The sequence below is a fragment of the Phaseolus vulgaris genome, chromosome 2, assembly GCF_000499845.2.
Source record: "Phaseolus vulgaris cultivar G19833 chromosome 2, P. vulgaris v2.0, whole genome shotgun sequence".
Taxonomy (NCBI): Eukaryota; Viridiplantae; Streptophyta; class Magnoliopsida; order Fabales; family Fabaceae; genus Phaseolus; species Phaseolus vulgaris.
In genome coordinates this window covers 25,501,291-25,573,379 of record NC_023758.2, presented here as the reverse complement: position 1 = coordinate 25,573,379, position 72,089 = coordinate 25,501,291, and the positions used below count along the sequence as shown (strand labels likewise).

Genomic DNA, 72,089 nt, shown 5'->3' with positions numbered 1-72,089 from the left:
GGCTCCCTTACTGGAGTGCAACCTCTGACGGGATGACCACCTGGGTACCAACTTGTGCACCTAATCTCTAGGGCCATCCTTCCTGGGAGTGCCCTAGCTGTTCACGTACCATGCATGTAGTTTACCCCTAGAACGTAACCCAAAAAGGCCTTAGCTCTTCCAGGGACTCTTTACTTGTGCTACACCTGAACGTGTCATTCACACTGCACACATGGACCCCTCGTGATCTAGGCTTCTCCCTAACTGATAACTGGTGTGTGGTCTGAGATCCACCTCACATGGCCCAGCTCTGTTGTTTGAGTCACCGATGTCCGATGTCACATCACCCTCACTGTATTGCCGAGGACACAGCAACACATCCTGGTGATCGACGCTTGACCACTCTTCGGCACCTTGGCTCATGTGCCTCTCGTGGGACCCATCTTGCATGGTCCCACCATTACTAGCGGTCAACGACGTCCGAGGACTGGTCGGTACAATAACCAATACGAGGGCTTAATTTTTCTTCTGCCCTCTCGGTTCTTTCTTCAACTTCAATATCTATCGTTTCTTCACTCAAATCTTTCATACAAGAAAGTGTAGCTGATGAAGCAACCGAAACAATATCGTTATTATCCTTAATCACTCTCACAGTAGACCTATTACTCGCGCTAAAAAATCCCATAAACTCATCAGAAACGGAAACAAAGCTTGAAGAAGACATCGCACCTGTTGTGAATATTCGGCTAAATCTTTTGGAATCAAGAATGCAAGAAAATAACAGGGTAACTTGTTTGAAACTAAGTATTTATAGCCATATCAAAATCTACATATCTTCACGACATCATGACCGTTAAATTGAATTACATCCAACGTTCAAGGATTTATAACTTGTCACATCCATCGGTACAGTCAGAACAAGCACATAAACGATGCAACTCTTCGTACGATGGGGCATTTAATACAAAATTGAAATTTATTTTCAAAAAAAGGTGTATTACATGATAAACACTAATTACAACTTGATGTGAGTTGATTAGGAGATTATTCATACTTGAATGTAAATTGCTTGAATTAAAAGTGCCAAATCAACTCAAAACAAGAACAAAACCATAACTTGTGATACCTCATGATGTGAGTTGATTAGGAGATGATTCATTAGTAGACACTTTTAGAATTAGGATCAAGATTCTCAAGCAATTCAAGAACACAAAAGAAAAGGATGAACCGAATAGATCTATGATACAAACCACTTGAACCGAATAGAAACACACAACTAAGAAGATGAACCGATTAGAATGATGTAAGAAAGCATTTGAACCGATTAGAACAACAAGCAATCACAAACTACCGAACAAAAACAACAACTACACTAGTTCAACCGAATAGAAATCAAGAAACAATAACAAGACATGTTTTGGAATTTGTTATGAATGGAAATGGAAGAAGAAGATGAAAATGTTGGTGAAAACTTATGTTGTTGTAGACAAGGGAATGGTCATGCCACTTGGAAGGTGAATGGCTCCAAGATGTGTGAAGAATGCCGCCACTTGAGAGCTCCCAAAGACTCACAAGATAAGACTAGGAGAAGGAGAACAAGTCTCACAAAATCTCTCTCAATTTGAGAAGAGTAACTTTACTTCAATTTCAGTCTCATGTTTCTTTATAAGAGCCAAACACCTCTTATATAGAGTAGAGGGCCAGTTATTATAAAGGCAAAAGTGAGAAAGAGCAAGTGAAAAGGCATTTTAGAAAATGTCGCCCAATAAGTCACATTCTTCATGGAAAGTGTGACTTTTGGTACTACTTCTAATAAGTCCTATACTCCTTTCCTTTTTATATTCTATTTTAAATCTACTCTAAAGAATTTACAAATGTTAAGAACACTAATAGGAAGAACTTCAAATGTTTTGGTCCTTGACCATTCCTACAAATGATGACATCTTTATTTGCTTGTTGAGATGACCCTTCAAGTTTAGCATCCTTGGTCATCTTCATGTATTTTTGGGTCACATCATAGCTTTTCACCTTTCATTAGGCATTTTGTCTTTTAAAATAAAATCCTCATGTTTGAGGGGCTAGTGTACTACTGCATATGCCAAAAGTATAGGCCGAAAGGTCAATCAAAAGGTTAGGCCGAGAAACTAAGCTGAAAGATTGAATGAAAGGAAAAAAACAAATAATATTAATAAATAAATAATATTAACTAATTACTGTAGCAAAGTTCATGAAACAGACCCAAGGGTGTAGGTGTGTGTTTAATAAATATTAAGTGTAAAAAGTAAAAGCCCAAATAGGTTTGGAGCCCAATAAGGAAGCATTATGAATAGATGAGCAGCTCAAAAGGTGAGTAGAGTGAATTTATCTGATAATTGTTTAAAAAATGATTATGACTTAGCGCCTTGCAGGTACACACACCTACTCGTGTGAGGAAATCGAGAATTGAGAGACCAAACCGAAAGCTCATACCGAGAGGTCCAACCCGAAAGCCCATACCGAGAGGTCCAACGCGAAAGCCCAAATCGAGAGTTCGCACTAAGAAAGAAGATCGAGAAGTCAACAACCTCATAAGAAAGAAAATTGCTTTTAGGCTCTGGGAATAACATTTATGATTATGTAATTATTTTATTAATATTAATTATAATTATTATCTGTTCTTTATTTTATTTGTGCATTCGATATTTTTTATATATGTAATTAAGCTAATTAAATTATTTTGTATTTATGTAAATGTAAAATTAATTATGTTGGTTATTTCTTATTAATGTGTACTTCCATTAATTGTTTTTGGGTAGTACGAACAATAATGATAATAGAAAAGTAGGAATAATAAGTTTAGTAATGTTACTTGAAGTTTAAAAAGTATAACAATTAGAAAAAGAGTACCGGTATTTTGACACCCCTAAAAGTGGTTGCTCCAAATTACACCTGGGTGTCATGGATTAAGTGATTATGTGGCATGGGCATTTTGAAAAGGGCAACGTGGCAAGTGATTCTGAAAAGGGCAACACCCCCAAAAAGCTTTCAATTTGAAAATTCCCAAACCGCAAGCATACCAACGTTCATAGAGAGAGACCAGCGGCAAAGGTGTGCGAAACGTTGACGACGGAGATGCAGAGACATAGTTGGACGGTGACGATGGTGAGGTAATGCAATGTTGACGACGACGAGGTAGTGCGAACGACAACAACGTTGTAGTGCGAAGGAGCGGTGGTGTGCGGTGTCTGCGATAGGGTTCAGTGGTGTGCGTAAGGTGCGCAAAACGTGTGCGAGGAAGGAGGAGAAGGTAAGTGTCTTTATTTTGGTTTTTGTGTCATTTCAATTTTTAGGGTTTGATTTTTTTGATTTAGGGTTTTTCTGTATTACGTTATAATTTGTATCAGTTGTTCTTGTAGGGTATCTGGAAGATGATGGATGAGCATCAAGGAGTGCGTAGTCGCTTTATGTCTTGAGTATTGACATACCACCAGGTAAGAATCACATATGAAGCAAGGGGATGAAGATCTTTGTATGCACTCTTCAATGTGCAAACCCTCACTATGGAAGCTTTGGCAACTTCTTCCACGTCTAACCCGATTAAACAAATTCTCACTATAGACACCAAATTCAATACTTTGGATTTTAAAGAAAAGACTATATAGCTTATTTAATCTAATTTATTAGGTGTTTAGTTAGCTGAGTAAATTTGGTCTAATTTGTATTCTACATGCCTTGCGAAAAATATTTGAAAATATCATAAACCTTTGTTGCCCCAATTTAGTTATTGGTGTCTTGAAAAGCCTTTTGTCATTGATGTTACAAGAATTCCAGTTAGAGTGAAGATTCCACCATGTACCTTTTTAAATTAGTTTTAAATTATTTTGTTTTTTTGGTTCTTAAATTCTAAATGTGTTGAAATAGTTATTTAGTTTTAAAATTTGCAACTATGTTGAAATTGCTATTTAGTTCCTAAATTTTCAATGGATGGGTGTGTGAGACACTAATGTAACAAACAACTATGTGGCCGACCATCCAACTTAAATTATCACGGTTTACGTGTTGATGGGGGTTATATGACATGTGTGTCGTTCTGATAATGACGACCACTTAGTTGTAGAAGTCTTCAAATTCTTTCTGTCCTCCTTCGTTATAATAGTATAATACTTTGTCTTAATAGTATAATACTTTTTCTTAATAGTATCCCTTTTCATGTTAGTTATTGAAGAAATTGTGGGACAGTATTCTTTTATCTTCTCAATAAATCCCTTTGTACTTGCTAATGATGTGCCACCTGGTGGTGGAAAAGGCTTGGTTAAGTGAAAATATGAATTCCTTGTAATAGTTGGAAATACAGACTTCTTTCAGTTGGTTTTATTCTTTAACCTTTCTTCACATTGATATCAATTTATTTATCACAGGAACTACTTGAATTAGGTGAGACAGTTGGAAGTGAGAGTTGTGGTCTCTCCCAAGAACAAATCTCATCGATTCCAGTATCAAAGTACAAGTGTGGTCGCTTCTTCTTCTTTAGGAAGAAGTCACAGGAGGAGAGGTTATTTTCCGTTTCTAGATTTTTTTTATTTTTTTTGAAGAAGAAATTTACTTCATGTAAGTTGTTTTGTTAAGTAATTTTTTTTTCAGAATTATATGTCTTCTTTCTTAAATGAAAGGTAGTCTGGTTAAAAGGATAAATCAAAACCTAAGAAAATATTTCTATTTTGAGAGATGAAGTGTGTCAATAATCTGTGTCTCAAAACCTTGTCTATTGGGATTTTTTATTGGCTTGATTGCTCCCATTTGTAAGTGTATGTTGCCATGTTTGATGAGCTGAAGATAAGTGTCAATTGATGCCACTTTTCTGATGATACTGCTTACTAATTGCTTGGAATTAAATTCTAGTGTATAGTAATTCTGATCCTTAACTCTTCTTCCAATATTTAAAATTGATAAAAACTACCAGGATAGATCTAACACCGTATCTGGGAAATACATGATTGATCTGTTGTCCTTCTTGGATATACACTTGTTTGTTAGAGATAATTGCAACATGGATAGCTGGAGTTTATCCTGTTTTATAGTTCATCGAAAAGATGAAAGAAGGATTCAAGAAATAACCAAAAGAATGAAAACTAGTACTAATAAAATATTTGATAGCATTTGAAAACAAGATCAGCAGAAGTTCTAAACTACTTGTTTTGAATCCATCTCTATAGTATCAGTTTATGGCTTAAATCATTCTGAAGATCTTGGCAGAAGGACGATACCTATTGTTCGTTGAGGTCAATATACAAATTGAAAACATGTTTATTGATGTCTGGTTTGAGGAATACGAGCTAACATGCATTCTGTAACGTCCTCTTGAGAATATTTTACAAATAATTTCTTACTAGCGAGGTTCAAATAGAGATATGATTCCCCTTTGTATGGAGAAAACTTTATTAGAAGAAGTGTATGTTGGTTTGGTTCTGAACAGGAAACATTCACACAAATTATTTTTTCTTAATTTTAAATCAACGAAGATTAAATAAAAAGGAAGATTTACCTCAAAGTTAGGATTATGATAGTCATTTTTGTGTGTTGTTTGCAAAGTCCTAAAGGGGGAATTGTTTGGGGCATCACATATATATATATATAGGTTTATATTATTGTTTTAATTTTTTTTAACACTGGGAGTTCAACTGTGTCTATTTTACATTATTGACAAAAGGATCAAAAGTGAGAGAATATGAATAGCGTCATATTTACCCAGCAAGATCAAAATATAGTATAAGACCACGACTGAAACTAACTACGAGTAAGCTGTTGGTAGTCCTTGAGATTATTTGGGTTGAGCAATTTAATCCCTATGATTTCAAAAGCCTTGTATTATTAGACATTCTACTTTTTAGTCCTTATTGAGTGCAAAACAACAATGAAAACAGAGCTAAAAAAAAAGTGAATGACTTTTTGAGGTCATCCAAAATGTATTTTGTTGCCTTCGGATTTTCAAATAAAGATTTAAAATCATTTGTAGAATTATGCTTCACTGCCCAATCCTCAAGGGCCTTTCTTTGAGGGACCACCACTGCCACCAAAAAAGATTCAAAATTGTTTTCATAGACCCAAATCTGCATGTAGAATAAAAAACTTATTTATTAATATAACTACACATATATTTAAAAGTAGGCATCCAACACAATTGATTTTGCTATAAATTTACTGAATGTTCTATTATTGAAGAATAAGCATACCAATGTTATAAGAGGGCATTGTAAATACTTGTTTTCAATATTCTCTACAACAATATATTCTTCTTGAGACAACTTAAAGATATTCTTTTTTCTGTCAATAATTTTCATGGGTCCATTTGGCTGCCATTCTCCAATGTCACAAAAGTGTCATGTTCCTATTTAGAACCTTATTTTACTCTGAAATGTGTGTTTCTGTACACTTTTAACCTGAATTTTTAACAAAAATGCTCACACAATATCAAAAGTGGTATTAAAGTGTATGTTAGTTTGGTTCTGAACAAGAAACATTCACAAAATTGTTTCAGGATATAATGTCAATTAGCAGATGTTCAGATGAGGAGGTTCTTACGATTGATCGTTGTACCGACCCATCTTCGGGCCCTGACCAAAGTCAACATGTGGTAGGACCTACCGGGGGCTCCAAGAGAAAAAGTCAATATGTTGACCGCTTTGGGCGTCGCCAGCTTTGGGTGTCTACAGGTTTAGGCGTCGCCCACCTTGAAGGCGTAACCCGTTGCCCTAAGAGCGTGCTTTGGCTCAGATAGTGCCACCCCCCGATACCCACGGGTAGGGAAGATCGTGGAGGGGGCGGTACAGTGAGAGGCCACGGTACGGGCGTGGAGGCCTTGGGCCTCGGTACCTCAGAACAGTAATAAAGAGAAGAGAAAGGTGGCTTCAAGGCCATATTCCCAGTACCAGCAGGGACTGACCTGACTCGTGAAGTACCCATGCATGAGGTGTAGGACGTGGCGATCCACGCCACTTTTGGAGAATCGCTGGGACAGATACGACCCGGGAGAGGACCACGTCCCAGGGGTAATCTACGTGCATGGTGCGAGAGGAAGGTTGAGATACTCCCAGGGTGAGTGACTAGAGGCTGGGGCGCATGAGTTGGCACCCAGGTAGTCATCCCCTGCGCCGGATGCACTTCAAGGAGGAAAGACTTACACGCTAGGATTTCCCTAAGTTGGGTTACAGCGTTGTAAGGCCTTCCACGTGGAGTTGTGCTTAAGTCATAAGTGACACGTGGCAGTAGCACTGAAACCCAAGGTATATAAGATTTTCTGAAAGCTTAATGAGGTACGTTTTGACATTTCTTACACACGTTCTATTCATTTGAGCTTACACCTTGTACGCATGAGTGATTGGAGCACCAGAGAGAGAAGTTAGTTAGAAAACAGTTACGCACCTTCAGAACACCTGAGTCATAGTGTTCCGATACGGAGGTGCACGGTGTTTATTGCCTTACTGACTTGAATGTCGGAGTGCAAGCGGCCGCGAGGGCGCCCTTTGTTCTCTCTGTTTCAGGTACCCACGACGGTGAAGGGTGGTGATCTGGAACAAAGATGAAGGAGTCCTTGATACGCGAGTCTTAGCTGCGCACGAAGCACGATCTGGTCAACCGGCAGGAACAATCGTCATCCTGAGGCTCAAGCCAAGGTTTCTTTGAAATGATGGTTTTTGTTATAAAGTAGACATGATATTTATATTTATTTATTTTTAATTTTAATTATTATAGTGTATTTGTATTTGATTTGACATACAGGTGTTTAGGCATAATTGCAGGTTAAAGCGTTTGGTTGTTGTGAACATGGTTTTAAGTTTGCAACAAAAGAGTATTATACAGTCCACCCCATTTGGATGGCTTTTGTTTGTTCGTCAGGACATCAAATTGAGCCGTGGAATTTTAAGTAAGTTATGTAGTTCTTGGATGGACAGGAAGCAAAGTTTTTCAATTCAATATCAATTTGTGTCGTTTAGTTTGGTAAATGTGTGTTTAAGTGTAGGTCTTAGAGTAGGTGGTAGAAAAATTGATTTAAGGAAAGTAGTATTTGTTGGGTCTATTAGTGTCTAAGTTCAAGAGGGGAGGGGTGAATTGAGCTTATAAAATTTTCGCAAGAACACACAATTTTTCAGTATTCCAGAGGCAAAAAGAACATATTGTTTTTACGTGAAACAGATTGATTCTTCATAGCAGTCTTGGCACAATTTGAATTTTGTTCAATGTAAAATTGTGTTCAACAAGAAATATAACAGAACCAGATCAGTTTAATATTGTGAGGATGAAGGATACAGATATGCTTAGAAATCAATCAAAAGCTACACAACACAAGATTTCAAGAAGTATGATCCTTTCTCAGGTTTTAATGAATGATCAGTTTGTTCACAATTCACTTAAACCATTATATGCAGCAACCTTGTTTATGATCAGAAAACTTCAACAAATCAGGAAGAACAGTTTTCACTTAACCCAGAATTAACAGATTCAATTTAAAAAGAACAGATTTAGTTCTTGACAGAATTAAGCAAAAACCAAAAAAGAGTGCAGGTATGAGAATACAAGATACACACGTTTTTATACTGGTTCACTCATACAGAGCTACATCCAGTCTCACCTTACCCCAAGGTGGAATTCACTAAAAACAGTACCAATCACTTACAAAACCAGCAGTTCTTGAACACTACAAGAACAACACACACAATGCTGAAAAACCCTATTTCAGCACACCTTGCAATCCAAGAAACCCTATCAAGGAGTGACTAACACTTACACCTTTACAAAACAGAATAAAGGAAAGATTACACCTGAAAAGAAGATGCAAGAACTCAAAACCAGTAGTTCAATTTGCTGCAGAACTGCACCAACACCTTCACCAAGATTCAAGGTTTTCTAGAACAAGCACACTTGAAAATCTCTTTGGAAAACCTTTCAAAAACTCTTTCAATCCTTCTTCTCACATGGAAATTGTTTGATCTCTGTCAAAAGCGTAATTCCTCAGCACTCTTTCATGTGAGAGAGACATTGTTTATATAGAAAACAGTTTCTAACTTCTTTTCAAAAAACAGTTTCTAACTTCTTTTCAAAAAACAGTTGAAAAGCAGTTAAGAAAACAACAGATTCAGTTTTGAACTTAACAAATTTATTTTGTAAAAACTGCCAACTCAGCTTAACAGAAATAACTGTCTGAGTGGTACCTTTGGTGCCCTAACTAACTTGTGAAAAACCTTTCAGCACACCAAAGAATAAACCTGTTCTTTCACAGTAAAACAGATTAAAGTATAACACACAGGCCAGCTCAGCTTAACTGAAATAACGAACTGAGCTTTCCCTTGGTGCCTTAACAGAAATTTAGAAAAGCCTTTTAACAGAGAAGAAATAAACAGATTCTTTCTCCATAAAACAGATTTATTTGTGTACTGTTTTAAAACTGTTAAAAACATTTTAAAAAGCTTTTCAAAAACTATTTAACGAAAGCCTTTTTAACAGAGAAGAAATAAACAGATTCTTTCTCCATAAAACAGATTTATTTGTGTACTGTTTTAAAACTGTTAAAAACATTTCAAAAAGCTTTTCAAAAACCATTTAACCACATCATGTGCTTGATCTAGACTTGGTTAGGCATCTAGGATAGGTTACACAGCAAAAGGCAATCATACACACTTACAAGCCTAATTACAAATGAATCTAAAAACCTATTACAATCTTCAAAGCACTCAAGCCATTTTCTTCATCAAACACACATCAAGCCTTGGTAGGGAAGAAGCTTCCTCCAGCTTCAACAATCTCCCCCTGTTTGATGGAGACAAATTCCCTTTGCTTTGCACAGCTTTGAAGAGAGATCATGACCAAATCTGTACAGAACTGTATACAAAGAAAACAGGTGTTAAAGCAGAACAACAAATTTAGAAATGATATACCTGCAGATTTAACATCTGAATCATATCAGCAGCCACTGTGAATATCATCTGCAGAATCTGTACCAGGCTATTCTTAGGCTGTTCTGTACCAAGCTATTCTTCTCCCCCTTTGGATTCATCAAACAGAATGGGAGCACAAAATACCACAGAAAAATAATAGCCATACATAACAGTTCAAATAAAACCAATAAACCATAGAGGTTCATTACAAACCACAAAACAACTAAAAACCAGTGCAGAAAAAAAAACAGTACAGATTAATCCCAAATTGTTCAACAACATATAAAAGATAAAGGCTTAGAGATAGGATCACTTGTTGTTGTAATAGAGCTCAGCTAGCTGCACTTGAATTCCTTCAAGTTGATCATCCAAGTGTTGAAACCTGGCGTAAGTCATCTCATAATGTGCCTTCTGCTCATCTGTGAGTATGTCCAGCCTGCTTAGCACCTGTCTTTCAAACATAGACAAAGGTTCACCTCTGTACTCAGGTGCCTCATATGCAACTATTGCATTCTGACTAGTGGCAGCAACATCTTCATGTTCAGCAGAATGTACTGGTGATTCGTCCATGTGTTGCACACCATCAGCATTTTCTTCTTCTTCATTTCCTTGAGGAGTAGCTTCTTGCTCAGCCCTTTGTCCAGCATTCCTTCTAAAAACCCAGCCATCTTCATCCTTATAGAATCCCATTTTCATGAGTGTGGAGTTATCTATTTCACTTGCAGCCTTAATAGAGTCATTCCTCTCATTGGTAGTGTCCACTTTAAAGTGATCAATCAGTTTTGACACAAATATTGCATAGGGAAGACGATAATCAGGCAGTCTTGCAGATTTCAGCATATGTTCAACCATAGTACTTACCCAATTTACCTTAAGCTGGTTCATGATGCAATACAGCAGTATCAAGTCTTCCTCATGAAGTACAGCATGATTACTTCCTATAGGGGTAAGCTGCCAAGCCATTATATGAGCTAAGAGTCTAGGAATTAGAGTTAGGCTACCTGCATGATACCTAGCTACTGGTTCAGTGGGATTCCTCACACAGCTTCTATAAAATTGCAATTTGTTGAATCCTTGAATTCCAGCAGTGTTTCCTTTGCTCACTTTCAGTCCTGAATATTTGATTCCACCCACACTGCTCCAGATTTCCCTAGTGATCTTCAGCTTCACTCCTTTTACATGGGAAACCAGATTTTTACCATCCTGTTCAAGGTTGCAGTAAAACACCTTCACAAGGTCTGGATAGACATTTCCATTCATCTCCAGAAATCCTTTCAGCTTTTGATGTTTGAGCAAGTCTTTGGCTTCTATCAAATTTTCCTCTCTCAGCCATGAGAATTCAAGTAGCTTGGGTACATTGATTTGCTTCCTGCCAGTCTCATGTATGAACCTTGTCATTGCCTCTGAATCTCCAGCAAACCAGTTTTCCAGGATACCTTGGCTGCTTTGAGATTGCTCCTTGGATTTCTTCTTTCTATGTGAGGAGGATGCCATGCTTAATCTGTTCTTCCCTGCATCAACATATTACCATACAATTCTAGAAGAAAGACATTACAAATTATTATTGAAAAGCAGAAACAAAACCTGTGGTGAAGCAATGTGCACCTGGACAGCTTATAGTGCAAGTGAGATGGTGTGAGGGACGAGCTAAATTGTGCTAGGTTTATATAGGATTATTAAACCAAAATTGAAAAGCACAGATTTTAATTCAGGGCAATGTAATCAAATTTTGGAAATAATGAATTTTGAAGAAAAATCAAATCCCACAGATATGCTGCAGATTTTATTCCAATGGTGCAGCAGGTTCAGGTGTGGATTCACGTAGGAATATCTTGGAACCTGATTTTGGTACATCAAATCTGTTGCATCTACACAGAATCCAATTAGTTAGGATACCCACACATTGATTTGCATGGATCTGCTGGTCAATAACCGTAAAAGTAGTCAACAATAAAGTGAGAGAGAGAAAAATAAATCTTTCTCTTTCCTAGTCACAGCTGTGATTTCTGAAACAGGGAACGAAACATGTTAAAACATAAAACAACAGATTGAAATTTTCACTACAGAGGACAATTCAAGCTAATAATACCCAATTCATTTAAAAGAAAGTGAAACCTGTCTTTAGCAAGTGGTTTAGTGAATAGATCAGCTAGTTGAAATTCAGTACCAATGAATTGTATATCACATGTTCCATTAGCTATATGTTCTCTTAGAAAGTGATGTCTAATTTCAATGTGCTTAGTCCTTGAGTGCATGACAGGATTCTTAGACAGATTTATGGCACTTGTATTATCACAATTTATAGGTATGTTATTTAACAGAATACCAAAATCACTTAGCTGCTGCCTTAGCCATAAGATTTGAGCACAACAACTTCCAGCAGCTATGTATTCTGCTTCTGCTGTGGAGAGAGCAACACAAGCTTGCTTCTTGCAATGCCAAGAGATTAGACTTGATCCAAGCATGTGACAAGTCCCACTTGTGCTCTTCCTATCAACTTTGCAACCTGCAAAATCAGAATCTGAAAAACCAATCAAATTCAGAGATACCTTGTTAGGATACCACAATCCAACATCCTTAGATCCTTGCAAATATTTCAGAATTCTCTTTGCTGCATTGTAGTGTGATTCCTTTGGATCAGATTGATATCTAGCACATAGACATACAGAAAACATAATGTCAGGCCTGCTGGCAGTTAGATATAATAAGGAACCAATTAAACCCCTATATTTCGTTTGATCCACTGATTTTCCTGCAGAATCTTGATCCAGCTGACAATTTGTTGAATTAGGAGTGCTGATTGCTTTGCATTGATTCATATCAAACTTCTTGAGTAGTTCCTTGCAGTATTTTTCTTGGCTTATGAAAATCCCATCCTTGAGTTGCTTAACTTGTAGACCAAGGAAGAAATTCATTTCCCCTAACATTGACATCTCAAACTCACTTTTCATGGTTTTCACAAAGTCTTCACACATCTCTTCATTTGTGGATCCAAAGATAATATCATCTACATAGACTTGCACGAGTATGATATCTTCACTTTTCTTCTTTAGAAAGAGAGTTTTATCTGAATTGCCACGGCTATAACCTTGAGACAGCAGAAATTCACTTAGCCTTTCATACCATTGCCTAGGTGCTTGCTTTAATCCATATAAAGCTTTCTTAAGCATGAACACATGTTCTGGATTTTTGTGATCTTCAAACCCTGGAGGCTGAGATACAAACACCTCTTCATTGATGTAGCCATTTAGAAATGCACTCTTGACATCCATTTGAAACAGCTTGAAACCTTGTATGCTGGAGAATGCTAAAAGAAGTCTGACAGCTTCAAGACGTGCTACTGGTGCATAGGTTTCACCAAAATCAATACCTTCTTCTTGGTTATACCCTTTAGCAACCAGTCTTGCTTTATTTCTAGTGATAGCTCCATGTTCATCCATCTTGTTCCTGTACACCCACTTGGTTCCTATGATGTTCATCTCATGCTTCCTTGGAACCAAAGTCCACACTTCATTGTATTCAAACTGGTTCAGCTCTTCCTGCATTGCTGTTATCCAATTGCTGTCTTGCAGTGCTTCTTCCAGGCTTTTAGGCTCAATCTGTGACACAAAAGCTACTGTTCTGCAGAAGTTATTGAGTGAATTCCTTGTTGAGACTCCTTTCTCGATTTTACCAATTACATTGTCAAGAGTGAGATCCCTTGGAGTCTTCCATTCTTTAGGCAGTCCTGCATTCACAGTAGATTCTTTGACAGAATTTGGATTAGTAGCATCAAGCTCACTAGATTGATTATGTTGCATAATTGTTCTTAAATCATCCATACCAGGTTCATCCATAACAAATTTGGGCACAGAAAAATCTGTTTCATCAAACACAACATGTATAGATTCTTCAACAGCAAGCAATCTTTTGTTATATACTCTATAAGCATGACCATTTATAGCATAACCAATATGTATTCCTTCATCTGATTTAGGATCAAACTTCCCCAGATTATCTTTACCATTATTTAAAACAAAGCATTTGCAGCCAAACACTCTAAGATGACTAATGCTAGGCTTCCTACCTTTATACAATTCATAGGGAGTTTTCTTAAGAATTGGTCTAATCAATGTTCTGTTAAGCACATAAGAAGCAGTATATACAGCATTAGCCCAAAAATATTTAGGTAAACCAGATTCATTTAGCATAGTCCTAGCTAACTCTTCTAGTGATCTATTCTTTCTTTCAACAACACCATTTTGTTGGGGTGTCCTAGGAGCAGAATAACTATGTATGATCCCATGTTTTTCACAATATTTATCAAACTTTGCATTTTGAAATTCTCCCCCATGATCACTATGAATCTGTTTTATCCTATTTTCATTCTCATTATGCAGAACCTTAGCAAGTTTCTTAAAGGCTTTATATGCATCATTTTTAGAAGCAAGAAACAAAGTCCATGTATATCTTGAAAAGTCATCAACAATCACCAAAGCATAGTAATTTCCAGCTAAGCTAGCAGTCCTAGATGGTCCAAACAAATCCATATGCAAAACATCCAAAGCTTTATTTGAAGAAACCATATCTTTTGATTTAAAAGAAGTTCTAATCTGTTTTCCCTTTACACAGGCATCACACAATCTGTTATTTTGAAACTTTATGTTTGGTAAACCAGAAACAAGTTCCTTAGATTTTAGCTTATTCAAGTGATTTGTGTGAATGTGAGCTAGTCTCCTATGCCACAGCCATGACTCATCATTTTTAGATAGCAAACACTCATTTTCAGAACAACTCTTTATAATGTCAAGGAGATAAATGTTGTTTACCCTTTTTCCAGTGAACAGCACCTTACCAGAATTTTCATTTGAAATTGTACAAGTATTGGCTTCGAAATTGACCTTGTATCCCTTGTCACACAGCTGGCTAATGCTTAGAAGACTATGTTTTAGCCCTTCAACATATAGGACATTCTCAATAGTAGTTGAGTCTTTAGTACCAATATCTCCTCTTCCAAGAATTTTTCCCTTATTGTTATCTCCATATGTGACATGCCCTTCAGCTTTGAGTTTCAGATTTATGAACTGAGTCACATCACCAGTCATGTGCTTTGAGCAGCCACTATCTAGGTACCACTGGTTTCTCCTGCTGTTTTTCTGCAACAAAACAGATTTAGCACATATGGTACCCCTTTAGTTTAGGGTCCAACATGATTAACACCTTTCCTTAGGAAGCCATTTGGCCAATCCTTTAGGAACAAGATATCTCCTAGCCTTACATGTTCTAGATACATGACCAGATTTCATACAATAAAAACATGTTGCAGTATTCATTGTTTTTGAATTACTAAAAGAGGAAAAACCTGTTTTGGAAGGAACAAAGAAACTGGACAGCTTTTTCACATTACCTTTCATTTCAGGATTATATCCTAAACCATTTTTATTGAAAACAGCATTCTGTGAACCTAATAAGGTTTCAAGATTTTCTCTTCCCTTAGTGAAATTTGAAAGCGTTTTCAACAAATACTCAACCTGTTTTTCCAGCTTTTTGCAATTATCACAGGTTTTAATTGATGCATGTAAACATGTCAATTCAAGACTAATTAATTCAGTTTTAGCTTTGTGCAATTCTTCTTCAAGAGCTTTAACCTTTGGTTCAAGTACCCTATTTACTCTATTCAATCTGTTGCACATTATAGCCAACCTGTTTGCTTCATCATGTGTTTCCTTAAAGGCTAATAGCAGTTGATCATAATTTTCAGAATCAGTGGAGAAATTACTTACTGAGTCAGAGTTGGATCCCTCATCATTCACCATGAAGCAAAGATTTGCTTCTTCACTTTCAGTTGAAGAATTACTAGATGAGGATACATCATTTTCTTCCCATGAGATATATGCTCTTCTACCTTTCCCTTTGTCACTCCTCTTGCTTGCTGATTTTTCTTTACTTTGATTGTTTGGACAGTCAGCTTTTATATGACCTGGTTTACCACATCCAAAGCACGTGTAATTGGAAGAATTTGAATCAATAGGTTGTTTGGAATACCTATTTCTCTGCTGAGTTCTGTCACGGTTTTTCTTTCTAAGAAATCTGCTGAATTTTCTGGTGAGCAGATTCACAGTCTCATCATGTTCTGGATCACCTTCTTCCTCACTTGTATCATGTTCCATGGTAGTTTTCAGAGCAATTCCTTTGGCCTTCTTTTCCACTGTTTCTTGTTCTTTCAATCTTTTCAGCTCAATTTCATGTTCTATCAGCTTTCCAAAAAGTGCAGCAGTGGACATCTTGGATAGATCTCTGGATTCTGATATTGCTGTTACCTTAGGCTGCCAGCTCCTATCAAGACATTTTAATACCTTAATGTTAAGCTCTTCCTTGTCAAAGACTTTACCAAGGCCAGTGAGGTGATTTACAATGTGTGTAAATCGTTTCTGCACATCTGCAATACTTTCTTCCGATTGCATTCTGAACAGCTCATACTCTTGAATTAGTGAGTGCTTCCTTGCCCGTTTCACATCATCAGTTCCTTCATGAGTCACCTCTAGTACATCCCACATCTCCTTTGCTGAGTTACATTGAGAGACTCTAAAGAACTCATCCATATTCAGTGCAGATGTGATGATATTCTTGGCTAAAGAGTCATATTGGGCCTTTTTCTTCTCAGTTTCACTCCATTCAGACCAAGGCTTCTTTATTGTTTCATCTTTGACAACCTGCATAGGTATAAAAGGTCCACTGACCACTGCATCCCAGATTCCCATGTCAATAGATTCCATAAAGATCTTCATCCTGATTTTCCAGAAAGCATAGTTAACACCACCAAACATAGGAGGTCTATTAATAGATGCACCTTCAGCAAAAGGCATTTAAACTCAGACATCATACACACACTTGAGCAAAATACAAGCCCTAGCTCTTGATACCAATTGTTGGGTCTATTAGTGTCTAAGTTCAAGAGGGGAGGGGTGAATTGAGCTTATAAAATTTTCTCAAGAACACACAATTTTTCAGTATTCCAGAGGCAAAAAGAACAGATTGTTTTTACGTGAAACAGATTGATTCTTCATAGCAGTCTTGGCACAATTTGAATTTTGTTCAATGTAAAATTGTGTTCAACAAGAAATATAACAGAACCAGATCAGTTTAATATTGTGAGGATGAAGGATACAGATATGCTTAGAAATCAATCAAAAGCTACACAACACAAGATTTCAAGAAGTATGATCCTTTCTCAGGTTTTAATGAATGATCAGTTTGTTCACAATTCACTTAAACCATTATATGCAGCAACCTTGTTTATGATCAGAAAACTTCAACAAATCAGGAAGAACAGTTTTCACTTAACCCAGAATTAACAGATTCAATTTAAAAAGAACAGATTTAGTTCTTGACAGAATTAAGCAAAAACCAAAAAAGAGTGCAGGTATGAGAATACAAGATACACACGTTTTTATACTGGTTCACTCATACAGAGCTACATCCAGTCTCACCTTACCCCAAGGTGGAATTCACTAAAAACAGTACCAATCACTTACAAAACCAGCAGTTCTTGAACACTACAAGAACAACACACACAATGCTGAAAAACCCTATTTCAGCACACCTTGCAATCCAAGAAACCCTATCAAGGAGTGACTAACACTTACACCTTTACAAAACAGAATAAAGGAAAGATTACACCTGAAAAGAAGATGCAAGAACTCAAAACCAGTAGTTCAATTTGCTGCAGAACTGCACCAACACCTTCACCAAGATTCAAGGTTTCCTAGAACAAGCACACTTGAAAATCTCTTTGGAAAACCTTTCAAAAACTCTTTCAATCCTTCTTCTCACATGGAAATTGTTTGATCTCTGTCAAAAGCGTAATTCCTCAGCACTCTTTCATGTGAGAGAGACATTGTTTATATAGAAAACAGTTTCTAACTTCTTTTCAAAAAACAGTTTCTAACTTCTTTTCAAAAAACAGTTGAAAAGCAGTTAAGAAAACAACAGATTCAGTTTTGAACTTAACAAATTTATTTTGTAAAAACTGCCAACTCAGCTTAACAGAAATAACTGTCTGAGTGGTACCTTTGGTGCCCTAACTAACTTGTGAAAAACCTTTCAGCACACCAAAGAATAAACCTGTTCTTTCACAGTAAAACAGATTAAAGTATAACACACAGGCCAGCTCAGCTTAACTGAAATAACGAACTGAGCTTTCCCTTGGTGCCTTAACAGAAATTTAGAAAAGCCTTTTAACAGAGAAGAAATAAACAGATTCTTTCTCCATAAAACAGATTTATTTGTGTACTGTTTTAAAACTGTTAAAAACATTTTAAAAAGCTTTTCAAAAACTATTTAACGAAAGCCTTTTTAACAGAGAAGAAATAAACAGATTCTTTCTCCATAAAACAGATTTATTTGTGTACTGTTTTAAAACTGTTAAAAACATTTCAAAAAGCTTTTCAAAAACCATTTAACCACATCATGTGCTTGATCTAGACTTGGTTAGGCATCTAGGATAGGTTACACAGCAAAAGGCAATCATACACACTTACAAGCCTAATTACAAATGAATCTAAAAACCTATTACAATCTTCAAAGCACTCAAGCCATTTTCTTCATCAAACACACATCAAGCCTTGGTAGGGAAGAAGCTTCCTCCAGCTTCAACAGTATTATATCTCGCATAAGGAGTTTTTTTGAAGAAGGTGATGTAACTGTGGAAATGATATATTTTGTAATTTTGCAACTTGGGAATGATATTTCCTCAGAGGACTTTTGTAAGTTGTATATCTTGTTAGGTTTGTCGGAGTTTATTCTCCCTACTAGATTGAGTTTAGTTCATGATGGGTTGTTTAACCTTGTTGATGGGGGGGGGGGAGGGAAATATGCCGTATATCCATGTGGATGGTTGCGTTTACCTCTTATAGGTAATATGAAACATTTTTCTTATTGGTAAATGTTTGTAATAATTGTGCATGTGTTTGACCTTTTAATAAATGATTTTTTTTGTATTCATTGTTCATATATGGGCGATGGAACATTTGTTCTGTTATAAGCGTCAAGTACCTACGAGTGGGAATAAGTATCCCCAGTTAAAATCAAAGGGGTTTCCACTTACATTAAAACACCAGAATTTCAGGTAGTCTTTCACCAATGAATGGCCTGAACCTCCAATGAGGTCCCTGGACTCCCATCTCAACCCCTTTTGCATCCAAAAAACCCAAAAGTAATCACTCACTTGGAGGACCAAATGACTGTGCAAAAAGTTCAACATAGGTCCCCAGTTAAAATCAAAGAGGTCCCCACTTAAATTAAAACACCAGAATTTCAGGTAGTTTTTCACCAATGAATGGCATAAACCTCCAATGAGGTCCCTGGACTCCCATATGAATCCTCTTTGCATCCAAAAAACTCAAAACTAATATGTCACTTGCAGGACCAAATGACTGTGCAAAAAGTTCAACATAGGTCCCCAGTTAAAATCAAAGGGGTCTTCACTTACATTAAAACACCAGAATTTCAGGCACCACCCAAAGTTGTTGAATATAGGAAAGAATATGTCATTGAAATATACGAAATAATATGTCATGCACATGTTAATGATCCTCATTTAACATTATTTGACGTTACATAGAAGTTCGACCTACATAACATTCAATACCGTCTAATTCTTTATTTTTTGATGGCCTTGAATAATAACTCCATCTTTTCTACATCCGAAAATAGATGAGGAAGTCAAATGTTAGACAATAAACATGGGCAACTTCCATTATAGTTTTTAAAGTGTGGTTCATTTCTTGTGTTGTACCTAGAGTCGTGGGTGGAAGTCTTACTACTGGATGACAAGCACGAACTAAGTCGTTAGTTGGTGGACATATATCAAAATTGAAAACCTACATGAATGACAATTTAATTTCAAGCATGTAATGTAATGTAAAGAAGACCATGATTATATGGAGTAGAGTTATATTACACTTATGTTGTTTGACTACATACATTGACAATGTTGTTAAGAGTTATATTAAGGTAGAAGTTCCTTCGATTTGGACTGAAAATATCAACCTAAAAAACACACAAAACTACTTGTATGAATGACATCACATATGGAATTGTAAAAGAAATGTATGTTTTTCGTGCATTTATACATTTTTTAAGACTAAGACACTAAGACAGAGCCAACTTCAATTAGAGAACCAAATTCTACATCCTTTAACACCTTCCCATCAACACTTGCACTTGCAGTCCCCATCGGATCCTGTAAAGCCAAAAATTTAATATACAACTTCTTATACAAAATGTATGAAAGACTACATAATACATATGTTACCTTAATTGTTATTAACATGTCTCCTAGACCAGTGTGCTTGCATGATTTGATAACACAACTTAGGAGTGGGAAAACATCTAACTCTTTCAAACTTCCCAGGAATGATATTTGTTCACAACCACGTCCATCAACTTGTCCTTCAATATAAAATTAAAACATCATTAGACATAAAATTTCGCGGTTCCATTCTAAAAAAATGTGATTGAATATTACCTTGGAATTGAAGGAATTTTTATGCCCATTTCCATGGGTTGGATGTAAAATCACGCTCATAAGTTTGTTGACCTATATGGTTTATAAATTCTTGAGTGTTTACTGGCTGGTCAGAGTTCCGACTAAGAATCATGGCTTGCGCATTACCAGTTGGTCCCGTAATGACATTAGTAGTGGAGTTGAAACGGCGCACATAACTATCAATGTCGTTGTCGTCGATATCAAGCCCTTCCCATGACTCCATTTGGAATGGATGTTTACTTAAAAATATTCAAATATGTCATGCGATATATGTATCAACGGTAGGCACATGTAATGTTTGAAGGAAGAGGGACTATGAGTGCATTGTGTCAAAAAGTAAATGTCATGTCTAATTAATTAAGATAAGATAAATGCAAAGAAAAAATATTTGTAAATCTTTTCTAGGTGAGGTGCAGTACGACTTTCTAAAAAGTAAAGGAAATATGGTTGTTTAAAGCATTTAAGGTGGAAGTATACTTTTGCTGCAAGTACACTTTTTGCAGGCAGTAGGTTGCATTCATAAATGCTGAATTTCCACTTAAATAATATATTGTTGCAATTGACGTAACCAATTTTTATTTCCCTTCACACATTAAAGACAAAAATCGTGCCCTTCATCAAACTACAACAATGTTCAGTTCCATTCAATTTTTTTTCAAACTGAAAAGTAAAGGTGGTTCATTCATTCATAGCAATCCTTCTTCTTCATTGCATTTACTACACACTGAACTTAGCACACAAGCATTGAAGGTATTGTTGCATTGAAGGATTCAAGGTACTCTTGCATTCAATTTATTTGTTCCTTTCTTATTTGTTGCATTCAATTCCACGATGCATTCAATTTATTTCTTCCTTTCTTACCCACATTTTTTGTCTCTTCATGGTGCCCCTATGACGCACGTTGTTGTTGTACATTAGTTATATACATGAATAGGGTTGTTGTTGTACCTTAGTTTCTCTCTTCATGACAATCCAAAACAGGGTTGTTGTTGTTGTACCTTAGTTATATAGATGAATAGGCTATTAGTAACTTTCTGCAAATTGTTAAATAATTTATAAATGACGAAACGAAATTCACCCACACTTCACTAGGGTTGAGCGATTTCACCAAAAGAAACCTTTTCGAACTCTGCCACACTCCGCCACATCATCCTCGCCTTCTTAGGATTCAACGTTTTTGCGCTGCACCTCTCAAGCTTCTTCTCATTTCCCACTGCACCTCTAAATAGGGTTTTTACAAAACAAAATCCCGTGCTATTTCATTTGACAAAAATGCCCCTTATCATGTCAGCTTCACAGCCACCTCAATAAGGTGTAATCTGTAGCAAAGAGGAAACGGGTGTTGAAAAATCATTTTCCTTTTAAAAAAGTGTTTTCCTTTTGAATTCCTTTTTCGCATATGCGAAGGATCCATCGAGAGAACATCGTGGGTTGAATTTGTTTCCTCATCTTAAAGGCATCAAATTTTGGTATTTTTTAATAAAATTACACATTCCAACATTAAAATCTACCACTAGTAAATAATATGTTTAGTATTTGCCTCACTCCATAGTTTTAAAATAATTTTGTTCAATTATATTTATCCAGAAACCCAAAATTATTTACTACACTACAAGAAAACAATCAATTAGCTTCCAAATACTTGCGTGAGCCAACTACGGACGCTAATATCGTTGGACAAATGGCGCAAAACCCACGCAAAATGACATTCGACGCAAAACGAATGCACTTATGAATTTATTATTTTTTTTAAAAATCCAGTTTTTGTTGGTCGCGACCCACGCATATGCGTCAGCTTGCGTCAACCACGACCCACACATGTTTATATTTTAGAATTTTAAAATTATTTATTTAAATTTATTTAATGTATAACATTATAAGAAATATTTTAATATTTAATTCTTCATTGTATTTATTTTAAAATTATTTCTTTAATATTATAATAAAATATTTAATTTATAAATTTGTAATATAAATTATTTAAATTAAATTTATTAAATTAATTAAGTGTTTAATTTAAAATTAATTGAGTAAAAGTAAAGATGTATTTAAATTATTTAAATGTTATATAAAATATTTTATTATTTTAAAGATTATTTATTTTAAATTTATTTGATTTATATATTGTCATATATAAATTAAACAATATAGATTATTATTTGTTATATATTTTAAAAATAACTTTTTGTTATATAAATGAAATGAATTATTTTTGTTGTATAAATTGAATTTAATTGTTTTGTATAAATTAAAGAATTTTTTTTATAAATTATATACAATTGTTTATACATTAAATTTATTTATTTGTTGTATAAATTTAAAATAAAATGAATTAAACTTTTGAAAGTTTTAATATAATTTTTATTAAATTATATTTAAGCTACATATTTAAGAAAATTTGCATATGTCCCACATTAATAATATTAATAATAAGTATAATAAAAATCATAATATGACAAAAGAATTTGTCTGATATAGTGGTTAAAATTTCTTTGGTCAGTTGAGGACTTGGATCTTGCCCTTTATGTCTAACATTAATAATAGTTATTATATATAACTGTAGATAATAATAAAAAATAAATAAAAAAGATGAAAATAATAATTATAATAAAATATGTTTCATTATATGTTTAATTCCTGGTTTTCTTGCAAGTAGTGATAGTAGTATGTAGAAAAAAAAGGAAAATTATTTACTATTCTTTAAAATTTGTTTAGAGTTGCTATGTAGAATTTCATTTTCGAAAATAAAAATTATTCTAATTTTTTTAAAATAAAGACAATTTTTGAAATTTAAAAAATATTGGGTCAAAGTTAAAAATGATTAGGTGGAAAAAAAAATCCCAAAATACTTAAAAGAAAAGTGTGAATAAATAGCCCTGTTGTCTCTTCATCCTGGTGACCTCCACTGGAACAGAAGAGCAAGGATAGTAGAATGGAAGAGAGCAATGTTCCAGTGGTTGATATGGAGAAGATTGATTGTGAGAAGGGGGAATGCGAGAAGCTGAGAAAGGCATGTGAAAGATGGGGTTGTTTCAGGATCATCAACCACTCAATTCCACCAACCCTAATGGCTGAGATGAAGAAGGTCAATGAAGCGTTGCATGATCTTCCTTTCGAGATCAAAAAACGCAACACAGAAGTCATTGCAGGTAGTGGTTACATGGCTCCAACTGCAGTTAACCCTTTCTACGAGGCCCTAAGCCTCTATGATTTCACTTCTTCACAATCTCTGCACAATTTCTGCTATCAACTTCATGTCTCTCCCCACCACAGGTTACTCTTTTCTCCATCTTTTCTCCTTCTTTTCTCTCCTTTTTCTCTCTATTATTTACTGCTTTAGCTTTGTTTACATAATATTTTTTACATTTCTTTCTCTATATATCTTTTCCATTATGCCTTATGTTTATCTCATAATTCTCTTTCTTTTTTATTTTTCTATCACTGTAAAAGGAATAAAACATTTTTTTTTGTATAAAATGAATTTTAAATAAAATATAAAAATATATTTAAATCCGGTCTTTACAGCTTCATAAATATATAATATTGAAGATCAAGATTACACGTTTATAAATTATATGAATTAAAAATAATTTAAAAAAAAATACAAACGAAGGTTTGTGCCACATTGATTTAGGAGGCAGTTGAATGAATATGTAAAAGTAGTATTTAAATATAAAAATAGTTAATGGTTTTGTAAGTTATCTTAATAAATTTGATAGTTAAAGTTGTCAAGTAATGAAACTTCATTCAACAAATATTTATAAAACTCAGCCACATTGTTTTATATATTTTGTATTGTTTACAATTGTTATTTTGACCCCATTGGCACGTTGGAGAGGACAATTTCTCATTGGCTTTTTTTGAAGTGTGAGTGTTGATTTTGACAGGGAAATTATAGAGAGATATGGGGAAGCAATTCATGGTTTGGCAGTGAAGATAGGACAAAAGATTGCTGAATCTCTAGGAGTTGTTGTTGATGATTTGAAGGACTGGCCATGTCAGTTCAGAATTAACAAATATAACTTCACCCCAGAAGCAGTAGGGTCCGGTGGAGTTCAAATACACACAGATTCAAGCTTCTTAACCATTCTTCAAGATGATGAAAATGTTGGTGGTCTTGAAGTGCTCAACCCTTCTGCCTTATTTCTGCCAGTTCCTCCTTTCCCTGGGAGCCTCCTAGTGAATCTTGGAGACATTGCTCGTGTAAGTAATAGCAACCAACCAGAGATTAATTTCTGAGGCTTGTTATGCTGTTATGGATAAACTTGAGCATGCAATTGTATGCAAATATGCAGGTGTGGAGCAATGGAAGGTTTTGCAATTTGGTACATCGTGTGCAGTGCAAGGAAGCCACCAAACGTTTTTCAATTGCTACATTTATGTTGGCACCAAGAAATAGGAATGTTGAGGCCCCAGAGGAACTGGTGGACCATGATCACCCTCGTCTGTATCGGCCTTTTATTTATAAAGATTATAGGAAGCTGAGAGTTAGCAATAAGATGGTGAGTGGTGAAGCCCTGGAGTTATTACGCTTGGCCTAGTCATAGGAACTAGGATATAGAGGTTGAAGGCAACAGGGTTTAAGAAAGTTGATGCCCCACTTTTTCAGAAATTTATGTATTTGATCGGCAACTGGGGGAAATGCACGTACTGAAACTAAGTTACTGCTAAATAATTTAATGGAACTTGTTGGGAAGTTTGGCATTTGTGCTGAAATTTAATATAGTATTATTAGACTTTATAACTTATTTTAATAATCATTTAATTGAAGAGACATATGTAAAAGGAAATCTTTGAGTGATTAGAAAGTGGTATTATAATTACAAATATATAGTTACATAAATTCTAAATATTCCTGTTATTATATTAAGTAATAATACTTTAAGTTTAATTTAATTTTAAGACTTGTAACGTGATGTTAATAGTAATTTATATATTATGATTTTTTTTATATTAAAGCAGTGTATTTTTTTCAAAAATTATAATTTTGGGTCAATTTTTTTTATGAAAATGTATAAGTTATATCTAATAGATACAATTTTAGAGTAGAAGTCATACTTTATAACATGATTTTAGAGTAGAAATGAGATATGACTTTTACATATATCTCTTAAATTGTATTTAGAAGGTACAACTTATTTATTTTTAATTTTTTTTACTTAAAATTGTAATTTTTGAAAAAAAAACTATTTTAATGTAAAAAATAATTTTAACTTTAATTTATGTGGGATTTTCAAACCATTTTTGTTTTCAATAAATAGTTATTCCACCCGTCTTTAATGTTTCTAGTAAACAGTCATTTTTGTGATATGATAAATAGTTATTTTTGTGATATAGATGTGTTTAGAAAAAGGAAAGTAGATAAAGAGAATAAAAATTTGAATGATAATTACTTATTTTACATTGGGATAATAAGGTTTGGAAAGAGAGTAGGAAGAAGATGAAGATGGTTTTATTTTGACAAACAAGGTTATTTAGGTTGACTTTCCTTGTCCTATTAAAAGAAGAAAGTGATGTGGAAATTGGGTGACAGAAGGGATTCCTTTTTTGAGTTTTCCGTGAACAGTGAAAAAGGTAATAATTTGGCTTTAATCACAGACCGATAGGTTGTGGGTTGGAATTATTTGTTTCATCTTATATATTGATAACCTAGACACATACGCAACAAATAACATTTTCCATCTTTTAGGACATAAGATTCTCTTCATTATATATATTTTTTAAATTTCACACATCAATATTTTTTCAAGCTCAGCCACTGAATGTACACGTACAATTTACACTATTTTGAGCAGATGGCTTCCATGATTTGAAATTAATTTTGCTACTATAATTTTTTATCAAAATGCAACAAATGGGCACAATACATCAAAGTAACTAAGTAAAAATGTCCTTGAATAAAAAAAAGGCGTGGATTAAGATATATTTTGAAATTTCATTTTTAAAATATATTTTAAGATTTTATTTTCTGAATTTTTATTTGGATTTTTTTATTTTATTTTATAACTAATGAGATTTTAATTTTATTCTAAAATTTCATTTTCAGAATATAAAAATCTATTTCGGAATTGTTTTTTCAAAATGTATTTTTTTATTCTAAATTTTTAATTCTAAAATAATGAGAAATTATGGAAATTTAAAACTGCAGGCAGTTCGTGCAGGAAGAATTGGCCTTAGATATATTAGCCAGAAGCCCAAAATAATTGTACATTTTGCTGATTGAGAAGCTCCCCACTTTCACTGTAGATTCTTGGTCAGAGTAATATCAACCACTGAATAGGATATTATATGTGTAAAGAGTTTCAAAATAAGTTATTTAAAGAGAAATTTGATCTACGTGTGGTCTTAAGAGATATTCCAAAGCAGGTTATTTAAAGAAGGCAGACAAGGAATTCCTTGCATGAAATTATAAAACCATATATACTTAATAAAAATAGATCTACTTACACTTCTTTTAAAATGACTAGTCATTGTAGGATATATATATATATATATATATTAGTGTCGATATTTATGACACTTTTAATTAAAAAAATATTTGTTAGATTTCTAAACTTTTTTATACAGTTTAAATATAATTTAAAAAGTATAAATATAATAATTTTTAAAAATTTAAATTTATTGAATAAATATTTTTATATCTATAAGAATAAGATAAATTTTTTTAAACCAGTCAAAAAATTATCTTTCTGTTTCAAAAAATGTAAAATATACTTATTCATATAAATATTTATTATCAATTTATATAATTTAAAATTATATAATATATCAATAGCTTATCTATAATACGTAAATATTTATTATCAATTTATATAATTTATAATTATATAATACATCTGAAACTTCGGAAGATTTTGCAATTCGACAAGATTTTGCAATTCGACACACCGTGTGTGCAATAATTATTTGGTGAGTTGTCTTATTTAATTAAATACAAAAGGCAAGTGGAGAAAAAGTTTTGCTTATGTTTAACAATACGTCAATTTTAAGTATAAAAATGAAAAAAATAACATACAGATAATATATATTATTTCATCAAAATTTACAAACCCCGATCTCATTCCTTTCCAATCAAAATTAGAAACTACAAGAGAATCTATACTTTATCACTTAAAAATCAAATCAAATTAAGATTAAAAAAAAGGAAAAGTCTGAAGAAATTTTTCTTCATTTTTTTTTCAGAGGAAGAAAAGTTAACTAAGTGGAAGGGCTGACCAACATACAGATCACGAAAAACCAAAGAGAAAAGGTTGTCTTCAAAGAGGGGATGGAATTGGATTGCATGCATATATGGTGATTTAGACGAGAGAACCACTATCTGAGAAATCAACATGTGTAGAATGTGTGGTACTGTTCATGGGTGTGTACTCTGTTGTTGTGGTTTGTGTGAGCTCACTTGCAAGGCTTGATAGGTCCATGGCTGGCCACACAAAAGCTGGCTTGAAAGGGGGAACATGAGGCACAGGCACTGAACCAGATATGATCTGCACAATTGTTTGCATCTTTGGTCTCTCACTGGCAATGGGGTGAGAACATGCTAGTCCTAATTTCAGAGCCCTCTCTGCCTCTTCAGCCACACAGTCATTCCCAAGTCTTGGATCCACTGCATCAAGTATCCTTTGCTCACGATGCAGGAACCATATCCAATCCACCAAGCACTCATACCCCTCATTCTTGGTCCATGGTCTTTGACCACACACCACCTCAAGGACCACTGCTCCAAACCCATAAACATCCGATTCCCTTGTGGCCCTCCCCGTGTGGAAGCACTCAGGTGCAATGTACCCCATGGTGCCATGCACTCCTTCCAACTCTGCATAAGATGTTTTATCATTCTCCAATGCACGAGCCAGACCGAAGTCACCTAAACGAGCATTGAAGTCTGAGTCCAGCATGATGTTGCTGGCCTTAAGGTCTCTGTGGACCACTTTCTGATCATACTCGTTGTGCAGGTAGTTCAATGCAGAAGCCACCCCTGCTATGATCTTGTACCTTAAAGGCCAACTTAGTGGGCTAGTGCTTCTCCCTTCCTCACAGAAAATGTGGTTGTCCAAACTTCCATTGGGCATGTAATCGTACACTAACAGCAACACCCCATTTCTGTGACACCACCCTGCATTAATTTAGAGTCAGATGCTTGTACAGAACATTATAAAATTATAATTACATTAGTTGGCAATGCTTGTAAGAAAAGGTAAACTATTTGGGTATGTTTATGGTTCTGTTGATGAATATTTATCTTACTATAAAAGGATTTAGGCCGGCTGGGTGGTTCATTTTTTATGACTTCAATTTCCAATTAGAAGATAGTAAATTTCAGTTGACCGCGTAATGAGATTAGGTTTGTTACACAAGAAAGGCACTTTTGGGTAGGGTGAAGGAACTTTCAACGAATCATCATTTTCAATGGGACCAAAGGACAGAGAAAGAACATCACTCAACTCAGCAGTTAATGTTGACCAGAGACAGAAGGTATAAAATTGAGGTCACTTTCGAAATGAAAGGAATCCAGAGGAAGCATGACCAGAACCATATTCCGTACTTTGGATGAAAACTCTACAACAAAAATAGCCTTCAGTGGAGGACACTTTTGAAGTATTGATCTTCGGCTTTGTGCAACCACGTTGAATACGTGAATGCACAAAGATGGAGGAGTTATGTTAGGACACCAGCAACTGTCACCACAGCTGGTCAACGTTGTCAGCGAAGACTCATCCGACAGAATGTTAGCAATAATTGCTTCGCTCCTACCATGATGATCTGGACAGAACCAGTGTCGGATCTAGATCCTAAATCCTAATAACTGGAATTTATGTTCATGGAAGTGATAACTAAATCAAATCTTAAGAAAATGACTATAATAAGGAGAAATGAATTAAAGTAACTGACCGAGTAAGCGAACAAGGTTTTTGTGACGAAGGCGATTGATGATGGTGAGTTCAGCCAAGAAATCATCCGTGCTTTTCATCTTATCTCTGGAGAACATTTTAACGGCTACTTCCAACTTCTCCTTCGGAAGTGTTCCTCTAAAAACGACGCCGTATCCACCTTGTCCGAGCTTATGCTTCTCATCGAAATTATTAGTGGCTTTCTTCAATTCTTGAAACCTGAACTCTCTGGGAGTTCCAGGTAAACTCTTGAGAGTTCCCAAAATCTGAGTCTCACTTTCTCTCTGCTTTCTCTTCAACCAATAAACCCACCCTACAACACCCGCTGCAAGAAGAACCACCAGAGGCACTCCAACACCCAATCCAATCTTCAACGCATTTCCGACACCCTTTTTCTTGGGAAAAACTTCAATGGAAATGTTCCACCTCAGCACGCAGTTTAGTTCAACGTTGTCACCGGTCGAAGCAGAGAACCCAAAATAAGAAACCCTGTTCACCACTTGTTTCAGATCAAGACTTGAACTCAAAACCGGCTTAGCTGGTTTTGCCACTATGGGCGCGTCCTTATCAGCCTGCTCCGCGATGTACACGTCGATCACCTTCCGGTCGCCGTGATACTCCACCCACAGCACGTGGAGGCGCGTGACGTTGGGCGCGATCTCGAACCCCAAGGGAGTGAGAGACACAGTGACGTTGGACCTCACGCCGTTAATGTCCAGGCCGATGTGGTTGTCGTCGGGGTCGAAGTCCTGCTTCACGGTGTCAAGTTCAACGGCGACGATTTGGTTGGTGCGGTTGCCGTCGGTGGAGGCGTTGGTGAGGCCGAGAAACTCGCCGTGGCTGTTGAGAGGAGGGGTGGAGGGAGAAGGCGCGATGAAGAAGGCCATGCCCTCGCCGGGAGTTTCGTTTTTGGGACGGTACACGTTTATCAGAAAGGAAGTGTTGAAGGAGACGAGTTTTCCGTCGAGGCTATCTTGGTCGTCCCAGAGAGTGAAGGGGGTGTTGAAGAAGACTCTGCCGGATCGGTTAGCCAGGGAGACGTTGCCGGTGCTGTCTGGTGTTACTTGGAGCGCTTCCAGGTTGATGGCGGCGCTGGGCAGCACCGCGAACGTGTTGAAGTAGGATTGGTTGAAGGGACCAAAAACGTGGGCTTGTGTCTTGAGAATTTGGGCTTGGGAAGTCGGCGCCGGGAACAGGAAAAGGATGGTGGTGATGACGGCGATGGCGGCGGAGTAAGCTGCCATGTTGTTGCATTGGAGGGGAATCATTAAGGATGTGTTTGTTTGTGGTGATTTTGTTTAAGTTTTGGAATTTTTCTCTGATGGAGGAAAATGAGGCTGCAAGTGTGACGTTGTGTTTAGATTTTGTTTTCCATGAACTTTCTCTCTGCCACTGCGTGTTTTCGTTTCTACGCTCAACATTATTAAATTCATAATCACCTTCCTATATACCTTTTTTATTTTGGAAAATGTTCACAAATCACACTCGTTGTGTTGTAAATATTTAAACAAAATTCATTAGCAAATCAATTAGCTGAGAAATTAATTAAGTATTTAGATATTATATTTGAAAGATTTAATGAACACAATATAAACTAATGCCACCCTGTGCTTCTTTTTCTTTTGAAGAAAAAATGCTTTATTTATAAAAGATGATTTAATATATTATATTTTGCATTGCACGTGGCCTTTCTACTTTCACCATGTGCCCTAACCTAATGCAGTTCGCAATTAGCGATAAGCTTTTACAATTAATTTCATTTTTCTTATTGCTTTTGGTGCAACTTGCCCATAATTTAATATTTAATGGACCCTTCACACTTTAATACGTCTACTTATATGAATCTAATCTTTTACTTTTTCAAAAAAACTACATTTTTTTAACAATATCACTTTGCCTATTCGCGTTTTTATTTTAAAACAAATTCCACCATTTAAGGAATTTTAAACAAAAAATTTAAATATGTGAAATAGTTAAACAAAAGTATTTGTTGTATATAAGTATAATAAGGTGTTGGATTCTATTTTCAATCTCATACTTTTAACATTATTTTCTTGGATTAATTATCTCATTGTCCAATGTGATGCTACGTCATTAACAAATTTAAAAGCTATATTTAGTGCTAATTAAATTTTACACTATATACATTTTTAAATAAAAATAAACTGTGTACTATAATATAATTCACTTAAAGTGTATTAAGAAAAAAAAATTAAAAAAAAATGTACCTGTTCTTATAATTCGGGTTAAGACGAAGGTGTTTGATATAGCCAACATTATATTCTTTTTTTGTACAATACAACAGTTTTGGAAAATGATTACTAAGTCTCGAAATATTTTATGTGCTAGCTTTTGCCTTTTCCTTGTATAGTTCAGTAGTTACAAGAGAAAATAATTTAAGTACTAGTATAAATATTAGTATTAATTTTAAATACTCATCATATTATAAGTTTACTATAATATTACATTCAATATTGTGTTGACTAGTCTGCGTTGTTGACTACTGATAATGTTGGTGTCACGTAAGCGGGTCCCACGAGCAGCATGAACCAGTGTCTCGCAAAGCACGTGCGCCAAAGAGCCAAGAGTGGTCAGACATCGGTCATCAGGATGAACCGACGTGCCACTAGACAGTGTGGAGAGATCGGACATCGGGAACCCAAACAGTAGAGCTGGGCCACGAGAGGTGGATCCCAGATCACACGTCAGTTATCAGTAAGGGAGAAGCCTAGATCACGAGGGTCCATGCGTGTAGAGTGGATGACGCGTTTAGGCGTAACACAAGTACAGATCCACTGGAAAGATATGACCTATGAAAGTCGCATTCCAAGGACGAGCTGCATGCATGACACGTGAACAGCTAGCGCACTCCCAGAGGCGGGTGACCCCAGAGATCAGGTGCACGAGGAGGCACCCAGGTGGTCACCCTATCAGAGGTTGCACTCTAGTTAGGGACCCCACGTGCTAGGTTATCCTAAGAGTAAGGTAACAACAATGTTGGGCCCGCCCCATCAGAAAGGCCCATTTCGGGTAAAGAGGAAACCCTAGTTTCAGTTTATAAATAGTAAGGCAACAAACTTGACAAGGTACGCTATTCATTTTGCGCCGCTTAAACTCATACAGTGACAGTTACACAGTTTCGGTGTTTCCTAGCCCTAGTACTGACTTGAGCGTCGGAGTGCAAACGGCCGCTAGGGCGCCCCTTGTCTTTGTGTTTTCAGGCATTCATCACAGGAACGGCACGTGCTGACACAAAGATTCGGGACGAAAGAGCGACGTAGGCGCACGAAGGCGTTTCGAGTCAACTGGCAAGAACATTTGGCGCCCACAGTGGGGCACAATACAAAACATTGTCCCACCAGCAAGAACCAAGAAGATCCAGAAGATGAGAGGTACTAGGCAAGGACCTGTTGCATCGAACGGGGGTGAGGGCCTCACCCTGAAACAGGTTATGGAGGCAATGCGAGCCCTTCAGGAAGAGATGGTCGCGTCAAGAGTGAATCAAGAACGCATCCAAGCTGACTTGGTAGCATCGCAAGCTACGAGCGGAGAACTGTGTTGTTCGAACGAGGAACTGCGCAGGGATCTGCAAACCCGCGCAGGTGAGTGTGAGGGTGCAGATCAGGGGCATGTGACCCCACCCAAAGCATTCCCAACACCGTTCTCACAAGAGATCGTAGGGCCCAAGGTGACCTGCACTAGGATGGAAGACCTAGAGGCCCACCTTACGACATTCCATACACAGATGATGCTGGTTGGGGGCTCTGATGTGGTGCGATGCAAGCTGTTCATGAGCACTTTGCCAGGAACAGTGATGAACTGGTTTATCAGCCTCCCTGATGGCCATGTAATTTCGTTCCCGCAACTCACGAAGCTGTTCAGGGCACAATACATCGCGAATCGAGCTCCCCCGTCAGTCTCTTATGACCTCTTTGATGTAAGACAATATCAAGGAGAGTCCTTGAAGGAGTTCCTCCACCGCTTTGGAGCGCAAGTGGTAAGGTTGAACCTTACAGACGAAAAGATAATGGTGCACGCTCTCAGGAAGGGCATCGCACCAAGACCCTTCAGTGAGTCACTCATCCGAAACCATCCTAAGACCTTCGCCGAGATAAAGCGTCGCGCGATGGCTCATATTGTAGCGGAGGAAGAAGTTAGTGAAAAGTGCACATGCGTGGTTCCCACGTGGCCGCGCGCGACAGGTCGTCCTCAAACCCTAAGGGTGCACGAGGCAACAACAAAGATGAAGATCCCTGTGAAGCAGCAATCCTATCAACCAAGAAAGCCTAGTGCCAAGGGTCGCGGGAGAGAGAACGTGCCGCCAAGGCACAACTTCGTGGTAGAATTGAAAGACCTCATCGCTATCCCAAATGTAGCTGAGAGGTTGAAGGTACCTCCCAAGACCGACAAGAGGCTCGGGCCCAACAAGAACGCCTGGTGCGAGTTCCACCAAGCATTCGACCATCCCATACGCAATTGCTTGGCGCTGGGACACCAGCTAGACGAGTTGGTGAAGAACGGTCTCCTAAGGGATTACCTGCAAGAAAAACAGGGGACTGAGGACATGGCAGTAACAGGGGGTGGCCCGGGGCATGAAGTCCCCGTACACGGTGAGGTCCACACCATTGTAGGAGGGTTCTCGGGAGGAGGCTGCACTGCTTCTCAGTGGAGGAGATACGCACGAACGGTGATGTCGGTAGAAGCGCAGAGGACTGACGACGCCTTCGACGTCGACCTGGTCTTTACCAAGGCCGACCTTGAAGACGTTGTCCCCCATGACAATGACCCAATGCGGTAACCGCAGGGAGGAAGGTGCATCGGATGTTAGTAGATCAGGGAAGCTCGGCAGACGTAATGTTTTGGACGACCTTCAACAAACTGCAACTATCCCCCGACATGCTAAGGCCCTATGGCGGCTGTCTCTACGGTTTGGCAGGAGATCAGGTAGAGGTGCGCAGATACTTAGAGTTGAGGACTACCTTCACGGATGGTGCCGCGTCACGTATAAAGAGCATCAGGTACCTTGTCGTCAATGCCTCCTCTACTTATAACATGTTGTTGGGTAGACCAACACTGAATAGGTTAGGGGCAGTGCCATCGACAAGACACATGAAGATGAAGCTACCGGACTTGACAAGAAGGGTGATTACCATCAAGTCAGATCAGAAGGAGGCCAAACGATGCTACGAGAACAACCTCAAAACAAAGAGAGGGGTATCTATGGTCGCCAGCGGACCACCATACACCGAGGAGATTCCTCTGCCCAAGGTCAGTCGCGCCAATCCCAACAGGACCATGGCAGAAATCGCCCACAGAACCAAATCTGACTCGTTTGGCAACCCTGGGGAAAGAGAGATTGGAGAAAAGAACTCCGACCTAAGCAACGTCCTCGGCCAAACGGCACAAAACCCGGTCGAAAGGATAGTAGAATCAAGAACCGGGGTACCCAGTGATGATCGACTAGGCGATTGGTTCAGCCCTCTGACAGAAACGGGGTCAGTTTCAAAGTCTTATACCCAGGGGAAGCAGAGTATGCCAAGGGTCTGGAGAGAAACACTAGGTACCAAGGAAGGCATCCCTGCTAGTTTCATGTTTGGTCTCTCCCGTGTGGACCGATTCTACTATCCTTTCGACCGGGTTTATCATGTTTAGTACTGACTTGAGCATCGGAGTGCAAACGGCCGCTAGGGCGCCCTTGTCTTTGTGTTTTCAGGCATTCATCACAGGAACGACACGTGCTGACTCAAAGATTCGGGACGAAAGAGCGACGTAGGCGCACAAAGGCGTTTCAAGTCAACCGATAGGAACAAATATATAAAAATAATAGTTTTTTTTTTTAAAAAAAAAGTAAACTATAGTTACAGTCATAAATTTTGATAAACCTCCATTTTTCTTTTTACTTTTGTGTCTGTAAATACTTTTATACAACTAAGTTTGATAAAGAAAATTTGAATAAAACATCATTTCACATCTCTAAAGATTAAAAAGAATCTATTTTTTATCTCATTTTTTTAAGTTTTAAATAAAACATTTTCCCATAATTTAAGGGAAAAAAATATTTTTTATTTACTTATGACAGTAGGTGAAACTATAGGGAGTATCAAAATACAAGAAATAAGTTTTTGAAATTGAAGAAGATAGTTATTGATAGAAGAAGGCCAAGTCTAGGCCTCACAACTAGAAGATCAGACCTAAAAATAGGTCTATAGCAAAGAAGATTCAGGAAGATTGAGACTCTGCTACGAATGACAGAGAAATATTTCTCTACATGTTCAAAGATGCCAAGAATCTAGTGTAAATTTGTAGAGTAGAATTTAAATTTTTGTCAAGTAGAGAATAGGAATTTTTCTTGTATTTTTCTAAATGTAATTAGGTTGAATTTAGGCATCTAAAAACAAACCTAGGATAAATTAGGGTTTCTAAAAACTCCCAATTTACCCATGGCCGGACCTTTAGACCTAATTTGAGTCACATGAACCACACCATGTCACACCCCCCTTGTGAGCTCAAAATAAGCGCCTAATTCAAACCTTTTCCATTTGAATTTCCCACCTATTTTGTAATGCATGACCAACCTCTAATCCTATAAATAAAGATGTTTGGCTCATGTTTTTGTAAGGTTAATGAATGAGTGAAATTGTTGCCAAAGTTGCTAGCTTTTCTCACTCATTTGTCTTCCCTCTCTAGGATAGACACTTTAATCTTCTTCTTCACCTAGCTCAAGTGATATGGCCCAACCAATCACTCTCCCTACCTATCATGCGCCTTCAAGGAATCTATAGCTCCATGAGAGCCATCCTTGCACGTTTCCTCCATTGAAGCTTCCACAAATCATCCAAAAATTAAAGAAATCAATTCGGTCAGGAAGGCGCATTTCCATCATTTGGTATCTACAACCAAGGTTCTTCAAGAGATAAGTGTCTTCTCTTATTTTTTTTTATTTTTTTTTGTTCTTAATTCCGTGTTGTTCATCATATTTCCTTAATTGTCTTGTTATTTCTGTTTTTAATTTTGGTTTATGTTGCTGTTTTAAAATTCTGTTTGATTCAATTTGTTCAATTGTTCTTTAACAATCCGTGTTGCAAATTTTATAGGATTCTATGTGTTGTTCTGTTTTTGCTTTATTTTAGTCTTATTGATGTTTTTAATCGGTTCAATCTGTTTGGTTTGAGTCATTTTAAATTTTTGAATTCATTTTAGTTTTGTCAAGTCATGTTTATCCTACAATGTCATCAATTCCAATTGGTGCTTATTGTTTTTTATTTGGTTGCTTGATTTTAATTTGAGTGCAATTTTATATTTCTGAATTTGAGTTTTGGTGTATTTTTTTTTTCAGATTTGAGTTCTTGCTTGTGTGCTAGTTCCATACAAGTTCATTTACATCAATTACATTGTGTCTTTGAAGTTTTCAATTTTGTTTTTAATTCTAGTGTAGGTTTCCTCTGTTTTAATAATTTTGTGTTGGTTGAAAAACATTTATGAAAATTAATTCCATTGGTGAAAAATTCCGAGATTCTGTATTTGAACAACTTGAGGTGTTAAATTTTTTTGAAAAAAAGAAGTATAGAAAAATTCAAAATACAAAAAAAAAATGATAAATGAAAAACGAACAGAGTGCAAAATTTTGACTCTGAAAAAAAAGTGAAGCGATAGTGATTTGAAAAAAAAAAAATTACAATTAATTGGTGCATTGTTTTGGTAAATTTCCAACGCCTAATTTGAGCTAAGACATTGAGGTTTCTGTAGTTTAAATTTCACATTCAAATTTGAAGTATTTGGCTCAGCATAAATTTTGAAACTGACGCAAATTTTACCAAAAATTCTAGTAGTGTTGTTTTTGGTTTTTTTCATCCAATTTTAGTACCATTCTCTAGGTTTGAATTTGAGTACTACCTTTTCTTGTGTACCTTAATTTTTTGCTTGTCAATTTTATTGAATACTCTTTCAAGTCTTGTCATATATCAATTCATTTTGTTATGGTCCTATTTTTTAAATTGAGTTTTGTTGCTTTAAACTTGTTTGACCTCTTTTTGGTGGAAGCAACTTAAAAAGTGCCTTGGTGAGTAGTGGAGCTGAAATTTTTGGTGAGAGCTATATCACTAAAAAGGTGCAGATTTGAACATTCAAAGTTGAATATCCTAAGGAGGTATAACAAGGGCCAATAACAAGCTAGCATAAATATATATATACACACACACAAAGGAGCTACAAAGTAAAGGAGTGCATAAAACAAGTTTTAAAATTATGTGCCTAAAAAATTGTTGACCTAATTTTTCATTGTATTTCTTTGAGTTGTAATTTGCAAGACTTTGTTTCATTAGTGGATTAATTTCGTCTTAGACGGTGAGTGTGTCTTCAAGCTTCCAAGTGCCAAGAAGCCTCACCTTAGGAATTCGCCTAGTTTTAAAGCTTTCTATGAGCTGTGTTATCACCCTCAGCAACTTGATCTTGCTCAACTTGGTTCAACGACTTACCAAGCTTGAACGTTCTGCCCCCGATCTGCCTCTCCACAATATCCCCTGCTGGCTCGGGTCGCCTCTCTCGAGCGCTTTCTGCGCGGGCGTCCCGTCTCTGCTAGGTGGGCGCTCGATAACCATGAACACCCCACTCTTGGTCTTGAGGTTGTTCTCGTAGCACCTCTTAGCCTCTTGCTGGTCCGACTTGATGGTTATCACCTTCCTGCTCAAGTCCGGCAACTTCATCTTCATGTGGCGTGTTGACGCTACCGCCCTTAGCCTATTCAAAGCTGGTCTCCCCAACAAAATATTATAGGCTAAGGAAGCACTAACCACCAAGTACCTTATGTTCTCCGTGTGGGATGCAAAGCCATCCGTAAAGGTGGTCCTTAGCTCCAAATGCCCCCGCACCTCCACCTGGTCTCCTGCGAAGCCATACAAGCACCCAGTGTAAGGCCTCAACTGATCGAGAGACAAATGCAGCTTATTAAAGGTGGACCAAAACATCACATCCGTCGAGCTGCCCTGGTCTACTAGCACTCGGTGCACCTTCCTTCCCGCGGTTACAGCAGAAATCACCACAGGATCATTGTCATGAGGAACGACGTCTCGAAGATCGGCCTTCGTGAATGTAAGGTCGACATCGAGCACGCCATCCATCGCTTGCGCCTCTACTGACATCACCGATCGTGCATACCTCTTGCGCTGAGAAGCAGTGCACCCTCCACCTGAGAAACCCCCTGAGATGGTGTGGATCTCTCCATGTATGGGCATCTCGTGCCCTTGGTCCTCACGTGACGCTGCTGAGGTCTCAATCCTTTGTTGCTCCACCAGGTAGTCATTTAGGAACCCACTCTTCACCAGTTCGTCCAACTGGTGTCCCAACACCAAGTAGTTGCGTATGGGATGACCAAACGCTTGGTGAAACTCGCACCAAGCCTCCTTGTGGGGCCCAACTTCTTGTTAGTCTTGGGCGGCATCTTCAACCTCTATGCTATGTTGGGCACAACTATCAAATCCTTCAGTTCTACCACAAAATTATGCCTCAAAGGCTTATTCTCCCTTGTGCGCCCCCTAGTCTGAGGCTTCCTAGGCTCGTAGAGTTTCTTCTTCGTGGGGGCCCTCTTCTCTGTTGTGGCCTCATGCACTCTCACGGGCTGTGCACGCACCGACGCTTGTGGGCGCGTGGGAACAATACACGCGCGCTTCTCATTCATATCCCCTTCTGCTGCAATGTGAGCCACCACTCGACACCTTATCTCAGCGAAGGTTTTAGGGCGACTCCTGATGAGTGATTCACTGAAAGGCCCCGAACAAATCCCCTTTCTGAACGCGTGAACCATCATCGTTTCATCCTTGGTGTTAAGCTTCACCACCTTTGCCCCAAAACGGTTAACAAACTCCTTCAACGACTCACCCCGATACTGTCTTACGTCAAAAAGATCGTAAGAGTTGGGTGGGGGAGCGCGATTCGCAATATACTGCTCCCTGAACAACTTCGACAACCATGCGAACGACGTCACGTGGCCATCAGGGAGGTTGATGAACCAATCCATCGCCGTCTCTACCAGCGTGCTCATGAACAACTTACACCTTACTACATTAGAACCACTAACCAGAATCATCTGCGTGTGGAAAGTTGTGAGATGAGCCTCTGGATCCTCCATCCCTGTGAACGTGGCTTTCGGTCCCACGAACGTAGCTGGTATCACAACATCCATAATCGTCTGCGAGAAAGGCATGGGAAACTCCCTGGGAGAAGTAGCACATTCTTGTTCCTCTGTTTCACGATCCCCTGCCTGGTTTCGCAAATCACGCCTCAACTCTTCACTGGTTCGGTGTAGCTCTTCGTTTCTTGCTTGTGACGCGACCAGATCAATCTGGATGCGTTCTTGATCAGCTCTTAACGCTGCCATCGCTTCTTGAAGGCCCTGCATCATCTCCATAACTTGTTGCAGGGTTAGACCTTCGCCCCCAATTGGCACAACAGATCCTTGCCTCGTATTCCTCATCTTGATCGATTCTTGATGAGTCTTGATGAATCTTTCTCAGTTCTTGCGGTTGGGACAATCGTTTTAGATCGTGCCCCACGGTGGACGCCAAATGTTCCCGCCGGTTAACCCAAACATCTTCGTGCACTCACCACAACCTTCGAGTCCAAAACTCCCTTCGCTCTCACGGTGCTTTCCTCCAAGTGAATTACCTGAAAAACAAGAGACAAAGGACGCCATTGCGGATGTTTGCACTCTGACGCTCAAGTCAAACTCCGGGCAATGAAACACCAAAAAATTCTAAACTCTGAGAGCTTTGTGTAACTGTGTGTGTTTTCACATTAGAATTGCGTACCTCATTATGTTGGTTGTTACCCTTTATATACTCTTTAGTGTTTCTGCTCCCTTCGCTAACTATGACTTGGGCTTACTGTAGGTGCATCTTAACGTCACTATCACCCACTCTTAGGGCCATTTAGTGTTCAAGACCCCCTCACTGGAGTGCAACCTCCACGGGATGACCACTTGGGTGTCAACTCATGCACCCAATCTCTGGGTCATCCGCTCTGGGAGTGCCCTAACTTATTCACGTGCCATGCATGCAGATCACCCCCGGGACGTGGCCCTTACCAGACGTCTCTTTCCCAGGGGCTCTTTGATTGTGGTGCGCCCTACCGCCTCATCCACCTCCCATGCAGGACCCTCTGTGACCTTGACTTCTACCTTGCTGAGTGCTGAAATGTGGCTTGGAAGTCATCTTTTTCGACTCATTGTTTACTGTTTGAGTTACCGAGGTCCGAGGTCTCCGCACCCCGCGCTTTGATGTCGCCCCCTCCTCGGCTACCCTCACCCGCAAGCTTCCCGAGACACTGGTCCGTCCTCTCAGCCTCCCAGTGGACCCATCCTTCGGAGTCACACCATGATTTTGATCAACGCCCAAGTCCGATGACTGATTGGTACAATTATATAATTTAAATATTTATCTTCAATTAATATAATAGTCATATGATATTATCTTCAATACTTACTTACGTAATATTAAATTAAATGATACATGATAGTTATTATTTTCAAAAGAGATGATAGTAAAATAATATTAAATGTTATATAATAGTTACATTAAGAGATAATATTTTCAAAATGAAAGTTGTATAATAGTTAGTTTAAAAATATTGAATATATTATTAACTATTTATATTTTTATCTCTCACTTAATTTTCAATTAGTTTAGTGAAAAAGGCTTTGAGGAATTTTAGACCATATTAGGCTGAATAAGATAATGCATTATTATCAAATTATGTCTTTTTATGGTACAAATGTGAAGTGAGGAAAGGAAGAAACTCTTCTTTCATTCAGAACACCATTCGCAGATGGTCCCACATAGATAGTTTTTTAAGACAAATTAGAGTCTCTTTCCTATAAAATGATATGGTACTAGCTAATTATGTAACCTAAAGAGAGGTAATTATCAAAATGGTTAAGTGGTTACTAGATTGAATAATTGAATTATATTATATTTTCTTACCATCTAATCTAATGGATTAACTATTGAGCTACTTTCACATGCATAAGTGACTGTTGTGAGAGTAATTATAAATATATAAATTAATAAGATAATTTGTGTAAAAGAAAAAATTAATATAAATAAAATATTTTGAAAGTTTTTATTTTTTACAACTACTTGATAAATAACTATAATACAAATATTTAAATTAAAATGAAAAATGAAAAATATTAAAAAAAATTGAAGTTAAAACATAACTCGGATATCCCTTTGTCATATCTACAATTTTACATAAAATATTTCGTAATATTAAGTAAAATTTAACTCACTTGATTATATAATTTAAGACTGCATTTTCACATCAAAATATTATGTAATCTTAAATAAGCATAATTAAAGGTATATTTTTAAGAAAATATTTGTATTATATTAAATAAACAAGGATGATTTTTTTTAATTATTTATTTTATTATGAAAAATTATTTTAACAATTTTTATCCTTTAAAAATTGTTTTTATCTTTGTTTTGCCAACACATCTTATTGTTTACAAGATATGATAATGTACTTTTAGTTGGATGAAAAGATAACATTAACTCAAACTTTTAATATTTAAGTAATAAAAATAATAACTATTTTTATTCACAAAAAGAGAACATAGATTTTATTGGTTGTAACTTTAAATTTTACGTATTTACTTTATTTTAAAAGAATAACTTGTTTCAAAAGATATAACAAAAAATACTTTTTAACTAACATTGAAGTGACTCTATTATATCTATATCTATCTATTATATCTATATCTATCTATTATATCTATATCTATATATCTTGAATATGAAAGAACAAATAATTAGTTTGACAGGCCAAAAAGTTAAAAAAGAATGACCAGTAAAGCATGAGCCATGCCCTTGATTTATTTCCTCTGCATTACCATTTCTAACTTGTCCCCAATATCTCTTCCTCTGCAGTTCAAACCCTAATTTGGTTGTTTGTCTTTGAACTTTGAAGATCCTGGTTCTCGTCTGTCTTCGTTCCGAGGTTGAACATTTACAATAGAACACCTTGCTCAATCACCTTCCCAAGGTTCGTCTTTCTGCTTCCCTCTATCTCCCTTCGTCTTTAATTGCTCCAATCTTTGTTTTGTTGTAATATTTTGATCAGTATTGGATTTTGAATTTCAGCTTTGGGAAAAGAGATTTTGAATTTGTCTTAATCTAATTTTTTTTTTCACACTGGGTAGTTGTACTTTCAGAAGATTTTGAATAAGGGGCAATTTTTGTTAAAAGCAAAAAGTCAGGTCATGAAGAAACAACGAGTGAACATGCATTTGTGCTTTGTTTCACCCAATTCATTGAACTTAATGCTTGAATTTATCATCTTTTTCATCAATATAGAAGTTCAATTGAGAGACATTTGATTGGAAAAACCAATAATTTTTTTTAGAACTGAGTTTTTGTTTTGATGTAGAATTGATTTTTTAGTATTTACATTGTTGATAATCAATTTCACCTTAAATCATTCTCTTAATTCTTATTATTCTCCATGACTTATAGTTTTTTATTTTTTATTTTTATTCTGCAGTGATTATTAGTGAGAAATGCAAGATCCAAGGATTCCTTTGTCAGAAGAGATCATGAATAATAAACCAAGGAAGAAGAAAAATTTAATCCAGAATACTTTATTTCACTTGAAAGGGAATGGTGTCAAGGAAGATGGACAGACATCTCTAAAATCTACACAGAAGGGTTCCAAGAGACCATTGATGACTGAAGTTTCTCCAACTTTTCAGAGACAAGAAGGTTCTAATTCAGATTCATTGCCTGACTCCTCTGCAGGTGGAAATGAGTATCGCACATTGAGGCGGAAGTATTTACTACTTGAGGATGAGAGCTTTGCATTAGGGGAAGAGTTAAGAGAGGTTGAAGATGAAGTAAAATCTCTTGAAGATGAAAAGATTGCTTTGCTGGATCAGCTTGTTGTGATGGAAGGTCTTGTTGATCCATCTATCCAGTCTTAGATGTATGCTATGTTGCTGTGTGATGCTAAGAAAAAAGTGTTGGCTCCTTTTGTCTAGTTCTAGAGTTTCTATGGATGAATACCATATTATAAAGTTTGTCTAAATCGCATTAGAATACTTTAATAATTTTATCTTTTAATCTTAGTAAATTGTTTATGTATGTCTGGTTCACTGTATATACGGGATTGTTTATATATTTCTGGATCACTCTATATAGTGGCATGAAAATCCTGTGATTTCTTATGAATTATGATATTCTCTTAAATTTTCTTTGAAAAATAAATGTCTAAATAGACTAATAAACAAATATACTGTCAAAAGTAAGGGTGACTTCAACATATCTAACAGGAGAAAGACATGCACTACCATGTCAGTGAATATGTACTTTCTATCACATTATTATTATTATTATTTTATTTTTAATGAGTTAAATTTTAATATTTATTATAATTTTAATTTTATATGTTTTTTAAATAAAATGGTTTATGTTTTTACATCTTTTTGTTTTCCTTCACTTCATATTGGAAGAGTACAACCTTGTAAATGTGTTAACTTGCCTTTAAAATAATAGTTTAATTTTAATTATGTAATAAGTATTTAATTATTCACTTATATCTTCTTATTTAGAAATAAAATATAAAAACAAAGATCATACTTTCTTAACATCCTCTTTCAGTGGGATAAATCAGTGCAATAAAAGAAGAGCACCAAACTTTTGCGTGGTAAGTGCTCTTAATCTCGTAGTAATGAGAAATGATAACTTGACAAATAATGATAATGAATCTGAGAGTATGATCAGGGCATTAAGATATCATCTATTCAATTCTGTGTTTTTATTGTCGGCTGCTTCAAGCATATACCTACAAGAAAAGTTTAGAAGTGATAATTTTGATTGCATTTGCATTTGACTAAGATTGGTAGTGACTGTAAAGCTCCTAAGCTTATATACATAATTACAAGCACTGTTATCTAACCAACCCAAGACTTGCTGGTGCAACCCTGACAACTAAAGGACTCGTGACCTGTGATATTCTGTTTTTCCATGACAAGAACCCAAATGCATAGCCTTTTGAGGGGGCAGCCACTTTAAAAGTTACATTGAACTTGATTTTCTGTCCTACCCTTGTGAAAACTAATCGATTTGGCACAACAGTAACATTAACTCCGGCAGGAGACAACACTACAGATCTATATATACTTCTTGCTTTTCCAACATTAGTCACAACTCGGGTTACTGAAAAAATGTCTTCTAGATTGGGGACTGCAATAGATGGATAATTGAGGTCCGATGGTGTTTTGAATGCCCTATCACATGTGCTGTTGTCTCTTGTGACAAGGCGTAGTGATCTCTCATCATAACCAAGTGAACATAGGAACGCAACGAAATCATTTGGATGTGAATCATAGACAAGACCTGGATCCAAAACTTTGGTAGGATTCACAAAGCCTGAACCATAATCAAATGCATTAGCCCTTCTTTTGTCAGGATCCGCTCTAATGGGTTGGTGGCGCTTATCCAGAACTGTTGCTGCATAATGAACTGAAATATTAGTTTGGAGTGGTTATGCTCAGTATCTATATTTAGCCATTAAGTGAAATAACATTTAATGTAATAAGAAGTTTTCTTTTAATGTTTGTTAAGAAAAATCTCACAAACTGCATTTGGTAATATATTGGTAAGGCATGTGTGGAAATTCTTTGTGAAAAAAGAAGTCACATTTGAATGTGGAAGCTTATAACTACAAGATTTTGTAAAAGTGACAAGAAAACACAAGACAGATGTGAAAACCAGATAATACTCATGTAATACCAGTTGTCATGATCGCAGATTTTATAGCAGAAGGAGACCATGTAGGATGCACAGCTTTGACCAAAGTTGCAATTCCAGTTACATGAGGACAAGACATAGAAGTTCCTGATAAAATATTGAACTTTATTCCAGCTGCGGCTGGAGACCATGCTGCCAGGATGTTTAATCCAGGAGCTGTAACATCCGGCTACAATACAACAAGAAATCATTCAGAGTTAAGTTAAAATTAAAAAGTCATTTAATGAATCAAGTGACAAATATATCGAGCAATAGTAAATTGAATCGAACATCTTTCAGAAGTAAATTTATGTTTTCTAAATGATGTCTGATTTAACTTTTCCTAACCTTAAAAGTACTGAACTTGGTTTTAACTCAAGAAAAAGATTGATTCATTTTACGTCTATTTCCTCTGCTATATGTGCTTGTGGAAAAATACGTCCAAATAAAACCAATATCACCTTCAAAATTTCTGGGGTTAATGCATTTGGGCCTTTAGAAGAAAATGCTGCTACACGGGGCGCGGGCTGAATTCCTAGTACTGTCTTTGCTCTGGAAATCCTTGACAAAGGCATGCTGTTCACCATAATATGATGCTGAGTTAGAGAATGGAAGAATAGCAGCAGAACATAAAAATGGTGTATTCTATTTCTATCAAATATAAAACTACAAACCGTGTGTTATTGATATAAGATAGAATCCGTTCTCCAGTTTTCGTTCCAACAACAGCTGAAGGTATTACAAATGAGGTGGCAACACCTTGATTTGCCTCATCAATGAGTATCATCCCAACAGCACCTGCCTCTTTCACAATCCTACTCTTTTCCAACTTTGACTCCGATGAATACTCTGCATGTCGACACACAAGAACCTTCCCTGTGGCCTTGGTCTTGTTTAAAGAACTATCTACACAGTAACTGCAGAAATGCAGAAAAGAGGACAACATTAACTTAAAACCATCCTTTACGTTGACATTAGGCTTCTTCTCACTTTTGAGTACCTTGTGCTTCACCTGGATTGATAAGGAGTAAAGTATCCGGCAAAGGCTTGAGATGCATCCATCAATCTTGTTGAGGCATTCATTCCCAAGAGACTGAGACTCTCACCCTGATTCCATAATAGAGAACTAAATAGAGTCCACCAAGTGAACAAAATATACACCAAAACACAAAGTGATTAAGCTTTACCGTGATGTTAACACTATTTCCTAGTGTGATATCAGAGGTAAAATCCCTATCTGTTGAGCTAGCACCAACTGTGATGATCCATGGTGCAAGGTTCGTTGCAGAACCAGGATTTCCTTCATTCCCGACTGATGCTACGACCAACACTCCATGTCTTGCAGCATGGAATGACCCCACAGATACGGCATCACTGAAATAGTCACCTTGGGGGGATTCAGGACCCAGAGACAAAGATATGATGTGCACACCATCTCGTATGGCATCATCAAAGGCAGCTAACAAGTCCACATCATAGCAACCTGAGTTCCAACACACTTTGTACACTGCAATCCTAGCCATAGGGGCACCTCCCCTTGCTCCTCCTCTTGCTAGCCCCTTGTAACTGATGTTTGTCACGTAGCGACCTGCTGCTGTGGAAGCTGTGTGGCTACCATGACCTGAGCTATCTCTGGCAGATCTGAAAGAGATTTTTCCATCAGACCCTTCTTCTGCTTCATGTCCACTCATATAGTATCTTGCTCCTATCACTTTCCTGTACCATAAATGATTAACCAATGAAGATGACACAGCTGGGAACTAACGCCTATGAAGTCAAACTTAAAAAAGCATGAGGACATGATTCAACCAGAAACCTGTTGCATGATGAAGCATTGAATGCTTCTCCTAATTGACAATGACCCTTCCATCCCTGGGGCACTGGCTGCATGTCGGTGTCTCTAAAGCTCGGGGATTCAGGCCAAATTCCTGTTGAATTGGGGCTAATGATTATGAATAAAATACACTATTAACAAAACAAATTCCAAGAATTATTGAGTAAACAATTTTTCAGTGCAATATTTTCATTTTTAAGTAATTTTAGTTTGCATAAGCAGTGATACAGGAAATGAATAAAGCATGTTCAGGATCAATTTTAACTATTCAGAGATGGTTTATTTAATTAAAGGAGTTTTCATAAGCAAGAATGTGACTACCACAATGATGCCATGTGAAATCCAATATTTTCAATCATACTTTCCAATAGCTGCTATTCCTAAATGTAGTGGGATAAAGATACACAGTTTCTGCAACTAGAGAAATAAAATAAAGTTTGCAAGTCCTTATGAAGCGGCTAATAAATGTCTTCACGGGACTTTGAAGAAAAGGTGCATGTTGTACGTATGGGTGAAGAGATTGCTATGAAAGTTATCATAAAGGCTTCAGCTTACTGTAAGAGTACGGCTGCTCACCCGTATCGATGAAACCAATGATGACATTCTCTTGGTTTTTGGTGGAGTACCCATGAATCTCCATTGATTCGTTGTTCAGAAGTCCCATGAAGTCCCATGAATGAGTTGTGTGCAGCTTTCTTTTAGTGTTGGGAAAAACAGATACCACTCCCGGCATCTCTGATGAAATTTCAACACACAAAAATTACAATATTCTATAAATATTAAAGTTGAAGGAGTGAATGAGCATTGTTTTATTTGTTTATCTGCAAAGAAAAGGAGAAAAAAATTGGGGGGGATTTTACTGACTTGAAATTTGGTGAGCCTGTTCATTAGTCAACTTGGCTGCGAAACCTCTGAAACCATGTCTATAGCTATAAACATGAGAAGCCCTGGCTTGTTCAACACTGTTAAATATATTCCAACAAGGAAAAAAAGAAAAACCGCATATAAGAAATATGGAAAAAGGGTTGAATTTTCCAAAAGAAAGATGACATTAATTCTGAGCTCTGACCTTCCTCTGTGAACAGCTGCAAGCATTTGATGATTCTGCTTCAGAATATCATCTGGGTCTTCTCCAGTTTTGCTTCCCATGTACACCACATAAACCTGACAGTGCCAGCGAATCTAGATTCCATAATTTGTTCTCACCACACTCTAAACCAAAATCCTTGAAATAAGCCATACCTTGGCAGAGAAGCAGAAGCTAGATTTTGCAACAAACACTGCAAGAAACAGATAAAAAAAGGTACTACTGCTTCTAGTATAACTGGAAGAAGACATTGTTAAGTCCCAACCTCTGGCTAAAAGTACTATATGATTACCATATAGTGACAGGCAAAAAGATGAAATGAAAAGGCAAACGGACACAGATAAAATGGATAACTAGTTCAGAGTTATTAAGATTAAAAATATGTATATATCAGAAAAGAAAACCCAGATGGAGTTCGAGGAGAGGTAGAAATAGAATCATTGCTGCAGTTGTATCATTGGTGTCTGTTACGTAATCTAGGTGTGTGTCATGTCATGTAACTAGAATGAGACTATTTAAATATAACAGCAAAATGAAACGAGGAAGGAAATGACAACGTGGAGTGATAGTGGATACAAAGTTCTCAGTAGATGATGATGACAGATAGAGAAAAAGGTACAATGTTGCTTTTGGTACATGCCAAAGCAACCGCAAATCTCCCATATTTCTGTGAGGCTGTTAAAAGCAATGTAATATTACCCTCAACCTTAGTCTATGGAGCCATTCACTCATACACAAATATAATATTAAAACAAAAAACCTTAGTTAATGAAAGCAATGTGTCTTGGTCTGATTGGCTCAACACCAAGCATGTTGTAACCACCCTTATGTTTTCTTTTCACAATTCATTCATGATTTTCAGCAGAAAAGGAGATTTATCCAATATATGGTTGGCTGCTCTTAATTTCTGGGTTGCTGTTGCTGTTGCTGATTGCTGTTGCTGATTGCTGTGACTTCAATCAATAAATTTGGCTAAGGTTAGTGTGTATGCTTAATCCAAGATCATCTGAATTGTTGACTTCTCCATTAGATACTGTTAAAATAAAAACGTCTGATAAATGTTAAATTGTATTACAATTTTTTTGTCCATTTTAGATTCATTTTGATATTTCTATTTGTTTTTTCGTGATTTTAATTCTTATATTTAAAAAAAATCACAATTTTGGTTCAATTATTAATTTTTGTATTAAATACTTTGGAAATGTTTTATCATCCTGTCTTGGCAAGTCTGAGTATGACTTTTTTTTCTTTTAAGGGTAGTTTTAGTTTCCATTAAACAAAGTGTCTGTAATATTTAACTATCATGTTCATGTCTATGAAAGAGTATTATTTATTAGGTGGTGTCATCAACTCGTTAATATTTTTGGGTGTTGGGGTTGGTGTTTGACTTTTGATTAGAAGATATTTTAGGTTAAAAATAAAATTACAACAATTTTGGTATAAAAAAAGTTATCAACCTATTAATATTTTAATTGATCATTAAATGGCTGTTATTAATAATGTGAAGTTGCATAATAATATCAAACCTAAATTTTTTTATAGAATTATAAAGTATTATATGTATGTATTAAAAAGTTAATATTAGAAGTTGGCTTGGATTTCACACTTGACACATGGATTAACTTTTTAAAACTTTAATCTAAATTCAATTTATATCTAAATCATTGTATTAAATTTTTTAAATTCATATATCTTTTAGATATTTATACTTTTAAATCTAAATAGTTTGATTTGATTTTAAATTCAAGTTAATAGTTTTAATATAAATGGGCTTCATATTAATTTTAAAATTGGTATTTTTTAAATTGATTTTAGATCTAAAATAATTTAACATTAATATATACTTTTTAAAATAAAAATGTTGATTTTTTTATATTTCGTAAAATGTATCATTTATTAGTAATCTAAAAATAAACTCGTTTTTTTTATGTTTGATACATATTTTAGGTAAAGTATACAGTGTTTAATGTTTGATAGACGTATCCTCCATGTGAGTACACATTACTTCTAATAAAAGAACAAATAGCGTAGTATTTAAAAATTTAGTCTTGAAAATTAAGATATATCAATGATGATATTTTAGGACCAAAATGTATAAATAAATATAAAAATAATATATATATATATATATTTAAAATATCAAGATATTTAGTTAGGTTGACCCAACAACTTTTGCGTAGTTTTTTTAAAATGATATATAAAAACTGAAACTGAAATGGACATAAAATATTTCATTTTTTATTCATTTTCTAATATTTGGATTAAACTAAAGACATAATACATATGAAATTATGTAAAATATACACACACATATTATTAATATTTATTTAGACAAATATATTAATTTATATATGTAAATTTCATATTAAATATTTTTTTTATCATATTATCTATTATTATGTTAAATAGAGTTTAGAGTCCGTTAAATTTTTTTCTTTATTTTTTCACATATTACTGTGTAATATTTTCAATATTTATTTATTATTTAAATTTTAAAAAGTACTAGTTTTAAAAAACGGTATCAACCGATTTATAAACATTAAAACTATTTATTTTAAAAATTAGAAATTTAATTTCTAATTCAATTATTTAGATTTAGATATATAAAAAAGCAAACTGATTTTTTTAAAATGTAATATAAATTTAATTTTAATATAATTATTTGGATTTGTAATAAATTGAATAAGTAGATTAGATATAATGAAGTTTTTGTCCACCTACTCACTATAGATTGATAGATATTAATATGACAAGTTTCAATAGAAACATATCATTAATTACCATCATTCCCAACTTCTGACAAGCTTCCTTACATCATCAGAAAACAAAACAATTGCATTCATTAGAGAAAAATTAGCACAATGATGAATGTTATTTAGTCTTGGTACCAAACATGATATACAAATAATTAAGTTATGGAACCACCTTAATCTACAGCTTTATCTATAAGCTAAATTTCATACAAATTCTCAAATAAAATAGAATGAGAGTCATAAATAGGTTCATTTTTTCAAACACAACTTTTGTTCATCCTTGAAAAAGAAAAACATGGCGTGTTGGTGTTCAATATCTTCCTCACGTAAGAAACTCTTAGAAGGTATTCCATTATTTAGCTTCATAATTAACAAATTAGGGTTTGCCAATAATGTTAGAATAGATTGACCATTACGCAAAGCAAAATAGGTATAAATATACATCAAAATTAATAAAAAAAATTCCAAAAAAAAAACTGATTGTGTGTGTGTGTTTTTTTTTCTCGTTTTTCTTCTACTTAATTTAATCCTTGCATTTTCCTTTTCTTTATCTATCATTCCACGTAATGTAGATTCCCCCTTATCAACTAAATTATCATTAGGCAACAGCAGAAAACATGAATGTCTGTGAGAAAGTGATTGATTGAAAATTAAGGAATTGATTGATCATGCATATATGACATTTGGTAATATTTACTCTTCCCATGCATAATATAAACTAATATTTTTAAGATTGGATTTACCATTGAATTTATAAATTAATAAATTGTTTCACAATTTAATAATAGTTTTTGTTTTCAGACTGAGTTTATTAGTAAAATTTAATTCATTAATACTAATACTAATAATAGTAATAATAATGGTTATTATATGATATTATAACTTTGTATATAACGCTAACAACTAACAATATAACATAATTTTTTTTTTAAATCTACATAAAAAAATTCAAATCAAATATTATATTATAATACCTAAGTCTAACTTTCAGTAGAAGATGATAATTCACTTACAATAACAAGTTTATATTTAGAAAAAGAATAACAGATATTTTAGAATATTTTTTATTTTTAAAGAAAAAAGAATAATAGTATTATATACTTAGTTTGACCTGTTGTAAATTATTTTTTTTTATCAAATTTCCTTTTCTCTAACTGTTTTTCATGATTTATTTAAACGAATACTTAACCAGTTTGTTAATGGTTTATTTAAACTGAACACTGAAGACATTAGGTTATGTGAATAAAAAATTTAATGAATTCCTACGAGAAAAAATGTTTTAATGTGGTTTATTTTTACATTATTAAGGATTAAAACCTCTATTAAGTAGGGTTGTAGTTTCTTTACTAAATCATTTATGTGAAACGGTGTTCTCTAAGGTTTTCTTAAATCTTAGAATTTTTTTTTTCAAAACTCCGTTAAATATCATGAGTTTAAGAATCTCCGTAAAATTTTATAGGTTTCAAAACCTTTATAAAATATTATGGCTTGTTGGACCTCCATAAAATATCATAGGTTTCAAAACATTCAAAAAATACTATAAGTTTCAAAACCCTCGTAAAATATCATAGGTTTCAAAATTCCCTAAAATATCAAAATCTCCGTAAAATACCATAGGTTTAAGAATTATAAACATTTGTTTTGTTATTCATTTATCATTCAAGCATTCATATGTTTTTTCAACCACAATTATTTACATTTATTGTATTTATTTATCTATGTTTACTAAAGTACAAATAAAACAAATAAATAGATATAATATTCATCAATTGACAAAATATACTAAAATATATCAAGTAAACACATTGAAATTCAAACTCTAATACGTACAAGTTAAAAAAAACTATGAGAAAGCAGTATAAGATAAATAGTACTATGAAATACTACAAATGAAAACATATCATATTGTTCACAAAGCACAAGACAAAAATCATTTTCATATTATACTATATTCTTCAACAATCACATATGCTCCTCTTGATGTCCACAATTTGTTGGCACACTTTCTTGATCAGAAACCTACATTATAAACATGTATCATAATTAGAAATGTAAATCTAAAAAATAAAACAAGTTTTTTTTTTTTTAAATATTACCAAAAAAAAATTGAACATAATAAACTCAAAGATAATTGATGTTGATAATTTTTTTTAAAAAAATCATCGTTATCTTAATATATTATTTTAACGTTCTTTCATATTGTTTGTTTTGTTCATTGTTTTTTTAGTTCATACAAAATTATTAGTTTCTTTCGTTATCTTAATATATTGTTTTAACGTTCTTTCATATTGTTTGTTTTGTTCATAGTTTTTTTAGTTCATACAAAATTATTAGTTTCTTTCATCATTTTAATTATATTCTGAAATATATTAATAAACATGTTACGTTGTTGTGATGTGATACACTCAAGGATTCTTATCAAAATTCCTAATATAACGTTTATTCTATTTTTTGACTATTACTATTTTTATTATTAACAATTCAAATGATTAAGTTTTTTTGATAGCTTGTATTATTAAGCTACTGAATTTCTTATAATAATATTTTGAATCAATCCTTGCTATTAATAATTTCAATTCTTCATTATAGATATAATTAATTGTAATTCACGTAAAATAAAAGGTAAATTGTATATTGTACTAAAATATGATTGTTTGGATATAAAAAATCGTAGAGTCCATATTATTATAATTATAGTTAGATGTTGTTTTCTAATTAAATTAAAAAATTGTTTTTAAAAAATAATATATTTAATAAAATGTAAATTTTTAAAAAAAGTAAAACATGTAGAAACGAAATTAAATTAAAAAACTAAGAAATACTTCTTAAAAAAAAGGATAAGTGAAAGACTTGCAAGCCCAATGTAAAAAGATCCAAGCGATCAAGCCTAGAAACGGGGTAGGGATAGAAATGATTTGAAAATAGGTGATGTTTACAAGAGAAAATGATGTAAGTTAATTTTAGAATTGATCATTAGAAGGGTAGAAGGGGAAGAAGCAAAATATGGTGCGGCTAGGGTGTTGACATTGGTCAATGCCGCACCATTCAACATATTCTAGAGGTGGGGTTTCCTTCCTACCCTAATGGACATCTCATATGCCCATTCTTATGTCTTCACCTCCTATTTATGCTATATAAACCTACTCTACGAAAATTACAAAAAGAGAGATCAATTGATACTCAACACTCAGAATCTGTGCTCTGCTCCTAGTAATTCTCTGAGGTATGGTGGGTTGGGCTTGCTCATCATTGTGGGTAGGCGCACTCTCTCCTTGGTCCTCATCATGCTCCCCGGGTGGGAGGTAATTCGTCCACGAATTTGGAAGACCTACCTTCCTTTCAATTTGCTGCTTGATGATGCAGACATCCAAGCCCAAGGGCCATGCACAACAAGATTAGAATATTAAAATAAAATAATATTATTATTTTATTTGGAGTTAGGATTTGAACTCAAAAAGGACCAAGTATAGAGTATCAACCTAACCACTGGGACAAATGATCATTCTTGAAATATAAGGATTGTAGTATTGTCTTATTTTCTTACAAACAAGAAAAGACCTTTGTAATTTATACACTGTTGAAACTCAGATTAGAGGGACGAATATTTTGATAATTTTAGAGAGTGTTTCTCTACTACGGTTTTTCCCTGTATCTTGCGATCTTATCAAGAATCCACAAATTCTTGTGACGATCATCCTTAGCCTTATCAAACTTTGTTTGTGGCGCTTTCCTTTATCTAGGTTTCTACTGTTACTGTTTTGAGTTTATTCCTTTCCGTAACCCTAAATTCCCAATTTTATTGTCATTTCTATTTGGATTCATATCAGTTGGTATTCAGAGCAAAGGTTTGAGTCATAATATAATTGTGCATCCTGTATTTTTTTTCCCTCATTACCGTTCATGGTACTGTTCACGACACTGTTCACGGTACTGTTCACAGTACTGTTCATTTTTTGTTTTTAAAAAAAGAAAAAGAAAACAGAAACAGAAAAAAAAAGATAAAAAAAGAAGAAGAAATAGAAAAAAGAAAAGAAAAGAAAAGAAAAGAAAAGGAAGAAGAAGAGGAAAACAGTAATAGAAAAAAAAAAAAGAACAAGAGGAAAACAGAAACAAAAAAAATAGTTCTTATTCAGTGCATACTTGGTGTTTGTTAAAAGTTCTAAAAGTGTCCTGTCTACATATTTTATTTTATCTATATATTGTTTTTGCTTGCTGTTTTTTAATTGTCTTGCTTGTTTGTTGATAGTGAAATTGTTCTTCACTATTTTGTTTTTTACTATTATTTTTAATTGATTCTGATTGCTACTTTTGAAAGATTTTGGATTATTGATTGCTTGATTCTTGTAAGAACCTTAAGTAGAGAAAGAGTGGTAAAAGGCAGTGTAATCACTAGAAAAAAAAGCCTTATTGTGTGAAACACGAGTGTTGAGTGTAAACACGTGAGAAAGTGGTGTGAGGCCCAAACTTATTGTTATTTGTAATCTGTTTACTTGAGCATGGCAGGGGAACCGTCAGATAGTGGACTGTCTCAACTACAGATGCAAGCCTTAACACAACACTTAGAAAGGATAATGAAACAACAAAGTGATGGACTCCATGAAAGGTTGGATCAAATGGAGCAAGCACAACAAGTAAATCCAGAAAATAGAGGGGGAGATAGGAGAAGGAGAAGAGAAAATGATGGAGAACAAAGAACTCTGAGAATTGATGGAATAAAATTAAATATTCCCACATTCAATGGGAAAAGTGATCCTGATGCTTACTTAGAGTGGGAAATTAAAGTAGAGCATGTGTTTGCTTGCAATGAGTACAATGAGGAGCAGAAGATGAAGTTGGCAGCAGCTGAATTTTCAGCTTATGCTTTAACTTGGTGGAATAAATACCAAAGGGACAGAACTAGATATGAAGAACCCATGGTAGAATCTTGGACAGAAATGAAAAGGATTATGAGGAAGAGATATATTCCAGCAAGCTACAATAGGGATTTGCAACTCAAGCTCCAAAGAATGACTCAAGGAAATAAAAGTGTGGAAGAGTATTTTAAAGAGATGGGGGTGACCATGATTAGAGATGGAAAGAATGAAGAAAATGAAGCAATCATGGCAAGATTTTTGAATGGATTGAATCATGATATTAGGGATGTTGTGGAGCTGCAAGAGTATGTTGACATGAAAGAGTTGTTGCACAAGGCTAACCAAGTAGAACAACAACTCAAGAGGAAGAGAATCATGAGGAGTTCTAACAATAATAAAAATTTCTATTGGAAGGATAAGGCGATGAAGGATAAAGGAGTTCCCTCAAGTTCAGTCACTTCTTCAAGTGGGAAGTCACCTCATAGATATAGTAACTCACCACCTAAAAGGAAAATAACTGAGATAAATGTTTCAAATGCTTGGGAAGAGGACATTATGCTTCAGAATGTCCAACAAAAAAGAATATGATCAGTTTATCAAAAACACAAATAGTCAGTGAACCTTCAAGTGAAGAAGAGAAGGAAGAGGTAGAGGTGGAGTTGGATACATTGGAGGGTGATTTGTTGTTGATTCGAAGGCTTTTAGGAAGCAAAATGCAAGCTTTGGACCAAACCCAAAGGGAAAATATTTTCCATACTAGATGTTCCATTCAAGGGAAAATATGTTCACTCATAGTTGATGGAGGAAGTTGCACCAATGTAGCTAGCTCAAGACTAGTTACCAAATTGAATTTGGAGACAAAACCGCACCCAAGGCCATACAAGCTTCAATGGCTTAGTGAAGATGGAGAGATGACAGTGAGTAAACAAGTGGAGGTGAACCTATCCATAGGACAATATAATGACAATGTCTTGTGTGATGTGGTTCCAATGGAGGCAACTCACATTTTGTTAGGGAGGCCGTGGCAGTTTGACACCAAGGCTATTCATGATGGTTTCACCAATAAAAATCTCTTTCATGCAGAATAATAAGAAGATCATTCTCAAACCCTTATCTCCTAGAGAGGTGTGTGAGGATCAAATCAAATTGAGAGAAAAGAGAGTCCAAGAGAAAAGAGAGATGAGTGAACACCTAAACAGAGCAAGAGTGAAACACTTAAAAAGAGAGAAACACATGAGAAAAAAATGAGTGGATTACTGAAAGTGAATGAAGTGAAGAAGTTGCTACTTTCTAGCAAACATCTTTATTTACCTTATTGCAAAAACAACACTTTGGTTGCTGACCATTCTAACCAAATTAATTTTCTTCCTAGTGTTGATTCTGTTTTGCAGGAAATCCAAACTCAAGTTGAAGAATTGATGAACAAAGGATGGGTACAAGAGACCATGAGCCCATGTGCTCTTCCAGTAATTTTGGTGCCTAAAAATGATGGTTATTGGAAGATGTGCACAGATTGCAGAGCACTCAATAACATTACCATTAAGTATAAACACCATATTCCCAGGTTAGATGATTTAATGGATGAATTGTATGGTGGTTGTATATTTTCAAAAATTGACTTAAGAAGTGGTTGCCATCAAATTAGGATTAGGAATGAGAATGAATGGAAAACTGTCTTTACAACAAAATATGGATTGTATGACTGACATGTGTTGCTATTTGGGCTAACAAATGCCTCAAGCACTTTTATGAGATTAATGAACCATGTTTTGAGAGAATATTTGGGCAAATTTGTTGTGGTGTATTTTGATGACATCTTGATCTATAGCACTAGTTTGGAATTACATGAGGAACATTTGTGTGCTGTTTTAAATGTTCTTAGACCATAAAAGTTGTATGCTAATCTTGAGAAATGCACATTTTGTACTGAACAAATTGCATTCTTGTGTTTTGTGGTAAGTGCCAAAGGAGTTCATGTAGATTATGAAAAGGTGACAGCTATCCAAGAATTATGTTTACATCATGTTGAGTTTGCTTACAATATGGTCGTTGACAACACATCGAATTGTGATCCATTTGAAATTTTGTATGGATTAAATCCTTTAACTCCAATAGATTTGTTAACTATGCCTAACATTTCTGTTTTAAAGCATAAAGATACACAGACTAAGGTTGACTATGTGAGAAAGCAACATAAAAAGGTTGAAGCACAAGTTGAAGAAAAAGGTGAAGGTTATTCTAAACAAGTTAACAAAGGAAGAAAGAAAGTAATCTTTGATCCTGGAGATGGGGTCTGGGTACACATGAGGAAAGAAATGTTAACTAGACAAAGAAAATCCAAGCTCCAATCTAGATGGGATGGACCTTTTCAAGTGTTAGAAATGATTAATGACAATGCCTACAAGATTGATCTTTCAAGTAAGTACAATATGAGTGATGAAGCTTTGGATTTAACTTCAAGTATTTTTCAAGAGGGAGGGAATGATGCGAACATCCTCCAGGGTCTTTCTCAAGAGGGAGGGAATGATGCGGACATCCAAGCCCAAGGGCCACACACAACAAGATTAGAATATTAAAATTGGAGTTAGGATTTGAACTCAGGACCAAGTACAAACTATCAACCTAACCACTGGGACAAATGATCATTCTTGAAATATAAGGATTGTAGTATCGTCTTATTTTCTTAGAAACAAGAAAAGACCTTTGTAATTTATACACTGTTGAAACTCAGATTAGAGGGACGAATATTTTGATAATTTTATAGAGTGTTTCTCTGCTAGGGTTTTTCCCTGTATCTTGCGATCTTATCAAGAATCCACCAATTCTTGTGGCGATCATCCTTGGGCTTATCAAACTTTGTTTGTGGCGCCTTCCTTTATCTAGGTTTCTATTGTTACTGTTTTGAATTTATTTCTTTCTGTAACCCTAAATTCCTTTGAATTTATTCCTTTCCGTAACCCTAAATTCCCAATTTTATTGTCATTTCTATTTGGATTCATATCACTTGATGTGGTGGTGCAAGTTTTTAATAAAAGAAGCTTTCTCAAAACCATCTTTGCACAACACCTCATCAAGTACTGGAATAGGAAGGAGGTGTGAGGAGATTGAACCCATAGAGAACCTCAAAAGGGGTGTGGGAGGTAGTAGAATTTACTACTCTATTATAAGCAAACTCAATATGAGGTAGTAAATTTTCCCACACCCTTGGGTTCTCGGAAATAAGGCACCTTAACATTTGACCCAAAGTTCTATTAACCACTTCTGTTTGACCATCAATTTGGGGATGGCAAGTAGTAGAAAACAAGAGTTTAGTTCCAAGTTTTCCCCACAAAGTCCTCCAAAAGTGACTTAAGAACTTTGAATCTTTGTTGGATACAATACTCCTAGGAAGCCCATGCAAACGAATTACTTCCTTAAAGAAGAGATTTGCAACAAAACAAGCATCATGTACTTTGTGGCATGGATAAAGTGAGCCATTTCAGAAAAGCGGTTCACTACCACAAAGATAGAATCCATACCCTTTGCTGTCTTGGGAAGACCTAAGATAAAATCCATGGAGATGTCTACCCAATGCATAGTTGGGATGGCAAGAGGGGTATATAAACCATGGGATTGCACTTTAGATTTAGTCTTCCTACATTTTATGCATTTTTCACTGAAGTTATGTACGGATTTGCACATGTGGGGCCAAAAGAAATGCTCATGCAATGTGTCTAAAGTTTTAGCTACCCCAAAATGTCCCAAAAGACCACCCTCATGTGCCTCTCTAACAAGAGATTGTCGTAAAAGGCCCTTGGGGAACACAAAGTCTTTTTCCTTTGAAAAGAAAACCATTATGGATGAAAAAGTCTTTGTGCCTCCTTTTAAGCACTCTTGATAGATGAGAGAGAAATCAAGGTCATCTTTATAGATTTTCTTTATGTGATCAAAACCTAAGTATTGAACTTCCAAAACATTTAGCAAGGAATACCTTCTTGAAAGAGCATTCACAACCACATTTATTTTTCCTTTCTTAAGTTTGATCACATAAGGAAATTGCTCAACGACCTCCACCCACTTAGCATGTCTCTTATTAAGCTTTCTTTGGCCTTTCAAATATTTAAGGGATTCATGATCACTATGTATCACAAACTCCTTTGGAAAAAGGTAGTGTTACCAATTTTGCAAGGCTCTAACAAGAACATAAAGTTCTTTATCATAGGTGGAGTAGTTAAGATGACTCCCCTTGAGTTTCTCACTAAAATAAGCTTTGGGGTGGCTCTCTTGAAGGAGGACAACCCCAATGCCTATGTTGGAGGCATCACATTCTATTTTAAACGTCTTAGCAAAGTTAGGAAGGGATAAAATGGGGGCCTTAGTCAATTTTTCTTTCATACTTTCAAAAGCTTCAAGGTCTTGTCCCCATTTAAAAACCACATCTAATTTAGAAATGCTCCTAGTACCTTCATGCGACTCATGCACCATGTCCTAATGCCTTTCATTGGCAAGTTTGTAGTGGTTTATTTTGATGACATTCTTATCTATAACTTGTCTTTAGAGGATCATGAGATGCATGTTAGGCAAGTGTTAGAAACCCTAGGAGGGAGAGTTTGTATGCTAATCATGCTAAGTGTATGTTTGCACTAGATTATATAAACTTCCTAGGGTTAGTTGTGAGTTTTAAAGGGTGCATGTAGATAAAGAAAAGGTTGCAACAATTCAACATTGGCCAACATCCACCAATGTTAGTGAGGTACGAAGTTTGAAAGTTTGAAAGAAAAATTGACTAAGACCCCCATTTTAGCCCTTCCTAATTTTACTAAGACATTTGAAATAGAATGTGATGACTCTAACATAGGCATTGGGGTTGTCCTCCTTCAAGAGGGCCACCCCATAGCTTATTTTAGTGAGATCAAGGGGATTCATCTCAACTACTCCACCTATGATAAGGAACTTTATGCTCTAGTTAAAGTCTTGCAAAATTGGCAACACTACCTTTTTTCAAAGGAGTTTGTGATACATAGTGATCATGAATACCTTAAATATTTGAAAGGCCAAAGCAAGCTTAACAAGAGACATGCTAAGTGGGTGGAGTTCCTTGAGCAATTTCCTTATGTGATCAAACATAAGCAAGGTAAAATAAATGTGGTTGTGGATGCTCTTTCAAGAAAATATACCTTGTTAAATGTTTTGGATGTTCAATTCTTAGGATTTGATCACATAAAGAAAATCTATAAAGATGACCTTGATTTCTCTGTCATCTATCAAGAGTGTTCAAGAGGAGGACACAAAGACTTTTTTCATCCATGATGGTTTTCTTTTTAAAGGAAAAATACTTTGTGTTCCCCAAGGGTCTTTACGACAATCTCTTGTTAGAGAGGCACATGAGAGAGGTCTTATGGGACACTTTAGGGTAGCTAAAACTTTAGATACATTGCATGAGCATTTCTTTTGGCCCCACATGTGCAAATTCGTACATAACTTCAGTGAAAAATGCATAGAATGTAGGAAGACTAAATCTAAAGTGCAATCCCATGGTTTATATACCCCTCTTCCCATCCCAACTATGCATTGGGTAGACATCTCCATGGATTTTATCTTAGATCTTCCCAAGACAGCAAAGGGTATGGATTCTATCTTTGTGGTAGTGAACCGCTTTTCTGAAATGGCTCACTTTATCCATGCCACAAAGTACATGATGCTTGTTTTGTTGCAAATCTCTTCTTTAAGGAAGTAATTCGTTTGCATGGGCTTCCTAGGAGTATTGTATCCAACAAAGATTCAAAGTTCTTAAGTCACTTTTAGAGGACTTTGTGGGGGAAACTTGGAACTAAACTCTTGTTTTCTACTACTTGTCATCCCCAAATTGATGGTCAAACAGAAGTGGTTAATAGAACTTTGGGTCAAATGTTAAGGTGCCTTATTTCCGAGAACCCAAGGGTGTGGGAGAGTTTACTACCTCATATTGAGTTTGCTTATAATAGAGTAGTAAATTCTACTACTGCCCACACCCCTTTTGAGGTTGTCTATGGGTTCAATCCCCTCACACCTCTTGACCTTCTTCCTATTCCTGTACTTGATCAGGTGTTGTGCAAAGATGGTTTTGAGAAAGCTTCTTTTGTTAAAGACTGGCATCACCACATCAAGCAGCAAATTGAAAGGAAGGTAGGTAAGTATGTTGAGCATGCCAACAAAGGGCGCATGACATTGATCTTTGAACCCAGGGAGTAGGTTTGGCTACAATTGAGGAAGGATAGATTCCCTACTCATAGGAAGTTCAAACTTATGCCACGTGGTGATGGTCATTTTTAGGTCATCAAGAGGATTAATGACAATGCCTATGAGTTGGATTTGCCTGATACATATTTAGGAAGTCATTCTTTTAATATCAGTGATCTGACTCCCTTCTCTGCAGGTCTTCCAAATTCGAGGACGAATTCCCTCCCACCCGGGGAGCATGATGAGACCCAAGGAGAGAGGGCGCCTACCAATGATGAAGACCAAGCCCAAACCATGACCTCAACAACCATACCTCAGAGGGTTATAAGGAGCATAGCACAAACTCTGGGAATTGAGCATCAATTGGTCTTTCTATTTGTAATTTCCATAGAGTAGGTTTAAATAACATAATTAGGAGGTGAGAACATAAGATTGGGCCTTTGAGATGTCCATTAGGGTAGGAAGGGAACCCTACCTTCTAGAACATGTGGAATGGTGCGACATTGACCAATGTCAACACCTAGTCACACCATATTTTGTGCCTTCCCATTTTACCCTTTTTTCTTCTTTTCCAAGGCTCCTAAATCTATAAATAGGGAGACCTACCTCATTTATTCACAAGTTGAAATTAGAGTAAAGAAATTCTGCACAATTTTTGTGTGATTTGTGAGTGAGTGAATCTCCTCCTAAAATTGGTCTTATCTTCTGAGTGTTGTGAGCTCTCAAGTGGAGGCATCTTTCACTTATCTTGGATTCAATTTACCATCCAAGTGGCATGCATCATTCACAATTCCACCTCTCATAAGTTTCCTTATCTTTTCATTTTTTCCTTCCATTATCATTTCATGTTATTCATAAACATGTTCTTATTTGACTTCCTTCTAATTCCATTCGGTCATTTCTTTGATCTTCTGTTCCTTGTTTAAATTCTACCCTATATTGTCATCATCTATCACCATATAATTGTTTTTCTCTTTGCCTTTGTGAAATGAACTGTCACATCTATTTAACCACTTGGTTAAGTTAATGTCCAGTGGGGATTTTCCTTAGGTTTTCACTCTTTAATTGTTTTAAAATCTTAATCATAAATATCAAAGTGTCACCTAATGATCAATCCTAAAATGAACTCACATCAAGATGTTAGGAAGAAGGTAATCTTGTGGCAATTTAAAGAAAAAAAAAACACTCAACCACTCAAAGAAAATTTTCTTCCCTTAACCAAGGTCTTTCTTGTGGTTTGAAAAACTCTCAAGTGAATAATGTCAAATCCTCAACACTTGCTCAAGAAAAGGCTAAACCAAATTTGAATTAAGAGATATGACAAAAATTTGGATAAAAGATGTCAAGCAAACAAAAAGACCCTAAGAAACATACTAAACACTTAACTATAAATTTTTTCTTTAGAACTTTGTTTAAGCAAAAGGATAAAAAATTCCACAAGGTTGAAAACAATTTGCCAATCAATTTGAATCCACTTTTGAAAAATGATTTGCTTGCAAAGTGAGAACCAAAGGTGCTTTTGAAATCTTCTTTGTTGTTTTCTTTTTTTGCATCACTTTGGCTTTGAAACACCGTTGTTGTTTTTAAGTATTTTTAATACTAATGTGACTTATGGAAAAGAATGAACACCACTTGCATCATCAAGAACTTTCAATTTTCACAAAAAAAAAATTGGTTGGATTCAATATAATTGAACACTTGAAATCATGTGTTTGGAACTTTAAATCTACTTCTACTAAAAACAAGTTTCTAATTACTTTGCAAACTTCACAATTAAAAGCATGTAAGTATAATCAAAACAAGGACACCTAGAACACTAATGAACATAAGACTCAAAGTAAAAGACAAGATCAATAAAAGACATAACAAGAAACATATTCAAAACAAAAAATGCTATGAATATAAAGAAAGGCCGAAAAAAAATCAGCAAGAATTAAAGTGCTGGAAAATAAAAAGCAAGAAAATAATGACAAGAATTTAAAGGTACTTGAATTTAAAGACAAGAAAGTAAAGGTACTTGAATTTAAAGACAAAAATTAAAGGTGCTAGAATGTAAAGAAATGTAAAGTGTCAATCAACTCAAGCAAATTAAGCATAAGAACCTAAGCTCTGATACCACATGATGTGAGTTGATTTTAGGATTGATCATTAGGTGACAATTTGATATTTATGATTGAGGTTTTTAAGACAATTAAAGAGTGAAAACCTAAAATCCCCACTGGACATTAACTTAACCAAGTGGTTAAGTATGTTGACTATATGTTTATATTTAGTAGTATTCATATTTTATTTGTTCATGCATTTCTTGCAATGTGAATACATAATACATAAACTATTACAATTTTGTTTCATTATCTGGTATATTTATAATATGTTGGCATTATTACATATGCTTAACGCTATAACAATTATCAGTATATTAAAGTCATACAAATATTTGATCGTATTTTTTATTTTATATATTTTGTGTTAATATTATAAAATGCTTATATTCATTTTATTCTTTATATATTGTTTATTATTAATTAGTCATTGAAGTTTTAAGTTGGTTGTTGTTTTTTTCTAGAAACCTGATGATGCATATAAGTTTATTATTGGTGTATGGTTTTTAAGATCTTTAGTTATTTTTTTATAAAAAGTTTTCACGTTAGACATCACTATGCTACTTGACATCTGAGCTAGGCTGACACCTCAAGTAACAACAATCATTTGTCATCACATGAAAAAAGTATTATTAAAAAAAATACAAAAATATGGGGGGACCAAACCAAAACCCATATGTTAACAAAAACGATACATAGGTAGACTATACCTATTAATAAAGAATTCTAAGAACATACTAGATGGAAGCCTATTATACCAATGAAATGATTCTCTATGAATAAATCCTAAATTAACCAACTTATCAACACACGCATTCCCTTCATGAAAAATATGAGTAACCCTAAACCTGATTTTTCCACAGTAATTAAGACAAGTATTCCATCGATTACAAAGCATCCGAGGAACATTTTTCCTAGCCGTAAACGCTGCACAAACCAAGGCATAGTCACATTCCAGCCAGACATTAGTAAGTCCCAAGTTTTGAGCTTCCTCCAAAGCATATATAACTCCATAAAATTCAGCAACCAAAGCAGTTTGAATGTCAAGAAACGCAGAGAAAGCTCCAATAAACTCCCCCATACTCTCACGGAAAATACCTCCACAAGTGGCAAGACCTGGAAAACCCCTAGCAGCCCCATCAGTGTTAATTTTAACCCATCCTGGTGAAGGAAACTCCCATCTAATAGGAAGAGGACGAAGAACTTTACTAGTACGAGTATTAATACCAAAATACTTAATCACACTGAAATCCATCATATCATTCTTCATTGAAGCTTTAGAAGACTTTCCCACTAGACAAGTTAAATCTTTAATAACTTAAATAGCCCTAAAAACCTCAATCTTATCCTGAAAACGAGAATAATTCATCATACGCCATAGCATCCAAGTAGAAAAAGTGATCACAGCAAGCTTAATCAATTTAACCAAAGGGCTATCATCACTCTTAATAAAAGAAAGAAGATCATCCTTATTAGAGAAATGAGAAGTAGGAAAAATTTGTCGAACCCAACTCCAAATATACAAAGCATTAGGGCATTCAAAAAATAAATGATGAATAGATTCCTCATGCTTTTCACAAAGCGTACACATAGAACAAATATGGAGATCTTTATTTTGAATATGTTGATCTGTAGGAAGCCGCTCATGAAAAACTTTCCAAAGGAAAAGAGTTTCGGAAGGTGAGATCTTTAGTTATTTAAATAAATAGTATTGCATTGTATTTATATTTCATCATGTTTTATTTGTATTATATTACATTACATTTTAATTTATATGACAAAATGTGACTTCATAATTTAATATAATTTTTGCTTACAATATGTTTATGGAAGAAACACACATTTACATTTAAGATAATTGTACTTGGTATAATATAATGAATTATTTTTTTAATTGTAATAATTTTTCTGAGAGATTTTTGCAGATTAACTTACAGCATGAAGATAACATGAAGTTGGTGAAGAAGACTTCATTTTCACCGTAAATATGTTATGGGAACATAATATTAGATAATTATTTATATAATGTATTTGTTTAAATTATTGTATTGTAATGTATTTGTTATGACAAAAATTTATTCATTCATTTTTACTTATATTACTTATAATTAATTTGTGAACTATTAACATTCCAAATTTATGTTAAGTTAAGTTAAATTCTTTAATATGCACAATGTTTAGTGTACTATATTTAATTTCATTTGCTCAATTTTATAATTTTTATATATAAAAAAATATTTATTAATTCTAATATTAATATTTATATTTATATATTTATATATAAAATATTCTAAAATTTCCTGTGGTGGGTTGCACGAGTCAACTTACTAATTTATATATATATATATATATATATATATAAAAAAGAAGGTGAGTTGTCATTAAAGAAAGCTCCATTATTTAGTCCATCATGTCTCATAACTTGTGTTGTAAGTTTTTCATCAAAATCTAATTCAGAAAACCATGGAAATATTTGACTTAAGTTGAAAAGTTTAATATTTTTTATCTAACTTTTTTTAAAAGAAATTGCAAATATAGTATGAAGTGACATATTACAATTAATGTAAAAATTAGGTAGATAATTATGCAATAATTTCTTTTTTTAGTATAAATTTTATAGTTAAAAATATATATTGTCTACAATATTATTATTTTTTCATTACTAAATTAAATTTTTATTATTATTATTATTATTTTATTTATAATATTTTTGAGCATAAGTACATTGAGATAATTAACATAGTTAAAGTTAATTATTATGTCCTAAATATTGTTTGTTTTGGAATTTAAAATTTATCACAATTTTATTATCAAAAGAAGTTTTAAAGGGTTATGAGAGGAAGATGTATTGCCTTTAAACTTTACTCATAATCTATTTGGGACTATCACCACACAAAAATTTCATTTACCTATAGAAAAGTTTGTAGTTAATAAAAAATTTCTTACGAATTATAAACCACCAAAATTTCATAAATAAATATAGTTCATGGTAATACATATAGACTGACATCCATGAATAATTTTTCCACATGTTGCATCTATAAATAAATTATTTGCAAGTAAGCATCTATACATTGTCGAGAACTAAAGAGAACGAGAGTTCATCTTGTCGAGAGTTAAGGGAACGAAGGTATTATTCGTTTTGGTACTTGGAACTTCATCACAATTTTGTCCTTTAAAGATATATCATTAGGGTTAAGAAATAAATATATATTTAACTTATCTTAATATAAAATTATTAAACATATCATAACATTAATATAATTTAAAATTAAATAAATATTACTCAATTGGATATAACATAAATTTGTAATATTCTATCCATGGGATATAACATAAATTTTTAATATTCTCACGTAATTTGACTAATCGATTTAATATAACCAATTTAATATTTTGATGATATTTATCCGAAAATGTCATTCAAACTTATTTGATATTCTATTTTCAGTTATTTCTTTCTTTATTCTTGTTGTCAAGTTTCAATTAAGAAACTTTACAATTTTTTTAAATGTAATTAGTATAATTAAAATATATTAATTAAATTTTTAATTAGTTAATTTTATTTATATTCACAAAATTACAATAATCATTATTATATATAAAAAAAGTAATTCTTATAATTAAATTTAACTTTTACAATAAATAGATAAAGGTCTTATTTTCTTTCTCTTGTATTCATAATTTTAATATATTTAGGCTAGAATCATTTGAGTTTGATTATTTTAGCACTCATTTGAGTAATATTAACTACACGCCAGAGAGAGAAAATTTGTTTGACATCTTTCACTCAATTATCCTCTTCTCACCTAAGCAACCAACTTTAAAGAAAGTTAATACTAACTCACTAGTTAACAACTTTTCCGCTCAAATATTAAGTGATAGCTTGATTGAGAAATATTGTTGATTGAGCGATGATGACTTTTTACGGCAAATGCACCGCGTTTGTCAGAAGTAATAATTGTCCCTAAGGACGGATATCGATCCCACAAAGAACAGTGAATCATCGAGTACAATATTCGCTAAATATAACAACAGAACAATAAAAAAGAGTGTGAAGTGATTATGTTGGCACTGATCAATAAGAAAACAAACAAAGAATTAGTTGCTTCAATTGGAAAAATTGGGATTAAGTTTCATCTCTCTCACTCATGTATTTTGATTAGCATGTTAATATTAAGTTCTTTAATTGAAATTGATGCCCGTATAAAAATCATTTATATCGATTCCTCGCATATAAAATCCTTAAGAATGTTCCCTAACTATGGATCCCTTGCATACTTATAAGAACAACTTAGAACGAAGCTCAGACGTTTAATAGCAATTAACATTTCAAGTCTATTCCTAGCACTCAAATATGTTAAGTATTGTTGTTTAGGTCCGAACCCTAAAAATACCTCCCGGTCAGATTTAAGATTCTCAATTTGTCACGGAGAATTAAAAGTAAAACAACAATACCAATAATCAATCAAGAACTGAATATTAATATATAAAATATCACCTCAATACATAAGAGTTTGAGCAGATTACTCCCAATCCCAAAGGGTAGAATTAGCCATGCATACTTTTATCACCTTCCATTCTCCCAATTGGGTTACAATTCACTCTATGGTGTTTTCCTCTCAATCTGGCACACTAAGGTTGAGCCTCTAGCCCTCTATTTATCCTAGTTTTCTAGGGTTAGGTTGTTTCCTATGTTGCGCTAATGGGCTAAATGATAAAACATAAAAAAGGCCCAATCTTTCTTTGCATCTTTTTCCATTTTGGGACCTTCTATCTTTATCTTTTTGGCTCAAGTCATTCATCTTTAATCCAAATCTCCAATCTTCCTTAGAAATCTGCAATTAACACCAAATTTGGGAATAAAATACTCTTATTCAAATAAAGATCATGAAAAATGTAAAAAGGTATAAATTCATAAATTAGGGATTATTTTATATGTAAATTAGCAATAAATCCTCATAAGTGCCTATATTTTAATATGAAATATTACTGAAATTAGACACTTATCAAGCGATCACGGTGATGCTTAAGTGATGATGTTCAATGCACACAGTAATGACTCATAACTATTGGGTTGAATAATGTCAAAGTTCAAGTGGAGGGGTGAATTGAGCTTTTAAAAATTTCAATCAGATTCAGTTTTATCACAGGACAAAGAAAAAGAATCTATTTATTTTGATATGAACAAATTTATTTTTCTCCTTACATTAAGGAAACAGTAGATGTGAGTTCCTGGTATTAAGTGAATTGATTAGCCAGCAATGTTCACATTAATTCCAGCATAAGAAAATTAGAGAGTTGAATTATTATACAATTCTTGAATATAAAATCACCCACTTAAGTGAAACTTGTCAAGTGATTGAGTTGATTTTCACATAACCCAATACTTCAATAAATTCCAACAATACACTCAGATCTCCCCAATTCAGATTGGTTTTCCAGAAAACAAGAACAGTATGAACAAACCCAGAATCAACAGATTCAATTTCAATTGAATAGATTTATTTCTTGACAAATCAGCTTATGCAACAGTTATTGAGTGCATGAATTAAGAAAGATTGAACACACCACAATTATATTGGTTCACTCAAATGAGCTACATCCAGTCTCACCTTATCCAAGGTGAAATCCACTAAAAATAGTACACAACAATTACAAAACCTAATGCTCTTGAACCCTACAAGAACAAGGCACACCTAACTGAAAAACTCTATTTCAGCACACACAACACTTCAAGAAACCCTATCAAGAAGAGCCTTACAAATACACTTTACAAAGAAATGAATGATGAAAGGAATACACCTGGAAAAAGAATGCAAAAATCTGACTTAGCACAGTAGAACAGATTGCCCAAACTGTGATAGACCTTCAACCAAGCTTAGAACAATGAACAAGAACAAGCACACTTTCTTGTTTTAAAATTCTTTTTAAGATCGCGTGCTAAAGCTCTGGAAAACTCTTAATCTTAGTGGAAAACTCATTTTTTCAACACACTTTGTAGTGAGTTATAACACACTTTGTAGTGAGTTATAACTCACTTTTTATAAGAAAAGATTTATAACAGAATTTCAAAAAACAGTTTAAAAAGTTGTTATAAAAAGAACAGATTGAAGTTATAATGAATAGATTTATTTTCAAAAAGATAAAGAGTGATTTTTAAACAAATGAAACTCATTCGTTTTGAAAGCATAAAAGGTTGAGGCAAGATACTTGATGCACAAAACAAAGTTAGCAAAAACTTTTAAAGAACAAGGCATTAGTTCAAAAAAGAATTTATTCATTTAAGAAAAAACATTCATTTTCTATGCAGTCAAGCATATTTTGCCAAAATATGATAAACACATTTTAGAAATCGTTGTGCCTTATCACTTGGATACGGGTTAAGTGATGGGTCACATGGCAAAAAACTCACTTTAAACATACTTAAACTTATACACAAGACTAGCTAAAACTCATACAATCTTCAAAGGAGAGCACACACAATTCTTCATCAAACACATTGATTTGAATGGACAGCATCTATCTTCAACAATAACTTCATTATCGCTTAAAGGATAGTTTGACATTTAAATAAGCTAAAAAAAATTAAAAAAAATATATACTATTATTATTATTACAATTATTTCATAATTTATTTTTTTATTCTAAACCCTAAACCCTAAATATAATACCTCAATTTTAAACTCCTAAATATAACCTCTTTTACATTAAACTGGTTAATAAACCAATTCAAACTAAAAGTGACTATTCCAATTACATCAAAATAGGTATTCACCAATTAAATCATCATGACTCCATATAATTTCAAATTTATAGAAACTCAACTCTCATCCACGATAATCATCACATTTTAACACATAAATCAAATTAATTGAATATGAATATTTACAAGCTTCCAAATAAGTTGAAAAAACTTACAAAACTTTAACCTATACATCCAACATCTTTACTTATTTATATTATCACTACAATTCTCTTTTCTAATTGATGATGGCAACTTTTGAAATATAACTTCTCCAAACTCAAAGAAAAATAAAAGAGATATACTCTATTTTAGAGAAATGAAAATTTGATCAGTCTATTATAATCTTCCTTAAAATATTTTATTAAATTCATCAATTATATTTTACTAAAATAATTTTCACAAATTAACCGTTTACCATTTATATTACAAGAAAATCATTAAATAAATAAATTTTAGAGACAAAAAATAATTAGTTGTTATATTGACTAAATTAGAGACCATTTTAGAGACTAAAAAATTGATTTCTAAATTAGTTTCTATTATTGTTGAATAATTTCTAAATTGGTATTTAATTAACTACAAAGATTTTTCTACTAAATTTAGAATCTAAATAATTGGTAGTTAAAATCTTGATAACTAATTAGATATCAATTTAAAAACTATTTATTAATAATAAAAATTAATTTAACAATTAATTATTTTTAATTTTTAAAATTAGTTTTTATTTCATTTCGATACATTAATGTATATATATTAAAGACATAAGGTAAAATACTAAACTTCAGATATCAAAACACCATATTCAAATATTAAAAAAATATCGTTGACTGTTGTAGCTGAAACATATAATGGATGCTAATAAAGTAGGTGACAACTTTCAACAAGAAGACACACTATATTCGATCATAATCTTGCTTTTTTGAGGGAACCTTTGGCTTTATTAATATTAGTGTCAATTAGGTTATCACGGTTCAAAATTGTTTAGGTTTCCAATGTAAATTTCATCTTATTAATTGATTTTATAAAATTAAATTATATTTAAAAATTTATTTTTTAATATTATATTATAATTATTTAAAATCTATTATACCAATAAATTTATTAGATTTATCAACTCATCCATCATATCATTAATCGAATCACTCGTAAATATATAATTTCACGTATCAATTAATATATAATATATATATAAAAAAAAGTAGGTGTAAATTTAATTATTTTTATAATACTTTTAAACTTAAAGTTTATTTTTTTAATACTGACTAAATAAGGATAGCATATTTCGTCATGTCTAAAATTTCGTGATGTCTAAAAGTAGAGCTGATGATTTATAAACGCTTATTATTTGAATGTTTGAAAATATTAGTTAATTACTTTTTTGTTATAAAAAACAAAATTAGCTTATATCTTATTAAAAAAATTATTAATAGATTAA

At 34.5% G+C, this 72,089-nt stretch overlaps 5 protein-coding genes and 1 long non-coding RNA gene across 7 annotated transcripts; 3 read left to right on the top strand and 3 right to left on the bottom strand.

Annotated features, from left to right (window-relative positions):
• Positions 1-23,257: 23,257 nt before the first annotated feature.
• Positions 23,258-25,119, top strand: LOC137811069 (2-oxoglutarate-dependent dioxygenase DAO-like). 2 transcript variants are annotated; one of them, XM_068612649.1, is made up of 3 exons: positions 23,258-23,688; positions 24,303-24,618; positions 24,711-25,119. In XM_068612649.1, the coding sequence occupies exons 1-3, from the start codon at positions 23,348-23,350 to the stop codon at positions 24,954-24,956; spliced, it is 903 nt and encodes a 300-aa protein (XP_068468750.1). In that variant the 5' UTR covers positions 23,258-23,347; the 3' UTR covers positions 24,957-25,119. The 2 variants fall into 2 exon arrangements, with proteins under 2 accessions (XP_068468750.1, XP_068468749.1); XM_068612648.1 differs by having other exon boundaries at positions 23,294-23,688; positions 24,282-24,618.
• A 2,294-nt stretch (positions 25,120-27,413) lies between these two features.
• LOC137811067 (probable L-type lectin-domain containing receptor kinase S.5) lies at positions 27,414-30,876 on the bottom strand. The gene is made up of 2 exons (XM_068612647.1): positions 29,305-30,876; positions 27,414-28,528 (listed from the first exon to the last, which is right to left on the bottom strand). The coding sequence occupies exons 1-2, from the start codon at positions 30,569-30,571 to the stop codon at positions 27,714-27,716; spliced, it is 2,082 nt and encodes a 693-aa protein (XP_068468748.1). The 5' UTR covers positions 30,572-30,876; the 3' UTR covers positions 27,414-27,713.
• A 7,872-nt stretch (positions 30,877-38,748) lies between these two features.
• Positions 38,749-39,771, bottom strand: LOC137809261 (uncharacterized). The gene has a single exon (XM_068610396.1). It carries the CDS (start codon positions 39,769-39,771, stop codon positions 38,749-38,751), a length of 1,023 nt encoding a protein of 340 aa, XP_068466497.1.
• A 2,320-nt stretch (positions 39,772-42,091) lies between these two features.
• On the top strand, positions 42,092-43,519 carry LOC137811066 (uncharacterized). The gene is made up of 2 exons (XR_011081023.1): positions 42,092-42,338; positions 42,837-43,519. It is a non-coding gene; the product is annotated as an uncharacterized lncRNA (long non-coding RNA).
• A 569-nt stretch (positions 43,520-44,088) lies between these two features.
• On the bottom strand, positions 44,089-49,013 carry LOC137811065 (subtilisin-like serine-protease S). Its single transcript, XM_068612646.1, has 11 exons — positions 48,156-49,013; positions 47,983-48,077; positions 47,778-47,875; positions 47,490-47,648; positions 46,896-47,007; positions 46,267-46,795; positions 46,092-46,186; positions 45,754-45,996; positions 45,541-45,655; positions 45,083-45,269; positions 44,089-44,800 (listed from the first exon to the last, which is right to left on the bottom strand). The coding sequence occupies exons 1-11, from the start codon at positions 48,249-48,251 to the stop codon at positions 44,238-44,240; spliced, it is 2,292 nt and encodes a 763-aa protein (XP_068468747.1). The 5' UTR covers positions 48,252-49,013; the 3' UTR covers positions 44,089-44,237.
• A 6,236-nt stretch (positions 49,014-55,249) lies between these two features.
• On the top strand, positions 55,250-56,194 carry LOC137809260 (uncharacterized). The gene has a single exon (XM_068610395.1). The coding sequence runs from the start codon at positions 55,250-55,252 to the stop codon at positions 56,192-56,194; it is 945 nt and encodes a 314-aa protein (XP_068466496.1).
• The last annotated feature ends 15,895 nt before the right edge of the window (positions 56,195-72,089 follow it).

Bases quoted from the DNA above. Each gene is read 5' to 3' on its own strand.
- LOC137811069 (XM_068612648.1), top strand. From the start codon at position 23,348: ATGGAAGAGAGCAATGTTCCAGTGGTTGATATGGAGAAGATTGATTGT. The intron at 23,689-24,281 runs GTTACTCTTTTC...CTTTTTTTGAAG, and splicing joins CATGTCTCTCCCCACCACAG to TGTGAGTGTTGATTTTGACA. The intron at 24,619-24,710 runs GTAAGTAATAGC...GCAAATATGCAG, and splicing joins ATCTTGGAGACATTGCTCGT to GTGTGGAGCAATGGAAGGTT.
- LOC137811067 (XM_068612647.1), bottom strand. From the start codon at position 30,571: ATGATTCCCCTCCAATGCAACAACATGGCAGCTTACTCCGCCGCCATC. The intron at 28,529-29,304 runs GTCAGTTACTTT...AAATTAATGCAG, and splicing joins AAACCTTGTTCGCTTACTCG to GGTGGTGTCACAGAAATGGG.
- LOC137809261 (XM_068610396.1), bottom strand. From the start codon at position 39,771: ATGAGGAATACGAGGCAAGGATCTGTTGTGCCAATTGGGGGCGAAGGT.
- LOC137811065 (XM_068612646.1), bottom strand. From the start codon at position 48,251: ATGTCTTCTTCCAGTTATACTAGAAGCAGTAGTACCTTTTTTTATCTG. The intron at 47,876-47,982 runs GTCAGAGCTCAG...TATATTTAACAG, and splicing joins GCAGCTGTTCACAGAGGAAG to TGTTGAACAAGCCAGGGCTT. The intron at 44,801-45,082 runs GTATTACATGAG...TTCATTATGCAG, and splicing joins ATCTGCGATCATGACAACTG to CAACAGTTCTGGATAAGCGC.
- LOC137809260 (XM_068610395.1), top strand. From the start codon at position 55,250: ATGGCAGGGGAACCGTCAGATAGTGGACTGTCTCAACTACAGATGCAA.